The 71166-nt window shown below is 44.1% G+C and overlaps 3 protein-coding genes across 5 annotated transcripts; 2 read left to right on the forward strand and 1 right to left on the reverse strand.

Moving 5' to 3' along the window:
- Positions 1-1499: 1499 nt before the first annotated feature.
- Positions 1500-9691, forward strand: CUNH2orf69 (chromosome unknown C2orf69 homolog). The gene is made up of 2 exons (XM_036318565.1): positions 1500-1957; positions 6785-9691. The coding sequence occupies exons 1-2, from the start codon at positions 1631-1633 to the stop codon at positions 7607-7609; spliced, it is 1152 nt and encodes a 383-aa protein (XP_036174458.1). The 5' UTR covers positions 1500-1630; the 3' UTR covers positions 7610-9691.
- A 3116-nt stretch (positions 9692-12807) lies between these two features.
- On the reverse strand, positions 12808-27223 carry TYW5 (tRNA-yW synthesizing protein 5). 2 transcript variants are annotated; one of them, XM_036318566.1, is made up of 8 exons: positions 27000-27223; positions 25019-25173; positions 21463-21532; positions 19645-19689; positions 18728-18865; positions 15830-15917; positions 15314-15430; positions 12808-13211 (listed from the first exon to the last, which is right to left on the reverse strand). In XM_036318566.1, the coding sequence occupies exons 1-8, from the start codon at positions 27075-27077 to the stop codon at positions 12955-12957; spliced, it is 948 nt and encodes a 315-aa protein (XP_036174459.1). In that variant the 5' UTR covers positions 27078-27223; the 3' UTR covers positions 12808-12954. The 2 variants fall into 2 exon arrangements, with proteins under 2 accessions (XP_036174459.1, XP_036174460.1); XM_036318567.1 differs by lacking the exon at positions 19645-19689.
- A 22-nt stretch (positions 27224-27245) lies between these two features.
- On the forward strand, positions 27246-35232 carry MAIP1 (matrix AAA peptidase interacting protein 1). 2 transcript variants are annotated; one of them, XM_036318568.1, is made up of 5 exons: positions 27246-27850; positions 29652-29723; positions 31659-31785; positions 33265-33412; positions 34857-35232. In XM_036318568.1, exons 1-5 carry the CDS (start codon positions 27401-27403, stop codon positions 34933-34935), a joined length of 876 nt encoding a protein of 291 aa, XP_036174461.1. In that variant the 5' UTR covers positions 27246-27400; the 3' UTR covers positions 34936-35232. The 2 variants fall into 2 exon arrangements, with proteins under 2 accessions (XP_036174461.1, XP_036174462.1); XM_036318569.1 differs by lacking the exon at positions 33265-33412.
- Positions 35233-71166: the final 35934 nt, after the last annotated feature.

A 71166-nucleotide genomic window follows, 5' to 3' on the forward strand; every position in this document is an offset into this window, starting at 1 on the left:
TTGCTAGAGGGCCAGACCATTATAAATGGGGAAGCAGGTTGTTTACCACGACAGTAGAAGTGATTTTTTTCTGAATATATGGGTAAACAATGCAATTCAACAGCCTTTGAATGTGGGATATATATATATATATATATGTATATATACACACACACACACATATATATATACATATAAGTATATATCTAAATTTCATTTTATTATTTGTGCTCTTACTTCAAAGCTACTGTTAATATTTGATATGTGGAGCAAAGAAACAGTACAAGTGCTTAAACGCACACATCTATAGACTCATTACAGTTAATATATGAAACTAGAGGCCGGATGCACGAAATTTGTGCAAGAGAAGGCCTTCGCAGCCCTGGCTTCACCAGGACGGTTCCGCTGTTCAGCCATTAGGTCGATTTGCATGTTACGCTTTTATTATTATAGATGCTTAGTTTGACTCCTGGCCTATAGTAAGGCTTCAATAAGTGTTGGCCACAATTTTTATAATTCTCCCTAATATTCTCTCCCACAAGGTTCTTCACAGTGTCTTGCCTCCCAGGCACTTGAGTTTAGAACAGTGGTTCTCAACCTTGGCTGCACATTAGAATCACCTGGGAATCTTTTTAAAATCCTGATTTCCGGGCCTCATCCTCCGGAAATTCTGTCTCTTTGTTACTAATGTTGTGGCCCCACCCCATAACAAAGAAACAGAATTTCCGGAGGATGAGGCCCGGAAATCAGGATTTTAACAAGATTCCCAGGTGATTCTCATGTGCAGCCAAGGTTGAGAACCACTGGGTTAGAACCTTCCCGCTTCCGTCTGCGGGGAGCCTCACCCTGCACACCTGGCCTCCGGGCGCTGCAGGGCACCTGATTTTCCCACTGTGCAAACTGGCTTGTGAAAGCCCGAAAACAGCACAGGACAGGCAATGTAGAATAAGTAACGTCTTGCCCCCATTGTTCCCGTCCCGATCCATGTGCCCGGCTCCCTGCTGCCAATAAGAGATGCATTAGACTCCATCTCAATCCCTAAATTCTTATGTACTTAGAAATCTTCGTGTATCTACGAACAACACTCCAGGAGGCGAGAAGAGGGAGACCCCTTTACCCAGGGCACCAAGAGGCCTTAGCACAGATTTCTCTACAGGGCAGAATTATTCCCCTTACACCTTTGGGGCTGTGTCCCTTTGAAAGCTCAAAGGTCTAGAAACCCTCACCTGACAGGCGAGCCTATGGAACCCGCCCAGCGTGTGCTCAACACCCCGTTCCCGTCACTGGACCGCGGCCTTCGGGCCGCTCCTGCGGCCGCGCATGCGCCACACCTGCCGCGCTCCTGCGCAGTGTCTGGGGCTCATTCTTTCTTCGCGGCCCCGGCTCTGTCCCAGACTTCCGTTCGAACTTCCCGGCTGTGGCAGAAGCCACCAATCAAAAACGTCCTGCCGCAGGCCACGCCCCTCCACCGTCTCCTCCGGGAACAGGAGTCGGATTTCACGCACACCCCGCCTTCCGGACGCACGCTGCGCGCAGACGTAAGCCTCCGACGCCGTCATCGCCCCCGCGCCGGCTCTCGCTGGACGCCCCTGCAGACCGTTGGGCGGCCCGTCGAAGCCCCTCCCGCCAACCGTCCCTGCGGCGGCGACTCATGTGGTGGTTCGGGCTCCTGCGGTCGCCGCCGCCGCTGCTGCTCCTGCTGCCGCAGCTCGGGCTCGGGCTCGCCGCCTCCCGCTCTCAGGCCGGAACCATGGACTTGGGCGGCTGCGGCTCTGCGCGGAGCTGCCCCGCGGCCCAGGGGCGCCCCGGGTGCCTGCGGCTGTCCGCGGTGCCGGGCTCCGACCCGCAGCGCAGCAACGAGCTGCTCCTGCTGGCGGCGGAGGGGCCGGAACGGCGGGATCTCTCGGGGGACCGGGCGCAGGAGGAGCCGCCGCTGCCGCCCCAGCATCACGTCGTCTACTTCGCCGGGGATGTGCAGGTAACCGGGCCCGCTGGCACCTGCCCTTCCCCTGGGCTCCCTCCTCGCGGCCGGTTCCGGCTCCTCCGCCGCCTGAACGCGGGGTGGCTCTGCATTTACCCCACGAAGTCCCCGACCCCCTCCTCTTGCAGCCCCGGGGGAAGGTGTCCTTGGAGAGCTTCGGCCTCCGGAGAGCCGGCAGTCAGTCCAGGCGTCAAGGGAGCGGAATGTGAAACAGAAGGAATGAGACATAAATTATATCTATATATCTATATCTATATCTATATCTATATCTATATCTCTATCTCTGTCTATCTATCTATCTATCTATCTATCTATATACATACTCATTATTCATTCTTTGACTTGGTTTCTCAGTGGAGTGTGTGCGCGTGTGCGTGTGCTGAGCAGGAGACAGGGGTGGCTTTTGCATGAAGTGAGCCAGAGGGTGCCGCTGGCCGTTCCAAAAAAGCAGACAAGTCAACAGCAAGAATAAACGTCAAGCGTGTGACACTCAGTAACCATGAAAGGGGGTGGGGGGATGGAGGAAAGGGACGGTCCCTGCTAGCATGTCAGTATTTTGATGCTCACCTACACCCTGGGCTTTCCTTTTGTGTGTGATGGTATCTATATTACTAATTTTATAGCTGCAGGCAGGTAACCGTGGATAAGTTGTCCTGGGAAGCTGGCTGTCAAAACCTAGACCTTAATCTAGCACTGTGTTGTCTAATGCGGCAGCCGTTAGCTGTATGTGGCCATTTAAGTTCATTTAAACAGGTGTCAGGCACCCCTTTCCACGGTCACCCCAGCAGCATTTCAGGTGCTGGGGTGCAGCTAAGCTTGTGTGCGCCGCACAGTGAGTAAGGCAAACAGAAGGGCCCCATCATCACAGAGAGTTCTACTGGATGCTGTTGGGGTGGACAGGTAAAGCTGGAATATGCCTCGGTGTGTTTCTCATACCATGGAAACAGTATTATTGTATTGTTTTTGAAACTGATGCTTTAAAATGATAGAGTAGCAAACTTTATGCCCCCAGTCAGAGGGTGATGAAGGTGTCTGTTGTTTTTTTCTCTTGTCCTCAAAGTAATCAACTGATCTAGTTGACTGCTAATAAACACTATGAAAAAAAACTAATATTTAGATTGAAGAGAAGTTTAACTTTATCAGTCAGTGCTCTATTGCTCAGTTTAGGAACACAGCATGGCATTGCTAACAGACCTCCAGATTGTGGACCAGCGGTAGTGGGCCTCTCTGATGATGATGATGATCATATAACCTTTATTGAACACCTACTAAGTGTTTTTAAAGTGTGCCAGCCAGAATATAGTACAAATCTTCAGGTGAGATCTAAAAAATGCTAAATACAGGTGGAGTAAGACCTCCTTTGCTTTGACACCATTTGAGCAGACAGGCGTGTCATGATTTTACTTAACTTTTTTTTTTTTTTTTTATGTAGCCTGAGATTCCATTAGATTTTTGGACGGGGGTATACTGTTGATTTATTCCGAGTATGAAGTGCTCTGAAAATCCAGGTCTTTTAGAGAAGAAATAGAGGATAAAGCATCAAAAGACTTTAGGCCAGATTTCCTAGATTTGAACCCTGATTCTGCAATATTTAGCTATTAAATCTCTGACCAATTGCAGCGACCTTAACCATAAAATAGGAATACTAATTTATAGGATATGAATGAGAATTAAATGTGAATACATAATGAATTACAGTGTCTTCTCATCTTGCTGATGACCTCTGTAATCATGGGGGTACCCTTGTACTCAGTTCTTCGGCTTTTTCTCTGTGTACCTTTATCCCTTAGTGATCTCTTTCGGACCTGTGGCTTTACATACTACCTGTACTTTGACAACCTTCAACATTTGTGTATATAACGTGGACATATACCACAAACTTTAGACTTAACAATTGCATACATAATTTCATTTCGGGTATTAATAGATATTTCAAACCTAAAATCTCTGGATCTTTGTCCCTAAGCCTGTTCTTCCTACTGTCTTCCTCATCTCAGTTAATGAAAACTTCATTTTTAGTTGCTCAAGTTAGGTATCTTGAAGTTACCCGTTCCCTCTTTCACACCTCCTATCTTAATCCATCAACAAAGGGACTTCACGTTCATGTATCTAAAAGTGATCAGAATAATCATTGAAGAATGTAAGCCAAATCATGACACACCTGTCTGCTCAAAACTCCAATGGTTTCCCATCTCACTCAGCGTAAAGCCAGAGGGCCTCAGGCCCCGCACTATGGTCACCTTTTCCACCTTGTTGCTTTTCTACCTAGCTCCTTTTTCTCGTTTACTCTGCTCCAGCCACACCAGCCTTCTTCAAATTGCTCATGGTAGGCAACTTCACCTCAAAAGCTTTGCAGGTACTGCCTTGGAGGAACAGTCTTCATGCAGATATTCGTAGGATTTATTACCTCACCTGTTTCAAGTCTTTGCTCAAAAGTTGCCTTTACAATGAAGCCTTTTCTGACCATCTTGTTTAATAATCAAACATATTAGTTATTCATTTTGGTTTTTATCTGTCTTCCACCACTTCAGGTCCTTCTCAACTATCACCTTATTAAATAACTAAAGCAGCCGTGGGCAAACTACGGCCCGCGGGCCAGATCCAGCCCGTTTGAAATGAATAAAACTAAAAAAAAAAAGACCGTACCCTTTTATGTAATGATGTTTACTTTGAATTTATATTAGTTCACACAAACACTCCATCCATGCTTTTGTTCCGGCCCTCCGGTCCAGTTTAAGAACCCATTGTGGCCCTCGAGTCACAAAGTTTGCCCACCCCTGAACTAGAGGCTCAGTGCACAAAATTCATGCACAGGTAGGGTTCCTAGCCACTGCCAGTGGGGCCTTTCTTCATTCCGTGCCATGCCGCCCCCCTGGTGGTCAGCACATGACATAGTGAGCGATCGAACTCCCAGACCATCAAATTCATGAGGGGACACTTTGCACATTAGGCTTTTATATATATGGATAATAATAATCAGTTTTTTAAAAAATAATCTTTCACTCTCTCCAAAACCTTATATTCCTTTTTACCTGCTTCATTTATTATACTCCTTTGCACTTATCACTAATTTTTGTTTTGTTTTTTAAATGTTTTTATTGATTACTTTGAGAGAGAGAGGAAAGGAGAGGGAGAGATAGAAACATCGATGAGAGAGAAATATCGATCAGCTGCCTCCTGCACGCCCCCCACTGCACTGGGGATCCAGCCTGCAACCCAGGCATATGCCCTGTCTGGGAATTGAACCGGCCACCTCTTGGGGCATGGGACAGTGCTCAATCACTGAGCCACACCTGCTGGGCCCATCTAATGTTTTGTGCTGTCCAGCCAGCCACTAACAACTTGTGTCTGTTGACTGCTTGAAATGTTGTCTAATCAAGGAAATTGATTTTTAATTGCATTTAACTTTAAATCTAAAAACTGATACTCAAGTCAGTTCCTGGAAAATATTTAAGTATATTTGAACAACTGGGTATGTGAATCTACTTTTTCACCTGTAAATTTTATGAAATTTAAATTCAGATTAAGTATTTCCAATGAAAATTTAGCATCCAAATTGAGATGTGCTGTAAGTGTATAAAATACACACTGGACTGCAAAGACTTAGTAAGAAAAATGTAATAATATCAGTAGTTTTTTATATGAATTACATGTTGAAACTAATATTTTGGCTATATCATGCTGAAAATGTATTATTAAAAATAACTTTCCCCTGTTAACTTTTTAATGTAGTTACTAGAAAATTTTGTGTAGCTCATATTACATTTTTGTTGGGCAATGTTGCTCTACTTACTAACGGAGTTGTGTGTTGTGTATCTCAGTACTTAGAATGGGAGCTCCATGTGGACAGGGGTCTGTTCCGAACCATACCCAATCATTAGCTATCCAATATATTTTATAGAATAAATGAATACATTTGAATGAATTTCCCTTTAAAAACAACTACGAATGAAAATTATGAGGAAAACAAAATTTACCTGCATGTCCTAGAACCTAAACAAATGGTTATTAATACATATTGAATGCTTATAAAGAAACAAGATCCAATTTTAAAAGGGCAAAAGATACAAACTTGCAGAAGTAGAAATCCAGATGCCTAATAAATATGAACAAAATTTCAACTTTCCAATAAACCCAAACTAGAATGTCATTCCTGTGCCTATGAAATTTAACAAAGATAAAAGGAAAGTTAAGCTCTGGAAAATAGTATTGTAATCTAAACAAACCTTAAATTATGAATATTCTTTAATCTAGTTTTTTATAGCTAGGAATTTATTTTTAAGGATGTAATCACAGATCTTTAAAAAGATTTTTCTATAATGTTCATTGCAGCTTTATAAAACAAAAATTAAAATCAAACATATAGCATTCAGGTTGCTAGAGTAATCCAAATAGGAAGGGGTTCAAGATAGTAGCTTTAATAGGAAAATATTTTTAAATTCTGTGGTCAAAAACTGTTTAATTAACCAAATTTTTATTTTCAGTTAATGTGTTACAAATAATAGATTGTATGTATATGAAATAAAATTTACTAAAGATATCTATAATCCTTCTGAAGTTTTTTATTAAATTCCTACCCTGCTATTTAGCTATTATGTCTTATAAACTTGTCTTCTCAGGGATTTGAGGCTTAAACTGAAGAAGTAATTTGTTCAAAATTTTATGACCAGAAAGTAATGACAGATTTATAGATTTCATTTATAGTATATTAACCATAGGTCATAACATCTCAACTTCCTCTACAATAAAATAGGGAACTATTTTGTGGAAATAGTTTTGTATAAATGTGTATTTAATGCTTGTTTCATCTTTCTTACTTTTCAGAATTATCATGAAATTATGACTCACCATCCTGAGAATTATCAGTGGGAAAACTGGAGTCTAGAAAATGTTGCCACCATTTTAGCCCACCGATTCCCCAATAGTTATATTTGGGTGATAAAATGTTCCCGAATGCATTTGCACAAATTCAGCTGCTATGACAATTTTGTGAAAAGTAATATGTTTGGTGCTCCAGAACACAGTACTGACTTTGGAGCTTTTAAGCACCTTTATACATTATTAGTTAATGCTTTTAACTTATGTCGGAACAGTTTGCTATCAAAGAAGAATGTGAAAGACTTGAATAAGGATTCCAAAGCATCTAATTGTAGATCCAGTTCTTCTCATACTAATGGTTGCCAGGGAGAAAAAGAGAACCCCTGTGAAAACTTTGATGAGTCTGCCCTGAGTTTTTATCCACCATCATTAAATGGTGCTTCTTTTACTTTGATTGGATTCAGCAAAGGTTGTGTTGTTTTGAATCAGTTGCTTTTTGAATTGAAAGAAGCTAAGAAAGACAAGAACATAGAAGCTTTTATCAACAGCATAAGAACAATGTACTGGCTGGATGGTGGACATTCTGGAGGAAGTAATACTTGGATTACTTGCCCAGAAGTCTTGAAAGAATTTGCACAAACAGGGATTATTGTTCACACCCATGTAACACCTTACCAAGTACGTGATCCAATGAGATCTTGGATTGGAAAGGAGCACAAGAAATTTGTTCAGATACTTGGAGATTTTGGTATGCAGGTGACCAGCCAGATTCATTTTGTAAAGGAAGCTCCTTCCATAGAGAATCACTTCAGGGTTCATGAAGTATTTTGAGACTACGAGAATATTAATGTAATGCTTGCTCAGTGGAAGATTAAAAAGCACTTTTGAGTTTTAGAAATTCAGATAATGAGATGTAATTCATAGATAATACATCCATTTTTAGGGAGAGAACATACATTCCTAAAATAGGCGTATAATGTGCAATAGTATTTCTTGCCTCTGAATGTGAAGTTTTTAATTTGGACTGGATCAGAATTAGTTTGAAATTTAAAAGATGGTTTGTGATAATCCTAAGAGGAGATATATAAAACCCTTAATGATGAAAGTTACAATATAGTCCTTATAAAAGGTAATTAAAATTGTTATTGTTGGAAATAGTTTGTTTTCTGGGTAATGTTTAAAACTGATTTTGGTGGCATTTTAACAGTAGCTGGCAATTTTGAGTAGAAACACTCCATTGCTCTTCAAACAAAGCCAAAGTACATGGATATTTTCCATCATTTTGGAGTAACTACCCTGCCTTTTTGTTTTGTCAATTCATGGAATCATTCTTCAGTGTGCCACCAAGTGTTTTTTCTCGACTCAAAATATATTTGTTTCCAAATAACCAAGAATGTGCAATAGTATAAAGTTTGGTTTTTAAAAACATTACACTTAAGCATTGTGGCTAAATTTTTAATTGACAACTTTTGGCTAAAACATTTTGGAGTTTTTTAAATCTTGGCTGCAAACTAGTTCTTTGGGGAAAATTGTTTTAAAATGAACATAATTCTGTATATTGGGTAAAAATATGTTACAGATTGAAATTTTTTTCACATCAGTCTTTTGAGAGAGATCAACTTAGGTAAAATAAATATATAACACTATTTGTTAGTGTTCGGTTGACAAAGGGATGGATTCTGTGGACCTAAGTCAGTGTTTCTCCAGAAGCATGAATTTGCCTGCCAAAAGAAAGCAGCTCTCTTTGGCCAGAATGCAAAAATTATATTGCTATAAGAAAAGTTACAAGGGAAAGTTTGAAGACACAATTTAATTTTGGCTCAAAAAGTGAATTTGCTTAACACTGCTACATAATTTGGTAAGGTTTCCTTCTTCCTGTTTCTCTTGACCTAGATAAATACATTTTGAGAAACCAAGATCTAATTAATATCAACCAACATTAAAACATAGCTGTGTGATTAAAATAAAAGGTGAGTGGTCACTTTATTTATAATTAGCATTTCAGGGAATGAAATAAAGCAGGGAAGTAGCACTGCTTTCAGACTGGAAAAAAAAGACTGAAGCTTAATATCTTAATTTATAAAACAATATAGTGAAAATGTTAATATTTTGTGTTTTCCCCCAGAATTGTATTTTAATGATTATAAACACATTCCAAATATTCAGGGACTTATTTATCAGAAAGGGTTCTTACCAAATGTGTAAAAATAACATCCTTTAATTCTATAAATTACAAAATGGTATCAAGGTGGTTTTTTGTTTTTTAAGGACAAAATAGTTTTATATTGCTTCAATTTCTTTAAATACCTGCTGTTTCTTTTGAGGCCAAAAATTTATAACAAGGAAATGAGTCAGCCTGATTCCAGCATTTTATGACCTTAAAGCACCATAATTGGCTTCTTTTAATGTGTCCTAATCCTTGGTTAAGTTAATGTGTATCTGATGTAAACTAGCTAAGTTACTGAATGCTCTAATGAGGGAAAAGAAAGGAATTTCTATGATTAAAGTGGAAAAAGTAGGACTTTCAGCGGGATTCATTACAAAAAGCTGAGATATTTAAAAATATGGGTTCTTTAGCTATCCAGTCATGTGAATGTTTGTTACATGTTCAATGGACATTAAAAATAAGTCACTGGACACCTGGAACTACCATCACATCAAAATGAAAGTGTTGAAAAGTAGAGTATTTTTTGAATTAAAATATATTCAAGTTGATCCATATTCAAGTATTTTAATACTTCAAATTTGTTCTTTCCACATCTGTTTAAAACTATTGTTAAATGTTAGTATATTCTTTTGGATTGTGCCTTTGTGTTTGTGTCATGAGTCAACTGAGAAAAGTAGTCATACAAATACTGTGAAAGTTACTGCCACAGCATGAATGTACAATTATATTAAATTTAATCCACAGAAGTCTGTTTCGATGTGCTTTATGTTATTAGATTTGTTCAAACTTCAGATCATTATTTCTCTCCACTGTGCCAGTTTGGGTTTGTACATATTTTCATTAACCCCCATGGTTTTTTGAACATTTCCTATAAAAGTATTTCTTCTTTATATTGCTCTATAAAAAGTTGCATAATTTCCATTTCTTCTGTTGGATTTCCTAGAGAACAAAATCTCTCAAAAATAAGTTCTTCCTTTTCTGTACTAATTGTCTCAGATATCTGTATTCCTTTTACTGTCAAGAGACTTGATTAGAACATGGTATTTTTTTCCATTTAATTCATGTATTATCCAAGCACCCACACGAAGACAAGGAAAGTCTAAGCACTAAGGATATAGTACAAACAAAACAGTCCTAGCATGTGAGTACAGCAATGTATAAGGTCTAAGAGGTAAAATATGAAACAAAAGGTAGTATTCTTAAAATAACCATTGTGTTACATTATACTTTAAGAGCCTTTAAGAGAAACATACTGTAGACAGGTTAAGATACACATGTAGATTGACCTCATACGTAAATTTAGATTGCTTTTTAAAAAGGCAAGAGATCTAGTAGCTTTAATAGAGTCAGGCATAATTTAGGTGGTCATTTTAGTATCATTGAATGGAACTTTAAAAAATAGAATACAACTTAGGTGCATTTAAGACATCCAAACACTTCATGGCCTGTATGCTTAAAATAAGACTTGAAGGTAACACCATATCTGGGGCTGACTGCCAATCTATGTTAGTTCCTCCTGGCTACATCTGTTTTCAGCACAGAGGAGTCAGAACAGTACAGTTCCAATTCCATCCAGACCTGCATTCCAGCTTCCTGCTTTTTATTTTATTTTTTTTTGTCAAATTCAGCTCAGATATCTCTTGGCAACTTTAGATAGGTGAGAGAAAAGCCTTGTTACTAAAGTTCTTTCCAAACGTTCGCATAACTGCTATTCAAAAGAACAGAAAGGTACAAAATCAGCCTGGTTGATTTTGTTTCCCTTGTTTTGTCCATGGAAGTGACCAAGTTTGAAACCAATTATTGAATACATAGAATTCCAGTGTAATTATGTACCAAGACAAATACAGTTAATATTCATGAAAAGCTAATAATTACAATCTAAATAACTTCAACATCTCAAAGATGCCTAGGAAGTTCAGGTAATTCTTTATATACTTTTTCCTATTATAATTTGCTTTTTATACCTGAAATGAATCCAACTCTAAACACAGGATATGAGTAGATGAATTATTTTTCAATAGTGAAAATTATTTTCTCCATAATTAAGATGCACCAAATTTATATACTCAGATTGCTTTAGATGGGCACATTTGTGTTCAGTAAGTATATTGTCAATGACAGTGCAAATAATTACTAGGTCCAAAACAAAGACTGGCACAGATCTACATACAATGGCTCATTGTCTCTAATGGGACATTATTGGGATTTCTCATGTATTCTTAAAAATTCTGTTTTAAAATAAGGAATAGGTGGAAAAGCATTTAGTGGGGAAAATTTTAGGTGAAACTTTAGCCTAAATTAAAACTGATTTATGACATTTAAAAACTGAGAAAAGGGGGCAGGCCTGACTTATACTGGGTGCTAAGAAAAACCAGGATCAGATTAAACATTTCGGGTGAATCACAAAACTATTCATCCAAATTATTATTTAATATCTTGTTCTCAATCCTGATTATGCATCAAACCTCAAACACACTGATTCCAAGTCTATAAAGTTGGGATCTGGGCTTCTGTTTTTAAAAGCTCAAAAGATTAATGTAGTAGACATTGTTGGCTGCCCACCTTTTTCTCTTTCTTACCAGAATCCTGATTTAAACAATTATCCATTCTGCCCACATGTGCCGCAGAGGACGAGAATTCTACTTCCAGCTCCAGTAAACTAGGCTGGCTTATGGGTCCTTTCAGGATAGGTCTAAGCTATTTTAGATCAGTAAGACCCAAGGATTTGGTGGCAAATTTGGGGAAAGCTTTTTTATATTAAGGGCTGCTGGAATACAGCCTGACTCCTCCACTGCATGTAAATGAAGGTGTCATACACGGCCTGAGCTGCTATTGGCAACCATTCCATGAAGGTAGCCAGCCTTAGGAGGATGCCAATGCTGCAGCTGAAAACAGGAGGAAAACCCAAGAGGTTCCTAATGACACTACTGAATCACTGGATCAGAAATACTGAAGCCCGCCCTAGCTGGTTTGGCTTAGTAGACAGAGCACTGGCCTGTGGACTGAAGGATCCTGGGTTCAATTCCAGTCAAGGGCATATACCGTATTTTTCCGTGTATAAGACGCCCCTCACTTTTCTAACCCAAAATTAAGAAAATATTTTAAACATTTTGCTGGTTTTCCTCTAAAGGCCTTCTTTTTTGGATCTTAGGGAGTTGTTCCTGTTTTCTCCACTGTCTGATCATGTACTCAGTGGGAGGAGGTCCAAATTGTGTCTCTGCAGCTCTATTTCCATGCTCTCTTGCATAGCTGATTACATTCAGTTTGAATTTTGCAGAGTCAGACAATCGCTTACTGGTATTTATCTTATTTTTTGACACCTTTATGGGCTCAGAAAGCTCCAGTTCTTGTTGTACCTGTGCACTCTCCACTTCCACCTCCAATTAGGGCATCAGTTGATGTAACAATAAGCTTGTGATTGGAGGAAACCTGTTTGACAAGGTATGGGCAGCTACGCACCCGCACAGCTCCCTCCTCAGTTGACTTCCGTGTATAAGATGCCCCTCGTTTTTCAGTCTAATGATTTTAGGAAAAAATAGCTTCTTATGGACAGAAAAATACGGTACCTAGGTTGCAGGCTGGATCCCTGGCCCTGGTCAGGGAGCATGCAAGAGGCAACCAATCCCTGTGTCTCTCACATTGGTATTTTTTTCTCTCTCTGTCTCTCCCTCTCCCTTCTCTCTCTAAAAATTAATGGTTAATTTCCTCGGGTGAGGATAACAACAAAAAATACCAAAGCCCAATGTATCAATACATTTTGTCATTTTAAGTTAAAATTTTAGTTATTTGAATCTGAAAGCAAGAGGGATCCCAGAATAGCATTCTTTGAAACATAATAATCTGTATAAAAACCACACAAACACTCCTTTGTACTTATTTAATATGCAAATCTGAAATTGATTTACCTTTCCTCTTTTAACAAAAAATCTAAATATAATTTGTTATATTTTTCTAATATTTGAGCTGAACCGTATTTAAAAGTTTATATTCATTGCATTCACTTCATTATTTACTCAAAGTTTTTGCTATAGGCTCTGTCTTGAATGTGTAAGACCATTCGCCGTGCATAGAAGTCCCTGTACTCCTCTGGTAATTCAGCCAGTGTTTTTAAGGCTCTGTCCAAAATTTGTGCAGCTCTTGATGCTGCTGTGAGATCTTTGTTTCCATAGGTATCTGTCTTATCATAGCATTCAGACGGAAGGTGTTTCCAAAAGACATTCACTCCCACTCCAAACTCTTCAGAAATTACATTATGGAACCATAAAGCTGAAGAAAAAATTTTAAAAAGTTAAAAATAAAACCTACAGTTAAAAAAAACAAAAACCCACCAAAATGTCAGTGAAATATCACAAATTGCATATAAGATGTAAGAAATAATTCTTGTAACTAGACCCTTTCGTTAGCATACTCCCAGCTTTTAACAGAATCATTTTAACTTTTATGAATTGCCAACCAATTTAAAGTGTCAATAGCACAAACCTACATTTAAAACCTTTTCAAATAGCAATTTTTCCTTTTTAACTTGAAAGACATAATAAAGTTATATTTGTTTTACAGATATGTAATTTGAAGCTGTATTTTATGTTACTTGTTTACACTTCCTGAGTCACACAACCACATCAAAAGTATGTTTTGTACACAGAACATTTCAATTACTTGAGGAGTATACAGTAGGGCCTTGACTTATGAGTGTCCCGACTAACGAGTTTTTTGAGATAGCAGCTGTCTCTCGGCTGATTTTTTGCATTGAGTTGACAGAGTAATTTGAGTTAACGAGCTCCTTAAAGAGCTCGGTCTCGAAACGAATTAAACTCGTAAGTCAAGGCCCCACTGTATTTGACCTTTTCTGACTTAGCACAATACCTTTGTTCTCAAAGACTGCCTGTTCAAGCTGCATTTGCTAACTTGCTTAAATTTGCATTCAACTTCAGTTTTATATTTCTAATGCAATCATAATCATATTTTTAAGCTCCTTTACAATCCATTATATATATATATTTATATATATATGCGCCTAAGAGATCGTTATGACCAGTCAACCGAACAACCAGTTGCTATGACCTGCACTGACCACCAGAGGTTGGCTGTGCATATATTTCAAAATATATGCAAATGTTTAGTATTTCTGGACATTTTTTTCCTTTTTAAAAAGGTTGTACACAGAATAACGGAAAACTACACAGCCCTTAATCATGCTCTAAAGATAAAAAAAAAAATTAAATAATGGCAATAGACTTAAAGACTACTGTGCTGGTTTTTCAATAAATACAAGAATCAGAAGTCAATGTATCAAACTTTATAGACAATAATGTGAAGGACATTGTATCAAGCCACTTGGGGAATACAAAGATTAACAAAACATGGTTCCCTGTCTTCAAGGAATTTATAATCTATCTGCAAATGAGATCAGCAAATTTTTAGTAATACTTAATTCTATCATTAGAGAGGTATTAATGATTTTAAAAATATTAACTTAAAAATGGGAAAATTATATAGAGAATTTGTTAATACAACCATTTAATCTGAATTATGATTTTTATAAATTTCAGGTATTTACTTCAGAATAATCCTATATAATAAAAGGCTAATATGCAAATTGTCCCCTCAGGCGTTCTACCAACTGGGAGTTTAACTGCTCGCTATGACATGTGCTGACCACTGGGGGAGAGGTGCAGAACAAAGGAAGGCGCTGGCTGGCAGCTAGGGGAAAGAAGGCCCCGGCTGGCGGCTGGCAGCTGGGGGAAGGAAGGCCCCGATAGGCCCTGATCGCCAGCCAGACCTAGGGACCCTAACCGTGCATGAATTTCATGCACAGGGCCTCTAATAATTATAGATGTTAATTATATCACTGGTTAGCAGCAACAACTAATGCCTATTTACAAAGAAATTAAGTAATACATTAAAACTGTAGAAAATAATGAACACAAGATATCACAGGTGTTAAAGATTATAACATTTTGATATTTAATAAAATCTCTAATCTATTTTGGCTATGAAATACATTTAACATTTCTTGGTAAATACTGAAATGACAGTTCTAAAATACATAAATATTTTAAAAATAAAATGATTAAAAAGAACAACCAGATAGAATCTTTTCCCAGATATAAATCATCTTCCTTGATGTCATTTAATAGAATAAAGTATAATAATATATTTATAGGTTGCCTTCAAAAAATAAGATTTAATTTTATAAGAATTTGCCAAAGCATACTTTAAAACACATACACACAATTGTATATAAAAATCATTTTTTATAGGCCAGCATACATATAACAAATATATTTTGAACTAAAAAATCATATAATGGGTAAGCGATAGAGTACAGCTTTTATAAATAGCAAATTACAGAGGTCCAGAAATCTTACCAGGAATGAATAATACATCTCCAGCATTAAGGGAACATTCATACCTTCTAGCCTTGGAGAACAGTGGATACTTAGCTAAGTCTGGGTCATCTATATTCAGTACTTCTGATTTAGTACCTGAAATGTCCCAAAAAAGAATAATACATATTGAGCAAAGTTAGCCTTTTTATAAAAGTAATTACAAATGTAAATTTGAAAATTTATTCTTTTCTGTATGACTTTCTATACCCACACTGTGAAAACAATTACCATTCTCCTGAAACCTAATACATTTTCCAATGACTCATCCTTTATGTATGACCACTGCCATTCATGTAATACAATTAAGAAAATCTATAAATCTCATTCTTCATTTAGCCTAACATTACATGTGTACACATACAAAATGGAACACAATACATTTTAATTAGGAAGAAGCCCTAACATGTTTTTCTATGAGAACAGAGAGATGTCTCAAAAAAGAGTACTAAATAAATCAACCTTTAAAAACAAAAACTTAAAAAAAAAAGAAAATACCTGATAAATATAAATACTGGGCATCTCGAGGACTGAACAGTACAACACGCTTTTTTCCTGTCACTTGTATTAGGAAATTATCCATTACCTGGAAAGCAGTAAGAACTTATGAATAAACAGTATCTAAAATTCACATAAACAAAACCAATGGTATTCCAAATAGTGAACTGTAAATCCTATCCTTTAATAAGACGTGGCTCACATTATGTAAAATCTTAAGAGTAATGTTCTAATGCAGGGGTGGGCAAACTTTTTGACTCGAGGGCCACAATGGGTTCTTAAACTGGACTGGAGGGCCGGAACAAAAGCATGGATGGAGTGTTTGTGTGAACTAATATAAATTCAAAGTAAACATCATTACATAAAAGGGTACGGTCCTTTTTTTTTTTTAGTTTTATTCATTTCAAATGGGCCGGATCCGGCCCGGGGTCCGTAGTTTGCCCACGGCTGTTCTAATGTAACAATGAAAACATTTGTATTAAAAACACCACTGTTCATTTATGGAAGATATTTCTGTAGCACTACCTTAACATGGAAAGGGTGGGCAAGCCATTAGGAAATCTGTAGTTGCCTCACCATTATGACAGGGAGGGAAGTGACACTTATTTGAGGCTCCCCGCTTTGGTTTTATTACTTATCTGTCCAGGAATGCTAGAAGGCCAGTACTCAACAACAAATTAAAAGCACCTAGAAATATTAGGTGTTGAAAAAATACAAGGTCCTGTGGCAACCACTGCTCTTTCAATGACTTAATATATGGCCATAATTTGTTTATAGCAGCAGTCGCCAACCGGTGGTCCGCAGACCACTGATGGTCCATGAAGTCTGAAAGGTTGGCAACCACTGGTTTAAGGAAACCTTTGGAGCAGCGGTCACCAACCGGTGGTCCATGAGGTCCAAAAGGTTGGCAACTGCTGGTTTATAGGCATCTTAATTTTAAATTATTTCTATAGGACTATAACCTTGCAAATTTTCTTGACATACTTATTACTGGGGCAATCATGACTCTTCCTGTGTATGCAAGGGTGCACTTTGTTGGTAGATTGTGAAAAATGTTAAAAGCCAGAGTGACGTAATTCTCAACAAAACAATTAAAATAATACAAACAAGATATATTCATGATTATTTACATACTAGAGGCCCAGTGCACGAATTCGTGCACAGGTGGGGTTTCTCAGCCTGGCTGGCAATTGGGACCCATTGGCTGGCTCGGGGGAGGGAGGGAGCGCGGGAGGTTGGCTGTGGGAGCGCACTGACCACCAGGGGGCAGTTCCTGCGTTGAGCGTCTGCCCCCTGGTGGTCAGTGCGCATCATAGTGACCGGCTTTTATATGTATAAATAGATCATTTCTACCTAAGCATTTTTCCTTTTACCCACCTTATAAACCTTAACTATATAATAACCAAAGGGCGTTCCAAAAATTGTATACACACTTTAACAGCTCATAATTTTGAAAATGAACTGTATGTTAATACTGACTTTATAATCATTCAAAGCCTGTAACCAGTTAGTAGCTCACTTAATTTTGAAAATAATCTGTATGTTAATAAACACTGACTTTATAACCATTCAAAGTGTGTATAATTTGGGGGGGGGACACCCTGTATACTACTACTATTCCTTTGACTTATTTTTAATTTAAGAAAAGCTTTATGATATTCCATAACTCAATATAAAAAGGATACTACTTAAAATTAAAAATATAACCTGAGAATTCAGTTAAAATGTATTTGAGTTATCACATCATTTTCTCATCATATCATTTACATGAGACCTTTAAAAAACAATATGCTAGGATTTTGTCTATCTCAATTATAAAGTTACTATGTTAAAATCCTCTCAAGAGATCGTCAGCTGAATTATAAAACATACTTATAAAAATTAATATAGTTGGACTCAGAACTTTTTTAAAAAAGAATTCCTTTATCTTTATAAACATATTAGGTATTAGCTTTAGCTTCCTAAATTTCTCCACCCAACACCAAACCATACACAATACCAGATTTTTAAAGTTTGTAAAACATTTCTATCCATTAAGCAAATAAAATTATAACACCATAGAATAAATTATCAAGATCAATAATCTACACATCTTGCTACTCAACACATAGATATCTGACACTCTCAGGGGATATATACCTAAGACCTTCTGATGAGTGAAAATGGCTGTCCACAAGCTCCTGACTCATACCACAACCTTATCACTTTTTCTACTTCCACCATTTTCCTCCTCATCTGGTGGCCATTTCTCACATGTTAACAAACAAAAACACCTAATAAAACGTTATATATGACTAGAGGCCCGGTGCATGGATTTGTGCACACTGAAAGGACATTAACTAGAAGGTGGCTGGTGGGGAGGGACTGGGCGAGATGGGCTGGACACGCCCTGGAGCCAAACTCCCACGGTCTCTCCCTGGCCAGCTGCACCTGGGGCAGTGCTGGGGCTCGAAGGGCATCTAGTGAGTGGGGTCCCTCGGCCTGGACTGTGGGGATTGGACTGAAACTGGCTGTCTGACATCCCCCAAGGAGTCCCGGAGTGCGAGGGCACTCTGCAAAGTTGCTGTCGCTCCACAGCTCCTGCATTGTCTGCCCCCTGGTGGTCAGTATGCATCATAGCCACTGACCGGCCATTTGGTCACTTAGCCTTTTATATATATAGTTGATGAATCAAGAACAAGACCACTGAGAATGCAAATGTGATAAACTAGGCTTTGGTGTTAGCTAACAATTCATTTCCATATCACCGCCTTGCAGAGCATCTGTTTTCAACCTCATGTTTTAGCAAATTACATGTCGAAGATATTTAAGGTAGCCCACAGAGCTGAAACTGTGACTGTTAAATCTATCAATGCTAAACATCTACAGTAGCTTAGGTTTCTCATCTGTGTAGCATACATCATAGTGGGTCCAAAGTTGTAATCCCGGTGAGCTAATTCGAAAAACACTGGAAAAGAACTGCTCCTCTTTGAAGAATTTTGGAAACTTAATATCTTCTTCCAATAAAGGAAACTGCTTTCTGATATCTGCAACATCCTGCATTGAGAGGAACACAATAAGAATTTTAACAAAACAACGCTGGCACAATGCTTATTTTATCTAAGACTGCCATCAGAATCCATGATATAAAAGAGAAATGGAGTGAAACTCTGTTCACTGCTTTAAAATACTAGGACATGACCATAGCCACCAATGAAGTAATACACACTGTGTAACAAGACTGCAGATTTAACACTGTTTAGAGCTTAATATGCTTCATTTATAGAAAGGTTCTTCCTACTTTAAGCAAGAGTCATACAGCTGTTATCTAATATTAAGTATCTTAAGTTTAGGAGTCATCAACTTGAATGTTATCAACTATGTAAACCTGTGGTCTGAGGAAGGAGAATGAAGGCAAAGACCTAATGTAATCTTACTTAATTATTTCAGGGATACTCTTTAGCACTACAGCCATATAAATTAGACTCTGGATGCATGTCAAAGCTTATATAATGAGTTATTCAGAATTTTTATAATTATTTAAATTTATATGTTATTAGGTGAACTGCAATCTGTAAAATATACAATAGAAAGAATTTCTTAATAATGTACAGATTACCAGTAGATGACTTTAAACACTAAGATTCTATGGTCCTACTTGAAAAACTAAGTTATCAACTTTTAATAATCATACTTATTCGAATCATTAAGGAAAGAATGAAAAACGATAAAACAGATCATACGACAGGCAGCAAGTATCAAAATTATAGTGCCAGTTTATATATATATACATCCATTTAAGCTTGAAGCAATTGTTTCATATTCAGAATTCTTACCTTTCTAGGGTCTTCCCCAAGTGACCGTAAGTAGTACTTTTCATCCTTAAATGTCCCAGAGAAAAATAACATCAATACTCACTTAGAAATATTAGAAAGTAAAGATGAAAGGAAGTAAGTATTAAAATCTAACCCAGTGAAGTCGTTTTCCAAAAAGTTACATCTTCTTACCCTTTCTACTAATGCTCTCTGGTGGCCGTATGAAGAAAAGTCTTTACATGCTGCTTGTAATAATGACTGAATCCATAAAATATAAGTAAAATAAGTTCTAAAAGCAATACACACATACCACATCTAAAGCCACATTGTTCAATTTAGACTTTATACTCCAAATTATTTAGACTCAACATTGTCTTAAGACTTCAAAGAATTCCCATATGTACAACACACATGATCTCAAAGTATTGTGAATGCCAACAAAAAAGTTCTTATTTAATGTAATACAAATGTACAATAGGGGATAAATAAAATAATCTTTTAATAATTTTTTAAAATTCTGAATTGTATTTTATCAAGCTAAGCCTATCCCTGATTATATAAATTCTCAAGCCAAATTCTTAAGAGTCAGCTCATGTATGTGAATTAGAAATGTCGTTTTATAGCAGTAAGTTTGCTACAATACAAAAAATCACCAGTTGTACTGCACTGAGTAGCTATAATAAGGAATTGTTTGAATGAGAAAACATTTCTGTTGCCTGCATTTCCTATGAGAATTAGATAACTGAGATATACTGGGTCAAGCACAGGGGCATTCTCCCGTTTTTATACCTACATTGACTGTTAACACAAACTTCATTTACGTTATTAAACTTTATTTGCTTTTATAAATCTGCTAGAGGCCCGATATACAAAATTCGTGCAAGGGGCTCGGCCCTTGCAGCCCCACCTCATCCAGAAGGACATCGGTCTAATTAGCATATTATGCTTTTATTATTATAGATGATCAGAAATGTAAACTTTCAGATTAATTGTTTTTATATTATTAGATAGTACCATATCAAGTAAATTCTATGAATTTATTACTGGCTAGACAGGTTTCAAAATATGTTCTCAACATTCTAAGAGTTTTCTACCAGTTCTACTATTTCAAGATTTAAATAAATTCATGTGGCAGATAGAGACTCACTTCTCAGACCCCCTTCAAGAGTGTGATTGACTTCCAGCTGCCAGCTGTTAGCTCCCTCAGGTCCGTCTCACTTTTTGAACCAATGTCCTGCTCTTCTTGGAGTTCCCCCAACTAATGACTGAGTAAAACGGTAAAAGCCTTGACACTGCTACCCCACAAGGACTCCTCTACAGGCAGGGTTGCTCAGGAGTTCCATGATATTTAAAGTGAATTAAAGGTGGATTATAATGTAAATAAGTAGACTTCTTCTGAATAAATGTTAAAGCAAATTAAAAAAGTAATCACACTGAGAGTAACTAATAATAAAATAAAGAAATAGTTCTCCATTAGCATTTGAACTTGGTATATCAAACCAAAGCATTTTCAATGGAAGTAATACTAATAGCTAACATTTAGTGAGTAGTTTCTAGTCAGGCACTGTGCTAATAATTACTCTACAGATTAGATTTAGTGAATTGTACTGTTATGATTCATATTTTATAGCTGAGTACACTGAGGCACAGAGAAATAATCTGGCCAAGATTTACAACCTAATAAATAGTAGAACTAATATCTATGGCATATACAACCAAGCCGTAAGAGTGGCTATTAGAGAAGGATACAGCTCTTGTATATAAAATATTCTCTTATAAGAAAATCCATTTAGTATATAGATATTAATGTTTTCTAAAAAAAATGTTAGAACCAATTACCTCTGAAATAAAGAATTCTTTATGCTTTTCTTCAGCTGCCCTCTGAACCAACTTGTCAAAAGGTAAAGTTCTGAAATAAACACAAGAGAATCCTTGGACTTAATAATAAATCAATTAATAATACTCTAATCATTATATATTATAGGGGTTTGTTGAAGTTGGATATGACCTCTTTTACAATAACCATAATTTTTATTATAATCTATTATGTGGAATTCTAAATTTTCAAAATTCATTTAGCACTGTCCTTACTTGACCTAGGTTGTCTGATATTCCTATTTCAAAAATTAAAGATTTTTAAATCTATGGTACAGATGGATCCTTCTCATATGCCAATATCCTCTTATTCCAAGTTTTTGTTAGAAAAATGTTCCTATGATGTTTGGTTACCTTTGGAAATACACACTTTCAAGCTCTTGTGATGATGGGGCAACTACTAATAATCCTCCTTTGGAAGAGACAGTAAGCAAAGGGTCAATGAAGGTCAAGTCCCCCCACTCCCAACTGGTCTTCCTGCCTTTTGGCGTCAGCAGAGAACACAAGCTTCTAACACTACTCTCATCCTCCTGAACCACGCTCTGTCATTTTAAGGCTTCTGAGGAATATCTCGAGAATTCCAGTGAAGTGACAATGTTTTATTCTTCAATATTTCTCGCAAATGCCTGGCTCCTTCCACCTGGTTGAAAAGGCTGAACATTGTAAAAGCAAAGTGTGTTTCCTTCACCTCACATTCCTGAGCCTTGAAAGTTATTTTTTCTCCTGGTCCCATCCTATCCCTTCAAGAATCAAAAGTACTACCCCTACATAAAGACGATCCCTTATCAGTAACAGTAAGACAATCAAGTCCTCAAAAGCACCAAGGCCAAAAGCCTCTCCCCTCTTCCAGCAATGAACTGCAGCCTCCAAACCTCTGATTAAAAGTTATCATCTTTTCACTTTTACTTTCCCCTGAAATCTGTACTGGGAAGATGGGGAGAAAGGGTTGGCCCTACTTTTTCCTAGCAATGTTTTCCTACACACATACCGGTTAAGATAAATGTGGAATTCAACTGTGACATCAGGTAATACTGTTTATTGGTGAACTATGCCTGGCGAGAGAGCTGGTGGTGGACTGTAAATATTGTTAGGAAGCAGGGGATTTGGCATCCTTATGGGTAGTGTAACTCTTGCAACTGAGTATGCCCTTAGAGAAACCTGCGTCAGTTCATGGGTTGTTTGTGCTACTGGTGTCTAAGCTAGGGTTCACTTTTATAGTCTTGTTCCCTTACAACAAAGCTGTTATACTTGGTGAGCCAAAGATGGCTCCGGGATTGGCATAAGGACTCCTACTGATACTATCCTGCTAGAATGCTTTTTTTCGGCAAATCCAAGTGAACCTGATGCCAGATTATAGACTAGTGGATCCTGTGAGCATGAATGTCAACTGAACTTGAGGACACTGCTGGTACTGTAGAATGAGCACTGTGAGGGAAAAGGAGCCTGCCATCTACTCAGACCAATCTTCTACTATAGTTTCTGCCTAATAATATAAACAAATTTACTTACCATCCTCCTATTCAGTTTTTCCATCTCTGACCTCTCCATATACCCTTCATTCCTACCAAAGCATCTTTGAAGAGTCTGGGGGCAATGGGGAAGCCTCTCTGTCCCAGAGCCACCTCTGTAATTGGTGCAGTTGCCCAGGCTTAGATTGTTACTAAAGAGAACCCAGAACTGTTTCGAGACCTTTATAAGAACAGGGCAGATAGAGTGGTTCAGTCCAGAGAAGTAGAACAGGGCTGCCCCAGCACCTTTCTCCCTTAGGTACTGGTACCTGTCAGAGGTTCTGCAGAAGCAAAGCTGAGAGAGGGGGATATGAAGTATATGAACTGGCAAGTTCCTTGGCCTTGAGATCTTATCTACCTCATGCATGTTTCAAAACAAACAAAAAACCCCCACAAAACACCTGCTACTAAAGTTCCATTTGTCTGGACTAACATAGACTAGTAAGGGAGGTAGTATCAAAAAGGGGGTAGGATCAGGCTCTGTGGAGTCAAGCGCATCTGGTATAAGTCCTGGTTCCATCATTTCAAGCTACATGATCTTGGGTAAGTTACTGAACATTTGTAAACCTCCATTAGCTCATCTGTATAATTATTATTAAATTGAAGTGAAAATACTGATAAGTGGATGAGGATTTCTTACTCTCTAGTCTGTCTGTGGCTGAGATGCCTTCCTTCTTTCCTACTCCCAATTAACTGCCAAAAATAATCTATTTTTTTCTTGCACTAGGAAAATATTCTTGTAGCTTTTTAGTCGCCCTAGTGAAAGGTTTGGAGGAAGCTGGGATAAGGACTATTACATAATGTATGTGCTTCAAAAACAAGTTTTGAAAAGCTTATAGGACATGACAAAACATCAAGGCAATTCAAGAAGTTTCAATAACCACTTGCTATGGCATTGGACTCTCTGGAAAATAAACATTAACTGCAGGCTGAAAAATGCTTATCATTCCAGCACTTTCTTCCACTTTCTTTATTTAATAAAAAATGAAAGTTCTTAGACTTGGGAAAACTCATGGCAATTAAATTCAATTCATGGTCTACTAAAAACCAACACTATAATGGTGAATATTCAAAGGATAAAAAAACTGAGAAACGCGTTGGCAAGCTGTAATAGAGCTTGGAAACAGAAAGGGATGGCCCTGGACATCAGGAGCTGTCTAACTCACCTCTACTCTGGAGAAACAGCTACCTCCCTTTAAAAGCCAGGCTACTGTGAACTACGCATGTTTTTAATAGACCCAATCTGTTGGGAACTGGACAGGCTCAGAATGTGAAAGTTGTTTGTTTTTTAATGTAACATTTTTAACAAAACTCGTGGGAATAAATAGTATATTAAAACTATGAGATTACAGTAAAGCTTTCAAATTTAGAAACCCAGCAGCTTTGAACGGTCTCTTATTTGCTTTTAAGAGATCATAAAACATACAATTACAACCATGAGGGGAAAAAAGTATGGAGGTTATTTTTTAAAAAGAGAAAATTAAGTATGATTTTTTTAGTTACCTGAGTTGGTGAAAGTTTATGCCAAACATAGCAACTACTTGCCCTACATTTCTGGAGAGGGCAGAAAAATAATGGACTTATACTTACCAAAAAACAATCTGATTTAGAAAAATTTCCAAAACTAGGGCATTAAAAATCAAAATAGATCATGAAAGGAAACTTTAGAATTTATTACTCTGGATAATAATTGCTAATGTGGTAGGATCAGTTAATTAACGAAGCATTCAGACGTAACCCCTCTAGTTATGACAATTCTCTGTTCCTTCCGTGATTCCAGAAGGCATCAGGTATACACCCTATGTAAAAAATGGTGTTTGGAAATGTCCTTGTATAATTATGTAAACTCAGAATTCTTGTCTTTTAAAAGCCATTCTTTAAAAATTAGTAAGCTATTCCATGATTATAGCAAACTAGCCAAAAGATGATGTGCCATATGGATTTTGTATAAATATCTTAAAGGTTTAAAACAAGTTATTTGTATCCCAAGAGTAAACCTGAGAAGAAAATACCTATATACAAAGTTCTTACTAATGAAGTCCATCTGGGGAACTGCAGCAACATGAATCTTCACTTCTTTCCTCCCTCCAACTTGACTTAGGTACTCCACCGTCCATTTGCTTGTGCATGTCCCCAAATCAATTCCTTCCAACACTACAGGTTTCCTCTACAAAGGGGAATAGTACAAAAACAGGACCCAACAATATATCAGGAGTTGTATTTGACAATAGAGGGATAAAAAGAAATTTATTCCAAGATGCTCAAACTCAAACCTTTTGACAATTCATACTGTAACTAAAATAGGAAAAGGACCCATCCAATATACTTAGAACAAAATTTTAACATTAGGAAAACCAAACCAAACAGAATAGTGACATCATGAATAGCTAAGAGATTAAAAAAAAAAAAAAAAAAAAAAAACCACCTAAATAATCTAATTATTTAAAGCATTTTCAGGAATGTTATTTATGACTAAATGACTGAAATGTGTATTTATAGTCAAATATGTTTGTAACTTTTTATTTTGATACCATTTCAAACTTATGGCAAAGTTGAAAGTACATCACAAAGAACTGCCATTTACCATCTACTCTGATTCCCCAATTGCTTCCTGCACCATTTGCTCTCATTCTAATTGTGTATAGAGAACAAGATAATTATTTTCTAGACTATTCAGGGTAAGCTGCTGATACCATGTGAAAGGACAGAACAGGACTGATAGCTGTGTCCTTAACCCCTCTTCCAAGAAAAAGCCACAGAATGTATCAGTTACTCAGCTTGCCCTTATCTCGGCCAATGGGAAAGCGGGGGAAACTAGCCCAAGGCCAAGAGAATGCTAGCCACCCCCTGTCATTGTGTAACCAGACCCTCGCTGCACCTGCCCTTGGTCACTAGCCCCCGGCCCTCACTCAACCAACCAGAATGGGCCAAATCAGTGGTCAGAGTGTGCCCCCACCCCCTGACCCCAAGCCCTATAAATTCTTTGTTCCCTTGGGACTCGGGGCTCTCTCTTGCATCCAGTAATGAAGGCAGGGAGGGGACCAAGTCCCGGGCTTGAATAAAAGACTCTATACTTTTGCATCGGACTCGGCTCCCTAGTGGTCTATCTTGGGGGATCTTGAAATCTGGGCATAACACCATGCACCTTTATCTCTAAAAACTTGAGTGTGTTTCCTGAGAACAAAGCCATTATTTTTTTCTCTGAGTTTTCCTTTAAAGAACTAAGGTTGGAATTACACACATAAGGGATTCCAGTATTTGAACTAGAACCCGGATTAGTTAGCATCCAAGACCAAAAGCAGTGGCTGTTGCTTGAGGGAATTCCCACTGATTCCCTTCGGCTCCGTACAGTGAAAAATTGCTCTTTGAAATCCAGTAAAGTGGACTGACGGGCGCCAGTCACGCCAACAGGGGAGCCTGGAAACCTATAAAATATAAGAAACCCAAAGGAAGACAGCAAGGCGGGCGGGGTGGAGATGAAAGCCAAAGCGCCCTTCGTTGCCAAGGTAACGGCAGAAGGCTTCCGGTGGAGGCTCCAACGAGGCCGCTTCTTGCAGCGAGCGCAGCTCTCATTAGTGGTTCTCAACCTGTGGGTCCCCACCCCTTTGGCGGTGGAACGACCCTTTCACAGGGGTCGCCTAAGACCACCCTGCATATCAGATATTCACATTACGATTCATAACAGTAGCAACATTACAGTTATGAAGTAGCAACAAAAATAATTTTATGGTTGGGTCACAACATGAGGAACTGTATTTAAAGGGCCAGAAGGTTGAGAACCACTCCATGTCTCCCGTCACGCTGTTCTCTCCGGAATGGATGAGCCGGGGACATCCCCGAGCGCCCACTCCCCGGGGCGCAGAGCCCACCGCCCTTTGTGACGCCCGCCGCCTTCTCCCCACTCCCCGGGCCGCGAGGAACAGGTTGGGAGGCAGCTGAGAGGCAGGGACTGGACCCCCGGCTCCCGCGGTCCGGCACCGCGCGGGGCCTCACCTGTGGGTAGAGGTGCTGCACGAAGTGCTCCTGCGAAACACCCTCGAGCCGGGGCACCGGGAGGTGCTGCCCGGCCATCGCCGCTCGCGCCCGTCCACTTCCGCGTCTCGGGAGCTAGGCCTACGACGCGTTCCTCCACAACCGACCCGCCCGGAAACCCGACCCGCGAGAAAAGGCCCGCGAGGCCGCTGAACTCGCGAGAGCGGCGGGTTTCGGCGGGGCTGCGGCCCCTGTGCGTTGTCTGCTGCAGGGAGAGCGGGGAGGCGGCGGGCTCCCCCGCGGTGGCAGCCACGGGCCAGCTCCCCTCGCCAGTCCCGCTCGCGAGCCCAGCTGAGCGGGTGGTTTCCCGCCGGCGTCCTTTCGCTGCAGCACCGGCCGGCGCCGGGGTGAAAGGTCGCAAGATGGCGCTGGCGGCTCGCCTTTTCCCCCGCTGGCTTTTGTCCGGGCCTCTGCCCGGAGGAGCCGCCAGACCCCGGTCCCCCGGCCGAGCCGAGGGGAGGCCGCCCTTGGCTGGACTCTGCTGCCTCTGCCGCCGCCACCTGGGCTGGACAACGGCCCCATGTCCTCCAGCTTCTTGGGCCTCGGCGGCCTCGGCGCTGCCTGCCCGGGACCCCCGGCGGCCCCTGCTCCGCCCCGCGGGGCTCCCCGCCGCCCTGCCCGCGCTCCCCGCCGGCCCCCGGCGCAGCTACAGCTCCGAGGAGCAGCCCCAGCAGCGCCAGAAAACCAAGATGCTCATCCTGGGCTTCTCCAACCCCGTCAACTGGGTCCGGACGCGGATCCTCGCCTTCCTCATCTGGGCCTATTTCGACAAGGAGTTCAGCATCAAGGAATTCTCCGAGGGGGCGAAGCAGGTTTGTTCATGCCCCGGGGGGACCCGGGCACGTCCAGGCGTTGAGCGGAGACGTGTCCCCACGGGCCCCGGGTCACCGCGGGGAGCGGCCCTGCGCGCAGCCCTCCGGCCGCTTCTCGACGGCGAACTGAGCTCCCGCTTCGGTGCGGGGGCCGCGAGGTCCTCGGTGCCGTGGAGACACCGGCGCGAAGCCCCCGGCCACCTCTTCGCTCTCCGCAGGCTGTGACTCAGACATGGACTCGGAGCTCATTTCTGCCGCTTGAAGGTCACATTGCTCGCTTTTCTGCGCGTGGTTTTCCGCGAAATGAGAAAGACGAGGTCTGTCCGTTGATAGGTCCATGTGACATGCGATCTTCCCTAGCGCTGCGGCCATCAGCCACATTAACCATATACCGTGCTTTTCCCTGTATCTTGCTTGCCCGTTTTAGCCTTCTCTATGAGAAGAGGGCTGTGTCCTCGAAGACTCTTCAGGTGAGATATTCCTTATCAGACCCCTCACGGCGGTCCTGGCACGAGCTCCCCGGCTCCCCGGGTTGAATGCCGAGAACACAGGTTAGGGCCTGTTCCCACAAGACTGCCTCCACTGCGCACACCCACCCACACTTCTGATCCACTAGCTGCGAATCGGGGTTCCCACATCTCTCAGTAATTGGCTAGTGGCTCCCAGAACTCAGGGAAGCACATCACTTGCTCTTTCCAGTTTATTCGAAAAGAGCGGCCTAATGAAGGAGGTGCACATGGCAGAGTATGGGGGAAGGTGGGGGGGTATCCATGCCCTCTCCAGTGCACTGCATCTCCGAGGGTCACCCGCCCAGTGGCTCCTAATCCTCCCATTAGGGTTTTATTGAGCTTCCATGGCATCGGTGTGATGGATTAAGACGTTGCCCTTGATGATTAACTCAATCCCCAGCCCTTGTATCCTCCTTGAAAGTCTGGAGGTGGAGCTGAAAGTTCCAAACCTCTAATCCCAGAGGTGATTCCTCTGACAACCCAGCCCCCTAATAATGAGGGAACGTCATCTCTCCGACATGCCTGTGCCTCCTCTCCTCCAGTTCTGCAGACTTCACCCCCGATGGTACTTGCTGCAGGAAGCCCCCGGCCTCCCAGAGTGGCTTAGGTGGCTCTTCTGTTTGCTCCCCAGCATCCGGTCCTTACCCGTCACATGCTTGCACTTGTCAGTTTCCTTGCCTCCCTCCTTACTCGAAGACAGGTCGAGTTTTCTGCACAGCCTCACTTCTCACTGCTAGGATGTGGAGGGTTGCAGTTTGCTCTCCCGGCTTTGAAATGGGGCCTCATACTTCAGAGTGGAAATCCACTGTCGTAGACTGCAAACGCGTTATCTTTCCTGCCACTTTCCCAAACCTGCTTACCTAGCCTCATGGCTCAGACTACAACCCAGATCTTTGGACTCTCAGATGCAATTTAGATTTGACTGCGTCTCAGCTGCTGTTTATGTTTGATGAAGCGGGAGGTGGGGCGAGTCGAGTAGCACTCAGAATGGATGATTACTCCGTCATTATTTTAAAAGGAAATGTGCAGGAGGATTTTTATGCAGGTCCCAGTGTGTACACCACGCACTCCCTTTTCCCATAGTTGGCAGTCTGCCTACCCACTACTGTGTATGTGGGAGGCCCTAAGAGAAGAGAAAAGCCAGACCGCTAGGAGGCGCTGTGCCTGACGTTGGTGCATTCGTGCTTGGTGTTGTTTATCACCTTTGTCATAAAACGGTCTGTCGCACTGGCCATTTAAATTTGAGCATTGAAATAATCACCACCCTCCCTCCACTATTTTTTTTTTTTAAGGCTTTTGCTCATGTGTCCAGATTGCTGTCACAGTGTAAATTTGATCTGCTGGAAGAACTTGTGACCAAAGAGGTAAAGTATACTTTTAATTTTCCTATAAAAATAAATATATTATTTTCTTGCAACCAAATAATATATATAGTACATTATCTACACTAATAAAAGAGAAAAATGGTAATTGGTGTACGGTGCTACCCTTTTCATTGGCTAATCAGGGCTATATGCAAATTAACTGCCAACAAAGATGGCGGCTAATTTGCATATGTAGGCACAATGCAGGGAGGCGAAAGGGAAAGCAGGAAGAAGCCCCCTGCCACTGACAGTGATCGGAAACCCGGGGGGAGCTAAGAGGTGGGGGGCAGGGCAAAGGCGGCCCTGGGGCCGCCTTTGCCCTGCCCCCCAGCCATGATCGGAGAATCAGGCGCCTTTGCCGCCCTGGCCAATGATAGCAGGAAGTAGGGATGGAACCAGCGATGGGAGCTGGGCACAGTCGAAGCTGGCAGTCCCGGGAGCTAGGAGTCCCTTGCCTGGGCCTAAAGCGGAGCCCACGATCACAGGGCCGCTGCAGCTGCAGGTCCCCGCTGCCCAAGCCGGACGCCTCGGCCAGAGGCTTAGGCCTGGGCAGGGGCGGAGCCTGCAACCGCGGGGAGCTGGGGATCCCCTGCCCAGGCCTGACACCTCTGCCGGAGGCCTCAGGCCTGGTCAAGGGGCCGATCCGGTGATTGGTGATCGGAGGGTGATGAGGGTCAACTCCTCTGGCTGAGGCATCAGGCCTGGGCGGGAGGCTGGGGGTCCCCTGCCCAGGCCTGATGCCTGGGTCAGAGGCATCAGGCCTGGGTGGGGGGCAGAGCTGGGGACTGGGGGGATATGATGGTCCCCTTGCCCAGGCCTGAAGCCTGGGTCAGAGGCGTCAGGCTTGGGCGGGGGGTGGAGCAAGCGATCAGAGGGAGATGGGGGTCCCCTGCCCAGGCATGATTCCTGGGCCAGAGGCCTCAGGCCTGGGCGGGGGTCAGAGCCAGTGATCGGGGGAGATGGGGGTCCCCTGTCCAAGCCTGACACCTCTGGCGGAGGCGTCAGACCTGGGCAAGGGGCCGATCAGGCGATCGGAGGGTGATGGGGGTCTACGCCTCTGGCCGAGGCATCAGGCCTGGGCAAGGGGCAGAGCCAGCAATCGGAGGCGTCTGGGGGTCCCCTGCCCAGGCCTGACGCCTGGGCCAGAGGCATCAGGCCTGGGCTGGGGGCAGAACCAGTGATGGGGGGAAATGAGGGTCCCCTGCCTAGGCCTGACACCTCTATCAGAGGCGTCAGGCCTGGGCAAGGAGCCGATCCTGCGATTGGAGGGTGATGGGGGTCAACGCCTGAGGGCTCCCAGTATGTGAGAGGGGGCAGGCTGGGCTGAGGGACACTTCCCCCCCCACACACACCCAGTGCACGAATTTCGTGCACCGGGCCCCTAGTCCTTATATATGCTTAAAAATAGTGTGTGCCATCAGCCAAAGCAGAGTCCCTGTATCATTCCTTTTGGATAAAAGCATTGAATGACTTGCTACTAAGGCATAAGTAAGTAAATGTGACATCCCTCGATTGTTCTTATATAAAATGTTCTGTTATAAATTATCTAGTTCAGTGGTCGGCAAACTCATTAGTCAACAGAGCCAAATATCAACAGTACAATGATTGAAGTTTCTTTTGAGAGCCAAATTTTTAAACTTAAACTATATAGGTAGGTACATTGTTATTAACTTAAGTAGGGTACTCCTAAGGCTTAGGAAGAGCCACAGTCAACGGGCCAAAAAGCCGCATGTGGCTCTCGAGCCGCAGTTTGCAGACCACGGACCTAGTTGAATGATTAGATGATTTTTAGCCTTGCTTTTGAAGCTGAGTAAATATGGTAGTAAATTTAAAAATAGGAATAGAAAAATTCATTCCATGAACAGTTTATTGAGTTTCTTGAAAAGCTTTTGAAAACTTGAGAGGTGAATTACAGTTTGCTTTTTCCAAACTTAGCTGCTGCTTGTGTTGAAAGAAAAGGTTACTTCACTACCTGACAGCCACAGAGATGCCCTTGCTGCTGACATGGATGAGATTGTGTACACCTCCACAGGAGACATCTCCATTTACTACGACGACAAAGGTAATGCTGGAGCGTAGGCGGCTGTAAGGGACCCACGGTTGTCCAGGTAAACTAAACTACTGGATGAAAGATCATGACATAGTGGGAGTTTGTTGGTACAAATGGATACTCATGGGACTTCAGATAAAATAGTATGTTCATTCTTTAAAGACCTAGCTCTGGAAGAGCTGCAATATGGTAGTAGTTTCTTAGGCCTTTTATCTGGAACTTTGCCTACCACTATTTAATTCACAGGCGAGAGCATCGTCACGTTGATGAAAATAGTCTGTCTAGGACAGTGATGATGAACCTATGACCTCTGACACGCGAACTCATTTTTTTGGTTGATTTTTCTTTGTTAAATGGCATTTAAGTATATAAGATAAATATCAAAAATATAAGTCTTTGTTTTACTATGGTTGCAAAGATCAAAAAATTTCTATATGTGACACGGCACCAGAGTTAAGTTAGGGTTTTTCAAAATGCTGGCACGCTGAGCTCAGAAGGTTCGCCGTCACTGGTCTAGGACAAGCTGCTCCCATATCGCAATTAAAAATATTTGTATGTCAGATTCCCTAACTCGAAGGAAACAATTGAGCACTTTAAATGCCCAGCTGTATGTTACGTAGGAGTAAGGAGTAAAAGAAAAAGTAAATAATATCAACTAAAGACTTTTGAAAGTAAGATCAACTGCAGAACTCCCAAACTGGAGACAATGAAAAACATTGAAAGGAACGTTGGTGGTTATCTGGCTCATCATCTTGCCCAGTGCATACTTTTTCCTTACAGCATTTCTGAAAATTTATTGACTTATTTATTCCTGCTACAAATCTTTGCATATGTATTATGTGCCAGGCACGTAGGAGATCTAGCCTTTCTTACACACTTCCCAAGGCAGTTCTGATTTGGACTCTAAATAGTTAAGATTTTTTCATTTTCATACACATGTTAATTTGAAACATTTGTAACGGTACTTTTACATTTTTTTCATAAATATTTTTTCTTCCCTAATATTTCAGATTGCATCTCAGCACAGTAGTCACTACCTGATTTTTACACAAGTCATTGTCGTAATCACTAGGCATAGCAAAGTGAATTAGGGTGGAATAGAAGTCTTTCTTCTTTCTGGCATTTGGGGTTAATTACTTAGTAGCAAGAAATGTTTTCCCCCATCATTTTTTGGTTTGACAACAAATATCTGTTACAGTTTTAGATGATGCCACAAATTGAAAACAATCTACATAGTATACTTAGAAAATAGTACATGCTCAGTAAATAGTAACTATTATTATTGCAATGCAAGAAGAGGGCAAAACCGACACTACCCTAAGAAAATAAAAAGGTAGCAATATAGATATGTTAAGTTAGACTAGAAGAAGTGCAAAATGTGATCTGTAACAACTGTGTAACTACTGCCAATTTCTATTTCATTTTGGATATGTGGATGATAGACTATTGTGATTTGTATTTGTGTGTGTATGTGTATGTTTTTCCCCTAAGGAAGGAAGTTTGTTAACATCCTGATGTGCTTTTGGTATCTAACCAGTGCCAACATCCCCAGTGAAACTTTAAGCGGAGCGGGTGTGTTCCAGGTTAAGTTGGGGAATCAGAACGTGGAAACTAAACAACTTCTTAGTGCAAGCTATGAGTAAGTCTGTCACATGCCATACTACGATCAGAAAACTAACGGAGCTTTAGGGAGAAAGGGTTGAAATTTGACAAGTTATTTATAAAGAGAAAAAGACATAATGACTACTGGCCATGACACGGCAATGTTCTGAAGGGGGAAAGGCAGTAATATTTCTGAACGTAATTGCTCAGTGTTTCAGCTTCCATGGCTGCATTGCAAACCACTCCAAAACTCAGTAGCTTCCAGCAGCCCTTTGCTGTTGCCTGCTGTTTCACTGTCAGGATTTTGGACAGGCTGAGCTATGGGGATTCTCTGCTTCGCCTGGGCCTGGCCTCAGCTGGGTGACGGGGGCTGGAGGACTCATTTCCGCAGTGGCTTCTTCACTGACGGGCGTCACCTTGGTGCTCCTTGGCCGCTCCAATAATGTCGAGCTCTCCCAGGCCTTTCTGCGTGGCTTGGGCTTGTGGTGGTCTCAGGCTAGTCACGTGTTTTATGGTGGTTGGGATTCAAGAGGCAGAAGTCAGAAGATCTAAACCAGTAGAGGGCTATGCCCAGGATTGGGACCACATCATTTCCACCCTAGTCCACTTGTCAAAGCAGTCACAGGACCTGCACAGGTAAAAGCACCTGGGGAGACCACCTCCTTATGGGGCACCCTCAAGGCCACCCTGCAGAAGAGCCTGTTGGGTGGGAGATAAGGTTATGGCCCTTGTTGGAAAATAAAATCTGCTGTAATTGGCACATGGACTGTCCACTCACTAGACGTTTATTGACTATCTCCCATTTGCAAGTACTCTGGTAGGGGTTCAAATGCAAAGTTAAAGGGTTCTTGCCCTTAAGGAGCACTGTCTAGTAGGTTAGCAAATTACTTAAAAGAGACACTATTGTGCATTTTTTTTGCTAATAAAATTGGGAGCAGTGAACAAGTCAAGCAAGTCAATGGAGACATAATTATATATTTAAGTACTTATTTAATTGAAATCTGAGTTTTTCTCTTTTAAGATATCATTTATAATTAAAGAACGCTATAATCAATACTGATCTTTGGTTCTTCTGATCTTCCCTGCTAAGACCCTGGGCAGCTCATTAAACACTGTTATTTTAAAGATTGATCTAATGTATACAAGCCAGATAACACTAAAGTGCTGTGTTCAGCAAAATAGTCTAATTTATTTCCTCTCATATTAGGCATATGTTATAGCTAGTGTTTAATGACAATAATACCCCAGTTTCTCCAGGATTGGCAGATGTTGGAGTGTAGATCCTTCCATTAAAAATACTCATTTTAGTTGAGAATGTACTTCTGATTTTGTGGGGATATTTTTGTGATTGAATTAGTAAAGTTCTTTTATTTTGATTTTTATTTACCATTGACCATTAGCTTATTGCTAAATACTGCCTCTTACACTTGCAAATTAGTTATCTGAGAAGATTTGGACTGGTGTTTGCACTTCTTCCCTAGGTTTCAGAGGGAGTTTACACAGGGAGTGAAGCCCAACTGGATCATTGCACGGATTGATCATGCCAAGTTACTAGAATAATCTTTCTTGGGAAAATCAGCTTATTTGAACTTTCAGCAAATGCTGTGAAAAACTAAGGAAGAATTTGGATCAGTTGATCTTCACTTAGTCAAGTCTGTGGATGACTTTTACAGTATTCTGAAATACCCCTTGCAGTATACTGACATGACATAATAAAGCATTTCCACAGATCATTGTCATAAGAGAGGTCAACAGCCCATTGTTGGTGTCACATCCACTATCATCTCTAACGTTACACGTATGTGTATATATTCACAAACTAATTTTATAGACAATAAAGAAGTATTGAAAAAACTACACATTTCTAACTTAATTATTAAGTATTTTATTTGTGATTAATACATTTAAACCAATAATTCCGGAATGTATAAGGTTTACTTTTTAAGATCAGTGCTGCTATTTGATTACCTCTGGTCACTAGCTAGATGAGGAATGGATGGAATTATGGCTTGGTCACTGCACAGTGAACTTGAAGCTTTCTAAAACACAAAGAGAAGCCCTGACCTGTTTGGCTCATAGAGCGTCGGCCTGCGGACTGGGGGGTCCCAGGTTCAATTCCAGTCAAGAGCATGTACCTTGGTTACGGGCACATCCCCAGTAGGAGATGTGCAGGAGGCAGCTGATTGATGTTTCTCATCGATGTTTCTAACTCTCTATCCCTCTCCCATCCTTTCCGTAAAAAATCAATAAAATATATCTTTAATAAATAAATAGATAAAATAAAACACAAAGAGAAGAAACCCCACATAGAACAGTCTGTCAGCCACCTGTGAGGTTATATCAAGTGTTTTAACATACCTGTACTTGGAGTCCTAGAAGTTGGGGTAGGGAAGATAAATAAATATATACATAAGAAATAATGTCAAAATTTTCTTAATTGATGAGAACTATAAATCTACATATCCAAGAAATTCAGCAAGCAGGATAACAAAGCCTCACTGAGTACATCATAAAGTGTTGAAAACCAGAAAGAATTGTAAGAGCAGCTGGAAAAATGAAAAACATATTCTATACAGAGAATGACTGCATTTTTCTTCTCTCAAACTGCAAGTTAGAGACCTTGGCATGATACCTTTAAAATGCTGAAAGAAAATAACCTATTGACCTACAGTTCTATGTTCAGCAAAAATATCCTTCAGAAAAGATGTGAGAAAAGAATTTTTCAGACAGGGAAAAGATGAATTTGTTGCCAGTAGACCTGTTTTATAAGAAATGTTAAGGACCAGTGGGCAGAATTGTTTTTGAAAAAGACCCATACATATTGGACAATTGGTTATTTAAGGAATTGACTCACAAGATGGTGGAGGCTGATATGTCCAAAATCTACAGAAGAGCCAGCAGGCTGGAGACCCAGGGAAGAGTTGACGTGCAGTTCAAGTCTGAAGCAAGTCTAGCAGAATTCCTTCTGGGGAAATTAGTCTTTTTCTATTAAGACCATCAACTGATTAATGAGGCCCACCCACAAGATGGAGAGTAATTTGCTTTACTCAAAGTTGGCTGACTCAAATGTTACTCTGCTGAAAAGTATCTTCACAGAAACAGCTAACGTTAACATTTGACCAAATATCTCAGTACTGTGACCTAGTCAAGTTGACAGATAAAATTAACTGCCATAGCTATGATACATGACTATATACTCTCCCCTTAGATTCAACAAAGGTTAATGTTCTGCCATATTGTTTCATCTCTCTATACACACACAGACTAATCTGGTACTACATTCTAGAGCAGTGTTTCTCAACCTTCTGGCCCTTTAAATACAGTTCCTCATGCTGTGACCCAACCATAAAATTATTTTCATTGCTACTTCATAACTGTAATGTTGCCACTGTTATGAATCGTCATGTAAATATCTGATATGCAGGATGGTCTTAGGCGACCCCTGTGAAAGGGTCGTTGGACCACCAAAGGGGTCGCGACCCACAGGTTGAGAACCGCTGTCCTAGAGTGTGTGTTGGGAAGGGGTTCCCCCCAGATGTCAAGCAATTCTAGGACAACACCTGAGTGCCCTACAATTCAACTCAATCCTGGCACTATCGGAGATGACATCAGATTCACTGGTTACGGGTTCAGTCCTACAAGATTCTCCCCTCCCTTCAGATGCCAATCACAAGTCCAACCTATCACCTGACCTTCTGACAACTGGCTATAGACTGGAGGTTGCAATGACCCCTTCCTGGGGTTTCATTAATTTGCTAGAGCAGCTCATAGAACTCAGAGAAACATTTTACTTATAGATTACCCATTTATATAAAAAGATATAACTCAGGAACAGCCAGATGGAATGGATGCATCAGGCAAAGTATGTGGGAAGGGATGTGGGGCTTCCATGCCCTCTCTGAGCAGGCCACACCCCGCATCTGCAAGTGTTCACCCTGGGAGCTCTCTGAACCTCATCCTTCTGGGATTTTATGGGGGAGTCATTACATAGGTGAGTGATTTCATCATTGGCTGTTGGCTGTTGATTTAACCACCAGCCCCACTCTGCCCCCTAAGAGGTCAGGGAGAGGTTAGAGAATCCCAACTCTAATCACATGGTTAGTTCTGGGAGCTAGCTGCCCATCCTTAGGTGCTTTTCAGAAGTCACCTCATGACTGTAAGCTGAGGTCTGGTTGAAAGGGGTTTGTTATGAATAGCAAGACACCTTATTGCTCTTACCACTTAGGACGTTCCAAGGGTTTTAGGAGTTCTGTGCTGGAAACTGGGATAAGGAGCAAACACATAAAGTCACATATGCACCCAGTTTTTAAGCCATTTGAAAATAAGCTTCAGACGTATGTGACTGTTTTAAGCCACTAAGTTTGTAGTAATTTCTTATATCAGCAACAGGAAATTAATATACAACATGATCCTTGCATAATAGTTGGAAAAAATGATGATCCTCTATAATTCTATATCTTCTACTGGCATCCTTCTATAAAACTGATATTTAAAAATATTACTGCAACTGCATGGCTTTTAAGCATGCAATGTGGTATTAATAATATTCTTTTTGATGCTTAAATAGCCCCCTTTTTGGCAGTGGGAGCCCTTTGACAGGTTAAAGATGAACAAGACCTCATTGTTAGTCTTTGAGTTTTTTTGCACTTTCTGGCATAACAATATTTTCTAGGATCTTTTGTCCATTTTCTGTCTCAGCTGAAAACTCAGTGTTTTCTCCAAGGAGTCATGATTTTTTTACTCAGGGCAATGGCTATACACTGAATGTGTGTGCCCACCTTCTCCCTCCCCGCCCCCCATCCCGCCCCCAATTCATTTGTTGACATCCTACCTTGTAATGTGATGGGAGTGGGGCCGTTGGGAGGGATTAAGTGATGAGGGTGGAGCCCTCATGAGTGGGATTAGTGCCCTATTAAAAAACAAACAAAACAGCTTCCTCACTGCTACCAAGTGAAGACCCGGTGAGAAGATGGCTAACAAGACCTAGTATCTGAGCCCTCACCAGACACTGAATCTGCTGGCACCTTGATCATGGACTTCCCAGCCTCTAGAACTGTGAGAAATAAATGTTTGTTGTTTAAGCTTCCCAGTCTGTAATATTTTGTTATATAGCAGCCTGTATGGACTAAATGAGGATGATGTTTAGAAACCCAAGATTTGGGCATGTTGAAGTGTTTTGATACTATGTCTGCAAAGGAATGTTCATATTTATACATATTTGAGATTTTGGATCATTTATCTAAAGGAACATTGGGAGAACTAAATGTGGACTGCTTGCCTTTATTTCTGCCAACCTTATTTAAAACATCCTTCCCCCATCACTCTCTATGCCCTGACCCAGGTCTGTTTTGGTTTATAGCACTTATCACATCTGACATTGTAATATGTATTACTATGTTGATTTCTCCTGTTACCTGGCTTTCCAACTAAGGCAGGAACTTCTTCTGTCTTAGTCCTGGAACAATATCTGGTGTATAGTACAGCTCAGTAAACAGTTGAATGAATAAATAAAAGGGTGACCCTCACTCCTGGGTGTCCTGACTCACATTTCAGGGTCATTTTCCTTCTTGCTTGTGATTTGATGCCCTAGCAAAGCTAAATGTGCTTGCTTTCGTCAGGTACAGTCCCCTTCTCAAGAGGGTGCAGCATTGTTGGATACATGGCCCTGCTTTCCTGGTCCTACAGTAGATGTCATTTACCTAAACACCACATGGTGGAGCTGATTGTGTACGGATCTAAATACAGGAATCAGCAGTGAGTTTGCTAAGGTCTGAAGTCGCTGAGCAATGCGAGGGTTGCTTTGCTTACTGACTGATTTTTGTCGATATAGGAAAATGCTAAAAAAAAAAAAAAAAATTAGAAACAAAAGTTATTGATATTAAAAGGGTTAAGGCATGGGTCAAATCAGAGGGAACTTGTTCCTACATCTTTTCTCTGATTGTTGGAACCGTAGGTTACATCATTCAGTTCCTCTGATTTCTCTCACCCTCAGAAGGCTGTTTTTTGGATGGTGTGTGTACTACTCAAGATAATGTAGATTATGCTGCAGTAACAATAAAAATCTCCAAATCTCAATGGATCTAGGCTAAATACAGTGGGGCCTTGACTTACCAGTGTCCCAACTAACGAGTTTTTTGAGATACCAGCTGTCTCTCAGCCGATTTTTGCTTTCAGTTGATAGAGTAATTTGAGTTAATGAGCTCAGTCTCGGAACAAATTAAACTCATAAGTCAAAGCCCCACTGTAGTATGTTTTCTGTTCATGTTGCATGCCCAATAAGAGGCACCTGGGGACTCAGCGGGTGGGGTCATCACCTCCCTCCTGGACACAGCTGATGGGCAGCCACTCCCTGATCTTGTGGCAAATGAAAAACAGCTCTGAAGGGTCTCACATGAGTGAGTACACGCTAAACTTGGAAGTGATACAACTCACTGGCCAGAACATGGGCCTACTCAACCAGAGACCCAGGGGCAAAGTTCTATCATGTGGCCGGAAGGCAGAGAGGGAGAAGCACTCGGTGAGCAGCAATAATGATGGCCACGTGCAGCCAGGAGCAATTTCTCTAGTTTTAAGCCGAGGAATGGCTGTCTTAGAGCCACTCAGTGCTCACTACTGTGTCCGCGTAGGGTGCTCAGGGGAAAGAGGGTCCCTAGATCTCTTGGTGATGTTTTCTTAGCTGAGAACAATGGGCTCCTCTGCCATGGACGCCTGGAGATGAGGGTCTCTCTGCCTGTAAACCAATGACTGCAGCTGTCATAAACCTTTTTAAATGAAAAAGGCCACAGAACACCTGAATCCCATTCTCTTCATTTAATGAGAGCTGCCGAGGTGCATTAAACACCCCTGGGACTAATGAGGGTGCCATATGAAACAAAAAGTGCTCAGCTAAGACCTCACATACTGTTAATTTTACTATAAACTAGAGGCCCGTTGCAGGAAGATTCCTGCAAGAATAGGGCTTCCTGCAGCTGGGGCTTCGCTCCTGCCTCCGATGCCCCGCTTGCTTCTCCACAGCTTTGCTCCCTTCTGCATCCCTTGGCTTCCTTCTACGTTGTGTTCAGTCTTCACTCCGCACCTGCATATGCAAATTAACTACCATCTTTGTTGGGTTAATTTGCATACTCATCTGATTGGTGGGCATAGCAGAGTGACACCAATTTGCATGTTTCTCTTTTATTAGTGTAGATTATTTATTGTTTCAAAATAGTAATGTTAAGAAAGATAAGACTTTATGAGAGTACTTAATCTTAAGTCATTTAATCTCACAATGTGGATAGATTATGTGAATGGTTAGGTGTCATTTAGGATTAGTTCTGAATGCATGAAGCAGAAACTTTTAAAATCTGGACTTAAATAATATAAAAGTAATTGACTTCTCTTACACATAGAAATCCAGAGACAGGATGCTCTGGGCTTGTGTGACAATTCCATGATGTCTTTAGGGCTCCATGCTCTTTCTCGTCACCACTGCCTTTCTTAGGATATGACCCTTGTCCTCCTGGTACAAAATGGCTGGGAGAGCTCCAGCCACCACATCCGTATTCCAGGCAGCAGAACAGAGGAAAAGAACAAAATGGACAAAGGGTAATACATCAGCTGTCTTTTTAAAAAATATATATTTTTATTGATTTCAGAGAGGAAGGGAGAGGGAGAAAGAGATAGAAACACCAATAATGAGAGAGAATCATTGATTGGCTGCCTTTTGCATGCCCCCTACTGGGGATTGAGCCCACAGCCCGGGCATGTGCCCTCAACTGGAATTGAACCTGGGACCCTTCAGTCTGCAGGCTGACACTCTATCCACTGAGCCAAACAAGCTAGGCCATCAACTGTCTTTTAAGATGACTTCCCAGAGGTCATACAAAACCCTTCCACTAAATTTCATTGGATAGGGATTAGTCAAATGGACACAAATAATATTGGTGGGGCAGGTAAATATAGTCTTTTAGCTGGATACATAGTCCCAACTATAACTAGGAGTCCTAAGACTCAGCAGAGGAGGAGGCAACTAGCAATTTGCCCTAATTGGGTTGAGTCACGAACCAGCACAGACTCTGGTAAATAGCTGGCAGCTGGCTTTGCCAGCTTCATTAGCCGAGAGCTGAGCTCTTAGAGAGCCTGGGGTCGGGCAGTCATCCTAAGCATTGCCCAGCCACGTTTAAACCGAAATGCAATAGAGCACCTAGAAGAGGCATTCTGATTTCAGAGCTGTTTAAACAAGCTCCGAATAGCATGTCTAGACCTCAGAGGCTCACTGGCTGCTGTGACACCACACGCAGTTCTGCTGGAGCGCCTGCTGCAGTTTATCCCGTCCTCAACAATAGAAACCTGCCACCTCACCCCCTCATAAACCAGCCAGGCAGTTTACTGGACTTTATCAAAATTCACGTCATTTACTTGCTTAATAAAGTACAACTCTGGCTCCGTTTCGTGAAAGTGGGCCAAGTATCCTGTGATAATCTTTGCCTTCGTGTAAAGAACCCCACCAGGACCAGTGGAAGAATTAGATGGTCAGTTCTTTCTATGAGCCCTTCCTTTGCCTCTGACACCTGAGTGCAGAGTCGCTACGGGCAGAGCCCAGTGAGCTTAGCAGGGCCCCCTGCCTGCCCTCCCCCTGCCCCCCCGCCCCCTGCCCTGTTTTATGGATCCTCAGGACGTGCACTGCCACACTCCATCCCACTCAGGGCCGCTGAAAAGCTCCCAAGGAGGGAAGGGGGACCTGGTCTGGTCTCCTGCCTTGTGACTTCCTTCTTACGGTGCAGCATGGGATAGCCCCATGCTGCAGGGAACAGAAGACATAATGTGGCTATGAAACTGGAAGTAGCCAAACCCAATAACTGACTTCATTGAGTGCAGTAATTCATTGCTAGAAAAGAGACTTTCTAATATTGCTTCCTAAAGGGAAAAAAACAAAACAAAAAAACACCCACAAACTTTTACAATCAACTTAAAATCCACAGCACATAACTGTGGAAAGCGGCTACAGTGTTTGGACAGGTTCAAGTCTTGGACTAATGAGAGGGCACAGTTCTCTCATGGCCACGTGCAAGGCCCAGCTTGGAGGGCAGAGTCCTCCCAGCACAATTATAGCCAACAGCTATGGTTGTGAGCTTGAACCTGTGGTCCGAACACGTGGCCCCACATGCCTGAGTGATGTGGGCTTGATAGAGTTCAGGTGCATGTAATTGAGTAGAATCGAAACCCATAAGAATGTTGTAAACATCTTGATCACGCCCTTACTTTGCCTCGTGGAATCTGGCTATAAAATAAAGACACAGCTTGTAGCCCCTGGTGCTGTCTCTCTATCAGAGAGGGCAGCGTCCCACTCAGACCCAGCTTTATTCTCTTGTCTGTCTTTTCTAATTCTTCACCGCCCCCTCTCAGGGTCACTGAACCTGGCTGAGCTGGCTCGGCACATAAGGCGCCCTGGGGCTGAGTATGCCATGGCCGTGCCAGCTCGCCACACATAACAAATTGTCTATTTTAGTCATCAAGCACTTTGAGGCAATACTTTTTTCTAGGGGGTAAAGGAAGAAGTAGCATCGCCCAAAGGATGCCATTCTGTGGGGCCTTATTTGACTCCCCATCCCCACTCCCACCATGAGCCGCGAAGCTCCCACTCTTCCCGCTCCTCGGTCGCATCACGATTGCCCTGGCCATGGCGCCTGGGCAGGAGCTGTCTGCCAGCGGTGCTCTTTGCTCTGACCTGCAGTGGCTCGTCCCTTGTCATTCCAGCTCCACTTTCAATGCCAGCTCCTCTAAGGACACTTCCTAGCCATCCAGTCTGAGGCAGCTTGACCCCATCACTCCCGATCCACCACCATGTTTCATTTATTTATATTATTATTATTGTTACTTTAAGTATATTTTATTTTTAATATATCTTATTGATTTTTTACAGAGAGGAAGGGAGAGGGATAGAGAATTAGAAACATCGATGAGAGAGAAACATCGATCAGCTGCCTCTTGCACACTCCCTACTGGGGATGTGCCCACAACCAAGGTACATGCCCTTGACCGGAATCGAAGCTGGGACCCTTGAGTCCGCAGGCTGACGCTCTATCCACTGAGCCTAGCCGGTTAGGGCTTTAAATATGTTTTTATTGGTTTCAGAGAGGTAGGGAGAGGAGAGAGAGGGGAGAGGGGAGAGAGAGAGAGAGATAGAGAGAGAGAAACATCAATGATGAGAGAGGATCATTGATCGGCTGCCTCCTGCACGCTCCCCCCCCCCCACCACACACACACACACACACACACACACACAGGGGATCAAGCCTGCAACCTGGGCATGTGCCCTGACTGGGAATCAAACCATGACTTCCTGGTTCATAGATCCACCCTCAACCACTGAGCTACACCAGCTGGGCCACCATGTTTTATTTTTATCACAGCATGTATTGTCATCGAATAGTTTCTTATTGCTTGCTTATCTGGCTTCCCTCTATTAGGATGGGGACTTGCAATTTCAAAATAGCACCTCATCATATCTGGCGAGATATTCTCCCCCTCACTGGTGTTCAGTTCAGGCTAGAATTTCTCAACTTGGGCACGACTGACATGTGGGGCCACACAATCCTTTGTGGCGGGGAGCTGTCCTGTGCACTGCAGGCTGTCTGACTATCTCTGGCCTCTACCCATCGGGTGCCCCCTAGTTGTGACCGTCAAAAATGTCTCCGGATATTGACAGAAGCCCCCGAGGAAGAAACCCCCAGCAGCACTGGCTGAGGGGATTGGCTGCCTTGTGGCAGCTTTGGTACTTAAGAGGCAATGGCACCTGGGAGTAATAGTAGCTACATTTATGGAGTGCCTAGGTATTGGGTGTTTCATTCAACCTTTACAACAACCTTACAGTAGGTACTAGTTATCCTCATTTTACAGGTAGGGAAACTGAGGACACAGAATGCTTGACCAACTCGTCCAATGTTACACGGCTAGTAAGTGGTGAGGTCAGGGTTCAAACCGTACAACAGGCTCCAGTCTGCTGTGGGAACCTCACTGAGGCCTCTGTGGGCAGAGACTGCGCATCCGGTGGGCTCCTCGCCCCCAGCCCCAGTCATTCATTCAGAGTGACCACGGGCCAGTGACAACCCCTCCAGCCCTCTGCCACCTCTGTCAGTAATGACGACAACCATCCTAGCAATCATAATAACTTCCGGCAGAGTTGCTGTAGGAATTGACTGCAATAGTGAGTGTGGAAATACTTAGCCAGCTTCTGGCACATAGTCAGTCCTGAATTCGTTTTCCTCTCCTTCCTCTTTCATAGCTCCGTGCTCCAAGCTCCCAAAGCAGCTCCTAAGACACCGTGGGCAGGGGAGCCCCTGGGAGAATCTAATCTTGAAGTCATCTGCAGGGTGTTTGTTTCGTTGGCCAGGAGGAGGAAGAGGGGCAGGGGCCAATTATGAATGCAGGCAGGAAATCACAGGTGTTTGTGGATCCCACGATGGCTGCTGCAGAGATCTGGAAAGTTTGCTTGAACAGGGGTTCTAAATTTGCGGGCGACCACGCTCCGTGGATAGAGCTCTGTGAACTTCGATGGGGAATAAACTGCTTATTTTCAGTAGCCTCCAACTGAAATGTTGCATTTTCTTCCATTATGAATGCAGGCAGGAAATCACAGGTGTTTGTGGATCCCACGATGGCTGCTGCAGAGATCTTGAAATATTGTTTATATGGTTCATAGCTTCAAAATTACAGTAGCTAGAGGACCTGTAGAAACAGCCTGCCGCTGGCATCGTCCTGCTAATGCCCCACAGCCCAAGCCTTCAGCACTTCCCCATTATGCCAATCAGGGCTTTGAAATCTGGGCTCATTGGATATCCCGGGGCCTGGCTGACAGCCTTCCACTTCATTTCTTGATGTGAGCTGGAGCTTTAATTGCCTGACCTGTGGTTTTCTAAGGCTGCCCATTAAAGGAGGCTTTGGTTGAAGAGCATGAGCCTTTTGGCCAGCAGGGGGCCTCCTTTGCTAGCAAAACTGACTTGGTGCTCAAGCTGGCCCTCAGAGCCCCACAAAAAACAGGGCACTTTCTGAAAAGTTTGCTTGGACAGGGCTTCTAAATTTGCCGGCGACCACGCTCCGTGGATAGAGCTCTGTGAACTTCGATGGGGAATAAACTGCTTATTTTCAGTAGACTCCAACTGAAATGTTGCATTTTCTTCCATTATGAATGCAGGCAGGAAATCACAGGTGTTTGTGGATCCCACGATGGCTGCTGCAGAGATCTTGAAATATTGTTTATATGGTTCATAGCTTCAAAATTACAGTAGCTAGAGGACCTGCTGCTGGATCTTGTTATTTAAGAAGCGCGTATGGACCATATCGCAAATTTGTTATTTAATGATTGGTACTTCTAAAAGATCTTTTATTGATTTTTAGAGAGAGAGAGGCAGGGAGAGGGAGAGAGATTGGGAGGGGGAGAGAGAGAGAGAGAGAGAGAGAAACATCCATGTGAGAGAGAAACATCAATCAGCTGCCTCCTACATGTGCCCCCACCAGGGATCGAGCCCAAAACCTGGGCATGTGCCCTGACCTGGAATTGAACCAGCAACCCCTGGGTGCACCGGACCACACCCAACCACCTGAGCACACTGGCCAGGGCCTAACTATTGGAATTTTAGTAACTGTCATATGATCACCAGCATACTTTGTAATCTTACGTATTTCATTTAGTTTAAAACATCATTCTGAGAAGGGGCCCGCGGACTTCACCAGGCTGTCAGTGTTCATGGTGCAAAAAAAGAGTTAAGAAAGCCGGGCTGAGCAGCTGCGAGGCTGGTCTCCAGAGAAAAAACGCTACATCCTCAAGGGAATCTTATGCTCAATAACTTTTGAGTCATCACTCACCTTTTGCCCTGCCATCTCCTCTGGTGACATGAAGATGTGTCACACTCACATCCGAACCGTTAGCCGCAGGCGTGGTAGTGTACGATGACGTCAGTGTGAGACTTCTGTGCACTCAGAATTGTGTGGGCTACATTTTAGATAGAGCATCTATGACGCCTGTCATCCTGGCCCGCGGGGAAGGGCCCAGCTTTCCCAGCGGCCTCTGACCTCACATGGCTGTCATGCGGGTTAATTTCCAGGGCTGGGGAACCTTCTGCAGGGACTTCTCTCCAGTCGGCACCGGGCACCGTGATCAGTTACTTTCCAGGGAGAGGCCGGCGCCCGGTGGGAGTGTTGCTCCCTGAATCGATTCTTCTCTCACTCCCACAAGGAAAATCTGACACACCTGCCCCTGCAGAGGAGGGTGTAGGCACGTAAGGGGGTTTCCCTCCCAGATTCTTCTGTGCCCTCTGCCCCCGCAGGAAAGTCCGGCCACGCTGGGCGATGGCCCAGCAGGCCAAGCTCAGGTGCCCGGTTTTCTGGCCGATGCTGGTAGCTTATCCCTGGTGTGTGACTGCAGAAGCTTCATTTCTTTGACACGACCTTTGCTTCCCTCGTTCCTTTTGACGCAAGCTGGCTAATCCAGCCCCTGCCTCGCCGCCTCCTCCGCCCTTGCACGTCTACGCTCTTAATCGCGACAGCCCTCAGGACGAGGAGGTTCTGGTCAGCATTACACAATCTCAGGAACGAAGCCTCAGGTCTGTTGACCACAGAGACAGAATGTCTTTCGAACTAGAGATAACATCTAGGCCCCAGTTGTGTTTCAGCTCCAGGCCCGGGAAAGCGGCAACCCCCGATGAAAGGGGCCATGGCCGACAGCAGGACCAGGTGCACCGACCACTCAGAGAGCCCACAACCCTGACCAGGTGCTACCTCCCTCAGTCACCACGATTAAGGATTCTCCTATACCATCCCCAGGAAGCCAAGAGGGAGCCCGGTCATTTAGCAAGAGTGCACCTGTGACTCCAGGCATCACGTCACTTCTTCAACGAATAAGCCCTGACTGTGTTGCCCTGGCCCATGTTGCCCAGTGGTTAGAGTGCCGGCCTGTGCACCAGAATGTCGAGGGTTTGATTCCCGGTCAAGGGCATATACCAGGGTTTCATGTTCAATCCCCAGCCCTGGTCGGGGTGTGTGCGGTAGGCAACCAATGGATGTATCTCTTTCACATTGATGTTTCTCTCTCTCTCTCTCTCTCTCTCTCTCCTTCCCTCCACTTTCCACCCTCCCTAAAAATCAATGAAAAAAAAAATATCCTCCAGTGAGGATCAACATGAATAAAGAAACTTACTTTCTTTGCTGCAAGCTGTCGTGTGTGTCTTCTTGGCTTTGACGCACGTAGGAAAACAAACCCCTTTAGTCTGAGAGCACAGGCACCAAGCAAGCCCAGCAGATGGCTGTCCCCTAACACTCTCTCCTCCCCGTTATGACCCCCTACTTTTGCAACACTGCCCCTTCCCCTGCTCTCCTCAGGCCTGCCCTTTCATCCCCAAACCAAACCTTTTTCTTCATTCCCTAGGAAAATGACAATGACCCCTGCACAAGCAATAACAACAACAAAATCACCCCCTCTTTATTAAAGACCATAACATGGAACTATTGCATGAGGCACTGCCCGTCTGAGCCTCTCACCAGCTCTCATGGGTTGACAGTGCCGCTCCCCCAAATCCATGCCCATCAGAACCTTAGACATGTATGTTATTTAGAAATAGGGTCTTCGCAGAGGTAATTAGTGGAGAAGTGAGATTGGATAATCCTGGGTCAGGGTTGACTCTAAATCTAATGACGGAGGTCCCTATAAGAAGGGGAGAGAACACGGAGACGGAGAGAAGATGCACATGTGGGGACGAGGCACAGATTGGAGCGAGGCTGCCATAAACCGAAGCACATCGGGCCCACAGAAGCTGGGCGAGGTAAGGAAGGCTCGATTCTTCCCTGGAGCCATATGCCGGGAGCCGGTCCATGCTTGCTGTTTCAAGGGACCTGGCATATATGGCATACTGTTCTTAATATGTTTGCTCACCTTCTTGGCACTATGTGTTTTAACCAAGGTCTCTGAGAAAGGGTGTTTCCCCAGGTAGGGATTTTCCCCTGAAGCTAGGGAGGGAATAAAACCTCTTTACTAAGTGCCAGGCGGGTAATTAATCACTTTAACTGTGAACAATCGTGCTTAAGCTACATAATCTTTACTCCCTGGAATGAAGATAAGAAACGCCCTAACCTTTGTAATAGAGATTGATAGGATTGAATCAACTGGTATAAATACAGATGTAATAAGACAGCAAAACACAGAACTTAGAATACGGAACTAAGAAGACAGAACCAGGAGGCATAGAACCTACACAGAACATTCTCTAGAGACAGAAGAACTTCGCTGGCGAGAACATGGCAAAAGATACTGGACAGAAACTGGCCTCAGAACCTAGAGACAGAACCTAGCGAGAGAACATGGCAAAAGATCCTGGACTGAACCTGACTACAGAAATTGGCAAGAGAACCTGACTAGAACCTAGTGACTAAACCTGGCTGGAGAACCTGGACAGAACCTGGCTGGAGAACCTAGCGAGGGAACTTGGCTACAGAACCTGGCTGGAGAACATGGAGAACCTGGCTGGAGAACCTAGCAAGACAACATGGACACAGAACCTGGCTGGAGATCCTAAGCAGAACTTCGCTGGAGATCCAGACCAGAACTTGGCTGGAGATCCTGGCTGGAGATCCTGGCTAGGCTGCTGATCAGCTGAACACTGTCTCCGTGTCCTTCCTTCTTCGCTGACTCCATCTACACCTTTGGGAACCCCTGGACCTGCTGGGGTTGGACCCCGGCAGCCATAGAGGGAATACTGCCCTGCTCGGACCTGGACTCCAGTCTTCCAGCCTCCAGAACTAGAAGAGAAAAGTTCCTGTCATTGTAAACCATCTAGTTTCTGGTGCTTTGTTACTAGGAAATGAGTGCGCCAGCCAATGACACGGGGATTATTACCCCATCTGTCAAATTAGGAAACCCCGTGTTCCTGGGACCCCAAGGTTTGAGTCCATCTGCCTGTGCACAATGGCCCAAAGAAGTGCCCACGCAGGAGTTTGCAGTAGAGAAAGGAAAATAGTCTAATATAAAATTGGCCAGTTCAGAGAATGGAGAGCAAACACTCTAAAGACCCAACGCCCTGATGGTGTGTAGGTCACAGATCACAGAGGGCAAATCACAAGACACTGTGGATGAGGGGGCTTGGGGTCACGCTGGGAGGTGATGGGTCAGAGGTGAGTTAAGTGTAATAAACCAGCCCGGCTGGCATGGCTCAGTGGGGTTGAGCATCAACCTATGAACCAGGAGGTCAGGGTTCGATTCCTGGTCAGGGCACATGCCCGGGTTTTGGGCTTGATCCCCAGTGTGGGGGTGTGCAGTAGGCAGCCGATCAATTCAGTGATTCTCATTATTAATGTTTCTATCTCTCTCCCTCTCCCTTCCTCTCAGAAATCAATAAAAATATATTTTTTAAAATAGTAATAAACCATTTCTCAGGCCTTGAGGTCAGTTCCAAGATCATCCCTCTGTATGTCTCATGGGAGAGGAACCAGGGGGTCACCCCCCCATAGGGCTCAGGAGCTGAAACATAACTTAGGTCACGATGTTATCTGTACCTCAGCGGCCCCCACTGGTGAAAGCTGTGGCCATCAGAGGTCTCTCCCTGCCCCTACCTAGGTGGGGCCTCATGGTTTCTGCTCTGGGCCCCCACCAGTGGGCATCAGGGGGCACATGGGAAGGGGCGGACCCCAGGGGAAAGCAAAGGGCTTCTCAGGGAACCCCCACACTCTCTCACTGAAGTATCCCACCAGGATGTCCCATGGCCAGAACCCCTTGGCAGCCCCTCACCCTTGAGCCCCCTTCAAAAGAAAGAGGCTTGGGGTCTGACTTCATGAACAGCTGGTGGCCTGGGTGGTATGTCAGGGCTGAGGCCCACCCTTTGCCCCTCTGTGTCCCTCTCCCCCAGGCCTGAGGCTGGGGACCCAAACTCCCTTCCCTACCACAGTCCCGCCCCCCCGCCCCCCCCCCCCCCCCCCGCCAAAATCCCCTTTGGAGAGTTAATTGTCTGTGTGAGGTGCTTAACCTATTAGCCCCAAGAACACAAAGCAATAATCTTTGTTACTGAGATGCATGGCTGTTGAGTTGTTGTTTTGTTGTTGTTGTGTTTAATGTTTCCTAATAAAAGAGAAGCTGCAATCAATATATACTAATATATATATTTATGTTGTCTTTAGTCTGCCAGAGGCCAGACCTTGTGACCACCGGTCAGGTCTGGTCTGTTGTGGTCAGCTGCCTCAGGGGTTGCTGATGATCTAAGGGAAAGGCTAGGTCTCTGAGGGGTGTATACATAGAGAGAGATGATTTCTAGAGCTAGGATTTAAAACTAAAATCAATCAAAGTCATATAGACCTTTGTTTTCACCAGGCTCAAAGAGGATGAGTACTTGCACGGATTTGCACAGCCAATGGAGGACCTGGGATTAGAACCCAGACCTTAGAAACCTCCACTGCCTTCCAACTTTTATTCAGTGATATTGAGTTTAATTGGTTGTTGACTTGGATAGTTTTAAAGTACAGTCATGTGCCACTTCTCGACAGAGATACATTATAAGAAATGTGTCATTAGGCTATTTCATCACTGTGAGAACATCACAGAGTGCATTTACTCAAACCTAGATGGTGTAGCCCATGACTCACCTAGGCTATACGACATAGTCTACAATTCCGTAGGGGAAGAAAAATAACTTCCCCTCTGCCCTTCTGGGTTCTTTGCTGAGACATCCCTGTAATAAAAGACAGATTAGCAGGAGAAAAACAAACAAAAGTTTAATAACATGTCTACCTTCTGTATACATGGGAGAGACCCAGGGAAATAAGGCTTTGAAATGACCAAAGTTATCACTTCTCCAACTAAAGACAAAAGAATATATTGGGGGGGAGGGAGGAGCCAGTTATGAGAGGCGATCAGGAAACGCACAGTAAACAAGGGTAAGGTTGTTATGCAGATTTAAGTCTTTGTCTTAGGCATTGATAAGAGTTTCTAGAGATAATGTCATTTCCCTTTCCTGGTACAAGGAGGGAGACAAATGGAGAATTCCCTTACAAATGCAAATGTTTTTGACAAAGGGTAACTTCTACTTGGTTTTCAGAGCTATCCCATGCCTGCTGTTTCTTAAAATTAGCCAGCCTAAGATAATCCTTTTGCAATGAGACATATTTTGGGTGACAAATTCTGTTCCCCTACAACTCACAGGTATGCTACATACCTGTGATCCATTGTAATAACCCAGTTATTAATGAACTGGAAAGGTCAAATTTTATAGGCATGTCACTTGTCCAGCTTTGCCAGGAAACTGCAAAACCACTGGTCTGTCCCCCCACTGGGGGACGGGACTGAAACGGGGAAGAATGGACGCATGCCCAGTACAGTCTGCATGATGTTCTGAAGGTACTTGTCTGTCCGTTACACCTGGAACAGGTCATTGGCCAGAATAGACATGACCACAGCAAGTGTGGGAAGACTTTATATTTAAACTCCAGAACAAAGGAGTCCCCTCTCGTCTGACTCCTGGCTTTCTGCGCGCTTGCGCTCTGCATTTGTCCTCACGACCACAGCCGTGTGGACCACACACACAGTGGCCTGGTGGACTGGAACTAGTCTGAGGCTGTGCCAGACCCAGCTCTCCATGGAGGGGAAACTCTGGGCACTGGCTTTGCTTCTAGCTCTGCTGAATCCCCAGCTGCACATCTTCCCCGATGGTTTGAGGGAAATGGGACTTCAGAAACCCAGGGACATAATTCCACACAAATAAAGCTTCCACCACCTCTCACCCTCCCACGGGGCCTCTAGAAGTGCTTATTCCAGCGGCACCCCGGGAACCCTGCTCTCATCAGCGAAGGAGAAGGGCAATCCATGCAACTCTCCGATAACACCTGTCTGTCAGGGTCTCTGAAGGAGAGACACACGAGGCCAAAAGGGGTGAAGAATTATGCATTTATTAGGTCATGTGGATACCCAGATGGGCTGAGCCCCAAAATGGCACCAGCACCCAAAGACGGGGAGTCCGAGGTCTTTAAAGGACTCTAGGTGGGCTTTTTCGGGGTGCAGGAAGCTGCCCATTGTCTTTACTAGCAGAGAGGTGCAAACAAGGATCCGGGAATGCTGGTGAACCTTGAACCCATGGCAAGGGCCGGAGTTATGCACTGATTGTCTAGTCCAGGAAATGGGGGCTCAAGCTATTTCCTGATCAAATAGTCTCAGAGTAAATCCTTCTAATATTTACTGACCTTTAAGATAGTCTGTTACCGCAATTACCTGCCTGACTAAGAACTCGATGTGTATCCAAAGTTGAATAAAAGGTTGGCGAGGCCTGAGCACCAGTGGAAGTCCTTCCCCTTGAGTTGGGCTTCCTGCCTGGCCCCCAATATTTCCAAATTATCTCTTGTCTCGTCTCTTTCATTTGCGTGCGGCCCCTCTTCCAGATCCTGAACCCTGAGCCACGCAGGACGTGGGGGACCATTCACATCTGGGGGCTGAGAAAAAAGTTCCATTTGATGTGTGCTATGGAGTGGCCTCGAGGAGGAAATGTCTCTTTCCCGGTACAGGCTGAGGTGGTTCTCTATCATTATGTGCAACGTGCCATCAAATTCACTTTCCACAGTTCTGACAATTAGTCCATGTCCAACACTGCTCAGGGCCCTCTCCCACCTCAACCCCCCCAAACTCTTCACGCGCGCGCGCACACACACACACACACACACACAAACACACTAGAAAATTTTACTTTTTTATTCACCTGAACTCGCAGACCCCGGCCTTACATTCAAAGGCAGGCAGCCCTATTGCATTATCCTTTGCATCCCCTTCAGATTTTTCCTTAATATCTCAATGAAATTCTCTCATAAATCCCTTCTTTGCTGACCAAGAGCTGTGCGGCTGCTGATTTTGCAAGATACGTGCTAATGTAAAGTATGTCTCCTTTGAGTCTCTTTATCACCTGGCTGCTCTCAGCTCCACCTCCTCCATATTTATGTCCTTATCAGAGCTGCACACAGTCTTTCAGAGGAGCCTCAGTGTTCCCGGAGCCAGGCCAGAATATGGACTGTAATCCGATAGCCAAATTGGCTTGGGGGCTTCTTTTTTCCACCTCGGTTAAACCGGCTCGCCTTGTAAAGGCCGGAAGACATTTTTTTGCAGATTAGGGTTTTTACAAAGAATGGTGTCGGATGCTTTCCGGAAAGGTGTGAGAAGATTTGGAGAGGCTGCGTCAGCCATGCACATGTTCCGTTGCCCGTTACCCTCGCGGGTGTGCAGGCCAGCCTCCCCCTGGAAAGCGTGTGCCGGTTCCTTTGCAATTAAACAGGACGTGCTGAGCGAATCTTGCCCTCACGCTGCGGTTTCCATGCTCAGAGCACGTTCCCCCTGCTGTTGGATTCATGAAGTCCATGCGCCCCCAGATGCTCGCTGGAGGCCTCTCCTGGCAGAGGGGCAGCCTTCACAGCGCCTGTCCTCTTCCGCTGTGGTCACCGATCGCTTCAAAGACCTTCCCAGACTCGGCTCGGCACCGGCAGCCGAGTGTTTGGGGGTGCCTTCGTGACCCCGCGTCTCCTTTCGAGTTGCCACTGGCGTGGAGGGGGCCTGTGGAGGAGGCCTGTGCTCTCCCAGGGCGGCTGCCTGTGTTCCTTGGGAAGCTGTGCACTGGGATTGCTTTTCCATCCCCAGCTCCTGCCAGGCTGCTCCTCTTCGCTGTTCAGATGCCTCTCTGGGCCTCGTTTGCATTTCTGCAGCACAGTTCTGGCGTCCATGTCACAGGGGTGATGGCTAGAGCACATTTCACTGCTGTCTCAGCCCCATCGTTTCTCACTCCTCAGTTTATCTGCGCACATGCCGCATCCTGCCAGCCCCAAGACCTGGGACCTCGCTGTTGCTTTCCTAGAGCTGGGACGGGTGTCAAGATGATTTATAAAGCACTCCCGTGCCACTGCCCTGGGCGAATGATAGCATCAGTGCTGCGGCTTCGCAGAGGCTTCCCTGGGCTTGCCTGTTGATGAAGGGCACTTCCAGCCGTAGCTCATCCCACCTGTTCCGCCCAGCAGGCCCCGGCGCACCAGCCAGTCATTGATGAGGAGCATCATTTCAGTCATCGTTGCACAACGCGCCTTTGGCACTTTTTTGATTCACATTCATAGGCCGCAGTCACCCGTAATTAAATCCTGTCACTGTTGCATGAATTATTGTACCTAGTCATATTTAATTCACCCACTTCTTCTTTTGGAAATCTCCAGGGAGCTTTAGGCCTCATCCTGGGGATCTTTTGTCTATTTCTGAAGCCAGAGCTAGATTGATTACACCTTCTGGCCTTCGAATACTTGGTGCTGGTCCTCATGCCAGAAATAAAAAGTGATCTGTTACCAATCTAGTTTTCTTTCTTTAAAAAAAAAAAGTTTTTATTGAAGGGAGAAGGAGAGAGAGATAGAAACATCAATGATGAGAGAGATTGGCTGCCTCCTGCATGCCCCCTACGGGGGATCGAGCCTGCAACCCAGGACTCGAACCGTGACCTCCTGGTTCATAGGTTGACGCTCCAACACTGAGCCACACCAGGCAGGCTAGTTTTCCCCTCTCTTTCGCGGGATCCAAGGTTTTGCAGATCACTGCAATCCATTGGAAGGTGGTAAGTGTCCCTCTAGATCAGTGGTTCTCAACCGAAATGACTTTTTCCCTGGGCACATTGGGCAATTTCTGGAGACACTTTTGCAGGAGTGGGGTGGAGGGAGTCCATGGGGGGGACTGGAAAGTGGGACATCTCTAATACTTTCAACAATAAAGATACATTTTAAAAAATAAAATAAATAAAAAAGACTGGGGCAGGGGGAAGGGAACCTACCTTAATCGCAGAGCTGAGCTCCGGGGAGTCAGCTGTTATGTCCCTTTGGTAATCTAGACATGACTTTTCCAAATGTTTTCATCCAGAGAAAATGGTTTCAATCTCTTTCTCCAGAGGAACCTAGTTCTTTTATTATCTCCTTTATTGTTTCTGAGATGTGTAAGGTTTCCTATGTGCTCAAAGTGGTTCCTTGGAAATCAAGCCAGACCCCTCCCACTGTTGTTCCACACTTTACCCTCACAGGAGGATTCTTCTTTCTTGGCTCCAATATTCACTGGAATGTGTAAATGTCTTTAGACCCGTTCTGCAGCTCAGGCTCTCAGGCTCGGTTACCTGGTCTACCTGAGCCCAGGTATAATAGGTATCTGCGTGAGGGGGTGGGGGTGGGGAGGCTGCAGACTCAATCAAGAGGAAACTTTGCTTAGATTTCAAAGGCATGACTCCTTGAGAACCAACTCCACTGGATACCCGCTTATCCACAGGAGTTCTTTGGAAAACAACCAAAACAATTTCCCCAAATAACTCTATCTCCATCTTTCTATATATCACTAATAATGGAGGCACATATGGCAATATGCTTTTCTTAATTGGTACACAGAACATGTAGGAAATGTGGAGTAAAAAAAAAAAAGTGCTTTTTAAAACTGCAACACGCAGAAGCTGCTCTGCTTCTAGGGCAGTGGTTCTCAACCCTCCTAATGCCGCAACCCTTTAATACAGTTCCTCATGTTGTGGTGACCCCCAATGTCATTGTTACAAATTGAACATAATTAAAGCATAGGGATTAATCACAAAAACAATATGTAATTATATATGTGTTTTCCGATGGTCTTAGGCGACCCCCTGTGAAAGGGTCCTTCGACCCCCAAAGGGGTCGCGACCCACAGGTTGAGAACCACTGTTCTAGGATTCAACTCTTGGGAGTAGATTCTCTCTGCTTATTTGAAAGCTAAGTGTTCCTCTTCTCCTCCCATGCTGTCCCCTCCCACCATCCCTCTGCTTTGACAGAACAGGAAGAGAGCACTACGCTGCTCTCCAAAGGAAGTGAGGGGAAAGCAAGGGAAAGGAGACGAGGGGCCGAGAGATGTCACAAGAGGAAAACCACCATGGCAGGGTGGTGGTTGTGGTGGCAGCTGAAGGACTTTTAAGGACAAGGATGGTTCACGTTGAAATGAAAGCTGTTGGTGTCTTAGTGCTGTAGTGTCAACACTCTGTTGCTTCCCTGGACGCCTCTTCTCCATCCCAGCCAAGGCTCCAGCCCTTCAAGAAAGTCTGCTCCATCCCCAAATGCCTGTGAGGGTGGTGCTCGAGGCAAATGAGAAGGAGGAAGCCCAGATTCTCAGCTGGGCCATGTTGGAGCAGAAAGCTAAGAACAGATGCATGAGAAGAGAGATGAGTGAGATGAAGCCTTTAAAGGAGCAGCAAATTAAAACCAGAAGTGCTCTTGAGAACATAAGACACCAGGAATTCACAAATTACCCCGAGGAAGGCACTGGACTTAAGCAAGAAAGGGAGTTCCTCTCACCTCTATGTAAAGGAGAAAGAATGGGTAGCTCGGCTGATATCTGAGTTAGCATGCAAACGGTTTTGAAGGTAGGACCAGATATTTTCAATGTGACAGATGAAGCCCATCTGAGAAATTCACTCATTATTCCATCAATAGAGAGAAGTGCTTCACTAGGCCCATATAAAGGTAAGGACAGACATGGCCCATGACTTTATGGAGTTTACAGTAGTGTGGGAGGAGTGGGGGGCAAGGTGGGCAGAGGTGATAAACACTTAAACAAACACATGGTCAAAATAATGACAGCTTCTACTCAATGTTAACAAAGGGAGTGCTGTAACAGAAAATACCAAGGTGGGCTACTTTAGGTAGTCAACGAGGTCTCTTGAGAAAGTAACATTTATGCTGAAACCTAAGGGTTAAGAAAAACCCTCCATGCACAGGGCAAAGGGAAGGACACTCTAGGCAAAAGGAGCAGTGAGTGCAAAGCCCTGAGGTGGAAAGATTCCCCTGTGCTGTCCTCGTGGAGATCATCGGAGGTCTTGGGAGCAGAGAGAAGGGAAAGGAAGCCAGACAGGATTGTGCTGTGGAGGGGACGGGAGTGAGGGAGTGGTGGCAGAGTGCTGACAATCCTTCCAAGAGGTTCTGAGAAGTGGGGCTGTGGTTGGAGGGTGACACAGGGCGAGAAGAGGGCCTCTCTTTTGTTTTGTGTGTTTGTTAAAGGGAAGATGATTAAACATGTTTGTGTGGTTCTGGGAATGATCCGGGCTGGAAGGAAGCTCTGATCATGAAAAGGGAAGAGGGGATAGCGGAAGGAAACAGAACCAGACCTGGGATCTGAGCCCAAGCTGGCTGTACGGCACTCCTGACGCTGTGACAGGAGAAGGAAGCAGATATGATGGATGCAGTGCCCACCGAGTCCATCTTGTCAAGGAAACGATCCAGGATCAGGAGCACGTTCTTTTATTTCTACTCTGAGGCCTCAATTGTTAACTGCACCCCGTGTGGCCAGGATCCTCCAGCCACTGCTAATGTTTACTGGCCAAGAAGCAGATGGGGAGAGAATAAGGGGGTGGGTTGAACTGCAATCAAATGCAGCAGCCAAGTAGGAAAGTCCTGGGGTCCAGTCTCTCCATGTAGCCCCACATTCTGCACTGATCCAAGGGAAGAGTTTAGTCACTGTTGCTGAGGGCCCTGGGAATCAAGGGCTAGTCAGCCGTGAGGACGGCCTGTTTTCACAGCTGTGCGTTTTCACACCCGGGACGGGCCAGCCCCAGGTCATCTGGGCTGCGGCAGCGCTTAGCCAACCCGCCGTTTTCCGTGGCAGGGGAACTGGAAAGCTTCCACGGTAAGTCTCTCCGGGGCAGGGAGAACTCGCTGGGGGCCAGGCAGCTGTTGAGAAAGGACATTTTGTGACTGGTGAGAAAAGAGTTGGATGAGGCTAGGGTTCCCCCTGAGAGTCCAGAATAGCAACAGGAGGGGATTCGTCTTGGGGAGCCCTGGGGGTTGGGCAAGGAATATTAGCTACAGCAGGTTGTCCTGGGACGGTCCTCCATGTGCCTCCGTGTTCCCTGTAGGGAGAAAGGAAGATGGAAGGACATTATAGCTCATGTGCCTGAATGGGCCGGAGCTGACCTAGGGTTTCATGCCTGCTATCTCACTGAAGCCTCACCGCAATCCTGTGAGGTGTCTCCCCTTCCCCTCATTTTACAGGTAGGTCCATCGAGGCTCAGGGAGTTGCTGTGTTTAAACTCCTTACCTAGCAAACAGCAGCTCTGGGATTTTAAGCTGGAAACACGTGGCTCCAAACCCCACACACTTGCCAGAATGGTGCTCTGTGGTCCTGAGTCTCCGGGGAGCCGTAGCTGGTGGGAAGGACAGATGAATGAGAGAGCCGCTCTGGTGAAGAGTCACCGAGTGAGTCCAGCCAATGCGAGGAGCCAGCCTCCAAGGAACTTGCATCACCACCTTCTCTTCCGGACGCTGCTGGGTGACACCATCTGGAAGTCGTTCCTCAGTGGGCTCCCAGGAAGTTGTTGACTTTGAGGAATCAGGAAGGTATGAAAAATAAACCCTGTGCTCCTGACTTTTTTCTTCTTTCTGCATTTTAAAAAAATCCTCACCTGAGGATATTTTTCCATTGATTTTTAGAGAGTGTGGAAGAGAGAGGGAAAGACAGAGAGAAATATCGATGTGAGAGAAACACATTAATTGGTTGCCTCCTGCAGGAGCCCTGACCAGAGCCCAGGCCAGGGAGGAGCCTGCAACTGACATACGTACCTTTGTCCGGAATCGAACCTGGAACCCTTCAGTCTGCAGGCTGATGCTCTATCCACTGATCCAAACCGGCCAGGCCCCTCTTTCCACATTTCAACACCCTCTCCCTCCCCAACTCTGCGATGTTGGGCTGATAGGATTCAGAACTGCGCCTCCCCCACAGGCTGGGTTAAAGCCCTCCGGGACCCATTAAGCCAAGCACACTCCCTGCGCGTTGCCCATGCCAAGCACATCCTCAGTGTTTACTTGTTGAATAGTTTATGATTTGCTCTACATCCGATCAGGCAGAGTCAACTACCAAAACTGCTGATGCGTGGAAACTTTCCGGGCATGATAATGGCTCCAGCTCCAGCTCATTCAAAGGGCGAAATAGCCTTTGATGAGCAGTGCAAGGACGAATTAAGATGTGACTCTCACCCAGTATCAAGACAGTTGCCTGCTGCTGCCGGTTTTACTTGAAAAGAAATGGGGCTGGGGATTTGGGGAGGCTGCCCCCCCAAACAGCAGCAGGAGTGCCAGGACGGAAAAGTGGGTACAACGCGAGGGCTTGTCAGTCTATCAGATGCGGAGAGTGGCTGTTGCGAAGGCAACTCTTTCTGTTATCTCTTCTCTTTCGACCTGTGGCAGAGTCTGCTCATGGTTCCTAAGTTTCCATCACCTACTTCCTTTAGTGACAGGGTCCCAAACTTTTAGGGTGCAGGGGGTCCTATTTGATGGGAACACATTTTACATTCCTAGCCTTTTGCACGATGGATTTGGCTGTGTGTCTATGTTCTGGACAATGAGATGAAAGAACTTCCCTGTATAACTTCTAAGAAACATCCTTAAAGCAAGAGGTATATAGTTTATTTGCCTTCTTTCCTGCTGACTGGAACATGGTTGTGATGATTGCAGTTTGAGCAACCACCTGGAACTATGAGGTGCAAACCATTATTCGGAATGGCAGATAGAAGGAGCCTGGGCCCCTAAAGACTGTGGCATCAAGATTGCAGCCTGGCCTGACTGGTGTGGCTCAGTGGTTGAACATCAACCCATGAACCAGAAGGTCACCGGTTCAATACCTGGGGTTGTGGGCTCCATTCCCAGTAGGAGGGGTGCAGGAAGCAAATGACCAATGATTCTCTCTCATCATTGATGTTTCTCTCTCTTTTTCCCTTCCTCTCTCTGAACAACAACAAAAAAAGTTTGCAGCCTGGACTGCCACTCTATAAACCATTGATCTTTTTGACACTTGTAGTCAAACCTAATCTATTTCAGGTCACCTTTTAGTGGCCCTAATGGCCCCTGGAAACCAAGAGCGTCGCCTTCCCGGAGGGGCGGTGCAGCCACCTTGCCTCGTCAGGAGCAGTGGCTTCCGGGCACCGTGAAGCCCACTCTAGCAACCTTCTCTGATCTGTCAGCCATTGAGGGAAACCCCACGTAGTTTCCTTTCCTTAGTGATGTTCAAATTTCTGCTTGAATTTCTTTGATCAAACTTTACATCCACATTTTTAAAGTCCTGCAGGACGTGGGTTTTTTACCAGCTCCTCCTACGAGACACATCCAAAACCAAACTTCTTCATTCTCTCTGCGAACAGCCCTCAGACGTGGGAGAGAGAAGCTCCCACGCTGGACCTCAGGCTGCAGGGAGCCGCCTCCCTTCCCTTCCCAGCTCACCTACTCGTAAAGCCCACGTCCCCCTTGTTTAGACTACATCCACCTGGGTATCCAGGACCCCGGAACCCCCTGTCCCGGTGGCCCAGGCCTGCTTCCAGAGCCTGTGCAGGCAGCTTCGCCAGGTTGGCCATTCCAACTGGTGAAGGGACAATGTTCTCAGGGACTGTGGGTGGAATTCGGGCGTGAGCCTGAGATGTTTACACATGTCCTTTCGAGATCCCCTCCCCCATGTGGAGCAAAGCCAGGTAAGAAAGCAGAAAGGGTTGTGTGGCAGGTTGGGGCCAGGGATTGGGGAGGGGACTAAGTCTCATCTGCCTTCGCGTTTTAGGATAAAACTGTGAGAAGGCCAATAAATTAAATTTTCAATCTGGACTTCAAGGACACGATGAAAGTGTATTTGCCAAGGTTGGAGAATAGAATATGTTTAATTTAGCAGTTGGTTGGCTTAATGTATAACCTTAAAATATTTAGACATACTGTAAATGGACCTCCATTGGTACTTTCAGCTAGGGCTCAGGTACCCCAGGTGACACTGCCTGGCACATAAGGGCTTGTTGCCCCAGGGAGGGCATCAGGATTCCCAATTGCTCTAGCGGTGGGCGATGACTGGTCAGATGTTCCAACTGGGTAAGCAAGAAGGAGTTCTCCTGCTCAGGGCAACATGGGACCAGGAACAGCTGCTTCTGGAAGCGAGGAGCAGAAAGAGCGAACCAGGTGAGACAACCAGGGGTGGGAAGAAAGGAGAGGAGATGCGGGATCCAGAAATTCGAGGTTGGAGGGTGGGATGAAAAGGAGCTCCTGGTCACAAAGGCTGAAGCCAGGGACTATCAAGGCTGGACACAGGGAGGGCAGAGGGCAGAAGCACAGGACGCTGCTTGAACCGAAGTCTTGCTCCTCTTGACTTGTGTTTGCATCCTGTCTGTCTCACCAGAGCGGGCTCCACAGCTGCCCAGTGCCCCAAACATGAAGGAGAAGAATAACTCCTGAGGAGCCCAGGGGCACCCAGGCTAGCGGGTGGATGCAGGCAGCAGTTCTGACCACAGTCAGATGGGAAGGTAGCTTTACTTCCTGAGGCAGCCAGCACCTGGCGGAAGGAGCAGGGACACCCTTGGCAGGGTGTCAAGGACACTGGGGGTCAGGGAAGGATTCCTGTCCAACAAGCTGATTGAGGCAGATCCATTGCATGGACTTTGCCAGTGTCACAGAGGAGGGGAAACGCCAAGGATAACGATCAGAGAGAGACCAATGCTAGTTCCAGGCAGGACCACAGCCAGAGCAATTGCTCATTGTCGGGGTCTTTTGTTACTAGTAGAATGGTTGGATGATCGGATGGTATCCATGCCGTATTCATTTTACAACATCTTTTAATGTCATCCCTGGTTGCCAATAGCTTGTTTTTGGAAGATGGAAGGAGGGAGGTGTTGCATGTGAGAGCGAAAGGCCTCAGAGAGTCCAATAACTAAAGGCGGAGGAGTCTGCAGGACCAAGGGGACATGGAGTCCACGCCTCCCCTTCCTGACCACATGCCAGGGGTCCAGACCCCGGAAGTCCCGCCCAAGTGGCCGGTGCAAAGCGCTGCCTGCGCCTGTTTATGTGCGTGTGGATCGCTCTCTCCCAGCGCACTCCTCAGCTTGGCCAGGGGCCACAAAGGCCATCATCTTTGGGGAATGTGGATGGAGCTCGGCCATGAGGACCAAGGCGTCCACATGGGATCCTGAGGCCCTTCACAGTGCAGGATGGAAGAGGAAGGGTGGGCCTGGAGGCCCCATGTCTGAGGAAGGAACTCTGAGAAGTCTGCGGTATCCTGGATTTGCAACTAGCCTTCAAGGTCAGTGTCCTTTTTTAAAATATATATATATATTTATTGATTTCAGAGAGGAAGGGAGAGGGAGAGAGAGAGAAACATCAATGATGAGAGAGAATCATTGAACGGCTGCCTCCTGCACACCCCACACTGGGGATCAAGCCTGCAACCCAGGCATGTGCCCTGACTGGGAATCAAACCTGGGACCCCTCAGTCCTCAGGCCGACGCTCTATCTACTGAGTCAAACCAGGTAGGGCAAGGTCGATGTTCTTAAAAATAGATAAAGGGAACCTCGTTTAAAATGGAATCGGGAACCCTGAAGGCGAGCTCTCTCACAATGCCACCCAGACCTTAAGCAGGAGGACATGCCACAGCAGGACGAAGGCATCTCTCCTGCCCGGCAAAACACCCGGATCCGGATCCGCACCTGAGCCTCCTCTGGGGGTTGCCTACAGGTTTGGGCTCCTGTTACAGCCCAGCCAGTGAGAAACTGCCACACTCAGCCAATGAGAAGCTATCACCATGCTGAATTTTTGAAGCAGCCTTTCCCAATTCCTTCTTCCCTGCGAGAGCAAGCTCCTCTGTTCTTCGGACATGCTTATGGTTCTCCGCAGGTTGCTTGTCTCAGATTGCAATTCCTCTGCTATTCCTGAATAAGCCCATTTTGCTGGTAAATAACCTGCTCTTATTAGCTTCACTGGTCCTTTAAACATGTTTACACATAAGGTGTGTGGATTTTCATTTGTCTGCTTGCCTCTGGTCCCACAAGTGTTAGTGGGTGTTTATAAAAGGAGCGTGGAAGCCTTTTTTGGTAGAAGTGCATCCTGCAGGCAGAGAAGTGGTCTTATGATCCAGTCTAAGGAATCAATGCCGTACCTGCTGGAAGGATTCGCACAGTGAGGCGAGGCGAGAGGGAAGTTCCAGATGAAGGAGGAGGAGACACCCCAGCGAGGCCGGCCCACCTTCCCAGCAGCCAGTGCAGCAGGCGGCTCTGACGGTGAGTTTCAGATCGCATCCTCTTCTTTCTGTACGTCCTGCAGTAGGACCTCGCTGACATGTTACTGTGTGCAGGTGAAGCTGTATCATCAGAGGAAACACGGCCTCCCTGACAACACCTGATAAAAGGTACGTGTGTAGACCATCTTACAATTTTCAAAACCCCTCCCAAAGCATCGCCTTGTTTATTCCTCACACCTGCCCTTTGAGGGTGGGCCGGGCAGGTGTCATCATTCCTGTTAGCAGATGGCAAAACTGAGGTTTGGTGAGGTTAATTACTAGCAACTCCTAGATCTCACAGCCAGTAGAAGAAAGGCCTGGACAGGAAGCCAAGCCCTTAGCTCTGAATCTAGTACCCTTTGGCCCCACACAGTCCCAATATAACTGAGAAACAGAAACGCCAAAGGGAAACCAGCATTTTTTTTCTGAAAGAGTCTGTGAACTGTATTTGGTCAAAGGTTGTCATGTCTATTTATGAGACTCCGTTAGTTCTGTTTGGTTAATGATATTTAATCACATGTACCTTTCAGCAAGCCAGGACAATTGAGAGAAATTCATAGGGATGAACTAACAACAGGAAGTCTGATAAAACCCCAAAGCTTTTAGGGAGCACAACTGCTCCATTAGATAATCCTATATGATAAAAGCCTAATATGCTAAGTGTCCGACTTGTTTGACCCCATTCAACCAGTTGCTCTGATGCACACTGACCACCAGGGGGCAGACATTCCAGTAGGTAGGTTAGCTTGCTACTGGGGTCCAGCCGATCGGGACTGGGTGAGATGGGCCTGGAGCCCTCCTGTGGTTTCATTCAGCTCATGGATGGGCTGGATGGCCATGGCCTTTTTTCACATCTTCTCCCCCTTAGGGAATGAGTTCAAGCTTATTTACATGGTTTCCAAGCAACAATTCTGAACCCCAATGTGCAAGCACTTTGCAAGCTTCTCCTTGCATCACGTTTGCTAATGTCCCATTGGCAAAAGCAGGTCCCAGGACCAAGTGTTAATGGGAGGAAGTTCAAAGAAACTATGACTCTTTTATGCAAATCTACTATAGACTTCACAGGCCCCTTACTTCTCGTGCCATCAGACTTGAAGTCCAGGGTATCATGACTGAAATCAGGTCCAACTGCAGATGAGGTGCTTCGTATATACTCCTCCATTGCAGCTCCTCTTGATCTGGAGACTTAGGAACTAAAAATGGAGTCATCTACCCAGCCGGATGGCTCAGTGGTTGACATTGACCTATGAACCAGGCGGTTTGATTCTTGATCAGGGCATGTGCCCAGGTTGAGGCTTGATCCTCAGTGGGGGGCATGCAGGAGGCAGCCGGTCAATGATTCTCTATCATTGATGTATCTATCTCCCTCTCCTTTCCTCTCTGAAATCAATAAAAAAATTTTTTTTAAATAAAAGTGCAGTTATCTCCACCCCCTTCTTCTACACACACACACACACACACACACACACACACACTCTACATCAGTGGTGAGATAGGGAAAGGACACACCAAACACTAGTTTATAAAAGGGGAAGAATGGGAGGAACAGCAGTCACTGGTCATGGCAATTCCAAAGTCCAGTTGGGCATGTGCTGCCTGGTCTCCTTCTCTGGAGACAGCAAATGTTCCTGTTGAGGCCCACGTCCTGCTCCTGGGAGTGGTTCTTCCCACCCATTTTCCTCCCCTGCTCCCTAGAAATACTCACCAATCTGTCGTCTTATACCCGTTTCTGTGAGGAAACCAGATGCATTATGTGCCCTCAAAGGCTTAACACTCAGATTATACAAGTCACAGATGGTTAATAGAGAAGGTTTAACCTGCCGGTGCAAAGTGGTGTAGAAGGGCAGAAGCACTGATTAGGGTCTGATGCCAAGTGAGTGATCTCTCAGGTAGATGAAGCAACCTAAATAAGTGGGCATTCTCTACCCTGGCCTTTTGTTAAAACCGGGCAGGTTCGGCCTGCATAGAGTGGTGCTCTGGCCCTGAACCTGGCTTGCCTCCAATCCTGGCCGACTTCTCGTTTCCTAGGTCTGACTCGCATTTTGGTCATATCAACTGGACTGATGTGAACCTTCCCCAAGTTACAGTCTCCTCCTGGGCCTTCTGGGGCTCCCTACTCCCAAAACAGAAACTTGAATAAACCCTCCAAGGAGACTGATGGTCTGTGTATCTGTAATTTAGACAAAAAGTAGAAATTTGTTTATTTCTTATTCCCAGAATCACTGTTTTTTTTCCTTCTCAATTTGTGCACATGAACCTCAAGCAACCTGGATTCCCAGACACCTCCCCTGGACGGACCAGATTCGATCGTGATGAATGGTGATCCCCATCCCCCCAAATAGAAAGATGTTGGTCAATCTGCTTAGTCAACCCGTTTTCTTCACTGCGAATCCAACAGGAACATTTCATTCTGTTCTGCTTCAAGACTTGCCGGGGTCTAGCAAAGCTGTTAATCTTTTGTAGACGGTAAATCAGCTATTTTACTTTTTTTTGACACCTTCCTTTTCCATCTCCGCAGCACTGATAGAAGCCATAAACTAACTGGCTGGCATTTAAAAACAGCCCTTCTTTCTTCTCCCCTAAATTACATCTTGTGGAAGGTGGATGTATCTTATTTGGCCATGGAAGTTTTCTTTTTCAAAATGTGGTCTGTCGCACTCACTAGGTACACTGTAATCTGCTGCTAGCTTTGCACTCTCTATACCATGTCAAGGTGACCCAACAATGTTTTTCAAGCCATGAAAACATCTGGGCCTAAAGAATGTGCCATGGTGGTGAGAGCTGTTGGGAGGGGTTAGGAGAGGGGTTGGGAGATCATACTCCCAGCCACTGTTGTAAGCATCATGGCCAAGTATCGGAGAAATGCTTGCCAGGAGTGGTTCTATTCAAAGTAATAGACAAAGAGGGGTTCCTGAGCTTCAAATGCCTCTTGGTTTCCCCCTTGGAGTTCACGGCCACTTTCCCTTTTCTGGAGGGGAACTACTCCAGATAGACAGGGCGGGGTTAGCCAGTGTGACACCAAGTAGCCTTCCCCTCTGGCTAGAGCTGACCAACACAGCAGTGGGCGCCAGGCCTCTGCCCGGCAAATCAGATTCATTCTAGAATCTCCAACTTAGGATTCAGAGATGGAGACTGGGAGCTGGAGTCAGGTCAATGATTGTTTCTCTCACTTGCAGCCAGGAGAATGTTAACTATCCTTCAGACTATGGCAGAGAAGGCCAGTGCAGCAAATGTCAGCCACACTGGACGGCAGAGGAATAGAGATGGACGCCCTGTCCAAAACAAGGCGGTATTCTCACTGTGGGCACACTGGTCACCGTGGTTTCCAAATTAAAAAGGAGGAAGCATGACCTGACTGGTGTGAGTGTGCTTATGGAGAAAACAGAACAACGTATTTGCAGGCAGAAGTGTCTAGAAATATGTAGAATGTTTGATTCGTACTGAGTATCTAAATGTATATACAGGACAAAGGAAAACGACAGGGCACAGGGAGGAGGGGAATAGGAGAGGATTGACAAGCCACTCTGACATTAAATTTTAAAAATCCACGTTGCTTCCCCCGCGGATGGCCCTGCTTTCTCCTGCTAACCCCAAATTCAAGTTTCTCTCAGGAGGAACACAGGAGCAGCATATTAATGAGAGCTCAACTTCACATTCTTACGATGGGCGAGAATAGCCCCATAGTCTCTCGATCACAGGGGGTCACCTTCCTCCCCGGTGTGTTTGTTTTAAATGCAGCAGACGGGCTGCATTGCCCACAGCTCTGGAGGTCACCAGCGCCAGGGGAGGAAGGACAGGGACCCTGAAGACGGCCCTGTGTCGTGTGTCATTTGGAAGAGTGCTTTTTCGGATGTGGCGGGCAGTGTGGCTTCCTAAACCTGAAGAGATGGAGCTGGCTCTAGGAGAACACAGCTGCCTCACTCCTGGTCCCCCGAAAGAGTTAACGTTTCTCCCAAGCCCTGACTCAGAACAACAGAGCGCTGATGCCACAGCAGTATTTATGATGTGCCAGGTGATCCATTTGGCTTTGTAAGTTTAATGTTTCCAGTTCGATAGGTGATAACTCTGATTGGATTTATGCATCCAATAATCAACTGGGAAATATTTCTGATTCAATAAGATACATTACACGGCTGCAGCCATTTCAGTAAATAATGCCTCTGGATTACAGTACACTCCCAGAGAACGCATCACATTTTTTTCCAAGAGGGCTAGATCAGATTTTTAGGACAGAATATTTATCTCAGGACAAAGACAAACCATTGCCAGTGACATAAGCTAGCGAAGTTAATCTAGTTTGCAGTAATGCAGTTATGTTGAGGGCTAATTCATGGATACCGGTGGTAAAATGGGAAGCGAAACGAAGATGTTCATAGTCTTTGATCAAATGAAGGATGAGCCAATAAGAGCAAAGGCACTATTCAATATTCTACGCGTAGTCCACCTAGTGCAAGTTCACGTAATTTGGAGACAAGCAGACACAGTAACAGCCCCTCTTAATGGGAGGTTCGACTTACAATTGGTGTGAGAAGAAAAGTTTTCAACCTCAGAAGCTCTTTACCGCCCAACATAGTAAAACCTTAACTAGAATTCACAGCCTTTGGTTCCCTGCCAACAGCCACATCAAGTTCAGAACTGTGTCTTCTCTGAATGGAAACCATCACGACCGGATTCCCACAAAAGAGTCCATGACATTTTCAGAGAAGTACCTGGGCAGATTCAGGTTTTCAAAGGTCTATGTATCATTTTTCTACTTGGATATGTTAAAATTTGCACAATAATGAGTCTATGCAGGAGGATTCACTTTAGCATTCTCTTTTGCTTTTCTAAAAAAGAACCATAAGATTTGAACATTATCAAGCACTTCTCTTAGGCCAAGCACTTTTTTAGGAGGGTTGCATGTGTTAAGTCATTGAATCCTGACAGTGGTCCCCATAAGTGAGTGCTGGTGTCACCATCACCATCTGCAGCTGAGAGGTGAACCAGCGTGCCTAGGGTCTCATCCATAGGGGCAGAGCTGGGGCCTGAACCTCCATGTGAGATGAGGACTGAACTCCCAATTGTAGCACTAGGCTTCCTTGCAGGCTTTGTCCTCAAACTGTTCCTGTCAATAAGCACGAAAAGGTGTGGACTTTTCATGCCTGAATTTCATGGTGAGTATCTATTACCCGGCTCTTCATGCAAAGCAGATGTGTCAGGACCCTTGAAAATGAACAACAAGCTAGCACATACATACATGTTTCCTCTGACTGTCCCTTACCTTTGCTCTCCTGTTTTACTGACTCTGTCTTACTACTGTTGTTTGCATGGAGATATATACATATATATTCAAATATTTTCACTTTCTCCTCACAGTATACAAATATCAACTGTACAGTTTGACGAATTTTGACAAATGAATGCATGTACTTGTAAACCAATGTCCCAATCAAGTTATAAAACATTGCCATCACTCTAAAAAATTCTCTTCAATGTCTACAATCCCTCCTCTCAGACAACCACTGCTCTAATTTCTATCTCCATATATTAATTTTGACTGTGACTGAACACACAGCATGTAGTTTAAGGGCCTAGCTTCTTTCACAACAGAGTCTTTTAGAGAATCATTCACATCGTTACATGTGTCTGTTGTAGTTTCTTCCTTTTCTTTGCTAAGTACCATTCCATTGACTATTATGCCATAACTGGTTTATTCATTTTTTTGTTGATGGACAATTTAGTTATTTCTAACTTCATGCTATAATAATGATGCTGTCATGAATATCCATGTTTAAATCTTTTTGTGGACATGTGTTTATTTTTCCTTTGGAGTAAATATCTAAGTGGATTTACTAGATCATAAGGTTAGATATGTTGTGAACTTTATAAAAACCTGTCAAATAATTTTTCAAAGTGATTGTATCCTTTAACCACTCTGTTAGCCACGTTTGAAAGATCGAGTTGCTCCACATAATCTCCACACTCAATAAAGAAAAATCATTTAAAATATCTTGACCACTTCTGTCTCCCTATTGTGGTCATACGTTAGAGTAGGCTAGATCGATTCTAGGCCGTGTAAAAGTGGCATTCACCCACTGCTTCCCTAAAGTGATTTGAGATACAAACCAATAGCAAGGTAACTGCATTTCTGATGTCAGCTTTGCTTGCTTCTCTCTAAACTCCTGGCAGGAAAATGTAAGTTATTACCATCTTTAGAAGTCATGAATATTAACATAGTGGTTGAACAATCTCTTATGCATAGTTGCAAGAAGAAACTCACTTAAGCTGGGCTCATTAAAGAGAATTTTATTGTCAGGATACAGAAGCATCTCAAGGTGCCCAATTTTAGAAAGTATAGACAAATATTATAGAACCAGAAAGTTACCAGTATTTTCTGACTCTTCCCCCCCTCCCCACTCTTTCTCTCCCTGTCCCTCTGGCCCCATGTCCCCAGTCTCTGCCGTACCCGTTTCATGCTTTATGTCCTTAAAATAGCAGTTCCCATCTCTGATTGCAAATAGCATTCTTTTTTTTTTTTTTTTTTTTAAATATATTTTATTGATTTTTCACAGAGAGGAAGGGAAAGAGATAGAAAGTTAGAAACATCGATGAGAGAGAAACATCGATCAGCTGCCTCCTGCACATCTCCCACTGGGGATATGCCCGCAACGAAGGTACATGCCCTTGACCGGAATCGAACCCGGGACCTTTCAGTCCGCAGGCCGACGCTCTATCCACTGAGCCAAACCGGTTTCGGCCAAATAGCATTCTTGTCTGCACATCTGAAACCAGGAGAGAGAATGTGGTGGCCTCAGGTCTGGTAGAACTCAACCTTACTCCCATCAGCTCACACTGTCCGAGGATCAGGACTCACGGCTCTCATGTTTCTTCCCGTCATGGCCAGACATCCTCTCTAGGAAGAGGGAGTGAGCAGCAGGAAAGTGATAGGTGGGTGGAATGACAGTCATCTCCAATATAAGGCTTTGACAAGCTGGCATTTATTTAATTTCTTCATTGCTATTACCAAGCATCAATAGCTATCTTATCTTTAGCCTGGTAGATTGGAACAGATTCACCAAAGAATTGACTACTCACCTATGCCTACCTGTCAATGAAATGTTATTGTATAGTATACACATTGTTTATACTTCCTTCTAAATTGTTATATTTTATAAATGTTATAGGAAAATATATAAATAGCTCATATCCTTTATAATTATATCCATCTTTTAAAATATATATCTTTTTATTGATTTCAGAGAGGAAGGGAGAGAGAGAAAGATAGAAACATCAATGATGAAAGAGAATCATTCATTGGCTGCCTCCTGCACACCCCACACTGGGGATCAAGCCCTAACTGGGAGTTGAACTGTGACCTCCTGGATCATACATAGGTCAACACTCAACCACTGAGCCATGCCAGCCAGGCATTATCTTTATCTTAATAAGGTTTTCTCAGTGCCTAACAATGGTGCTTGATGAAACCAGAAAGATAATTATCTCTCTCTCTCTCTTTTTTTTTTTTTTTGCCATTGCTAATGTGTGAGGCTTTGATAAAAATTCTAATTCTTAATAAAACCAAGTTGAAAAGTGATGCCTCATTTTTAATATGTTATGTTCTCTTCCTGGTATGCAACATTAAAATCATTTACTTAAAGATCATTGAACTTTTTTTCTTTAAGAATAAAAATCTCACATTTTCAAAATTAGAAAACGACTAAAGAGTTACTTTAATTCCTAAAAGCAAGACCTTAGTAATTCCCTTTCAGTGCTAGAGGATTAC

This window comes from Myotis myotis, unplaced genomic scaffold, assembly GCF_014108235.1.
Source record: "Myotis myotis isolate mMyoMyo1 unplaced genomic scaffold, mMyoMyo1.p scaffold_m19_p_8, whole genome shotgun sequence".
Taxonomy (NCBI): domain Eukaryota; kingdom Metazoa; phylum Chordata; class Mammalia; order Chiroptera; family Vespertilionidae; genus Myotis; species Myotis myotis.

What these genes read in the sequence shown, in the direction of transcription:
- MAIP1 (XM_036318568.1), top strand. Translation starts at nt 27,401, where the DNA reads ATGGCGCTGGCGGCTCGCCTTTTCCCCCGCTGGCTTTTGTCCGGGCCT. An exon ending in TCTCCGAGGGGGCGAAGCAG is followed by an intron (nt 27,851 to 29,651) that starts GTTTGTTCATGC and finishes TTTTTTTTTAAG; the next exon opens with GCTTTTGCTCATGTGTCCAG. An exon ending in CTTCTTAGTGCAAGCTATGA is followed by an intron (nt 33,413 to 34,856) that starts GTAAGTCTGTCA and finishes CTTCTTCCCTAG; the next exon opens with GTTTCAGAGGGAGTTTACAC.
- TYW5 (XM_036318566.1), bottom strand. Translation starts at nt 27,077, where the DNA reads ATGGCCGGGCAGCACCTCCCGGTGCCCCGGCTCGAGGGTGTTTCGCAG. An exon ending in AGTAAGAACTTTGTATATAG is followed by an intron (nt 21,533 to 25,018) that starts GTATTTTCTTCT and finishes TGTTTATTTCAG; the next exon opens with AACTTTACCTTTTGACAAGT. An exon ending in AACTTTGGACCCACTATGAT is followed by an intron (nt 15,918 to 18,727) that starts GTATGCTACACA and finishes ACTGCTTTCCAG; the next exon opens with GTAATGGATAATTTCCTAAT.
- CUNH2orf69 (XM_036318565.1), top strand. Translation starts at nt 1,631, where the DNA reads ATGTGGTGGTTCGGGCTCCTGCGGTCGCCGCCGCCGCTGCTGCTCCTG. An exon ending in ACTTCGCCGGGGATGTGCAG is followed by an intron (nt 1,958 to 6,784) that starts GTAACCGGGCCC and finishes CTTACTTTTCAG; the next exon opens with AATTATCATGAAATTATGAC.